Source organism: Spodoptera frugiperda, chromosome 25 (genome assembly GCF_023101765.2).
Source record: "Spodoptera frugiperda isolate SF20-4 chromosome 25, AGI-APGP_CSIRO_Sfru_2.0, whole genome shotgun sequence".
NCBI lineage: Eukaryota > Metazoa > Arthropoda > Insecta > Lepidoptera > Noctuidae > Spodoptera > Spodoptera frugiperda.
Window position 1 is genome coordinate 14,420,502 of NC_064236.1, and position 68,970 is coordinate 14,489,471.

At 33.6% G+C, this 68,970-nt stretch overlaps 6 protein-coding genes and 3 long non-coding RNA genes across 13 annotated transcripts in view; all 9 read right to left on the reverse strand.

Annotated features, from left to right (window-relative positions):
* Positions 1-11,571: 11,571 nt before the first annotated feature.
* Positions 11,572-12,940, reverse strand: LOC118268130 (uncharacterized). Its single transcript, XM_035582431.2, has 2 exons — positions 12,783-12,940; positions 11,572-12,376 (listed from the first exon to the last, which is right to left on the reverse strand). Exon 2 carries the CDS (start codon positions 12,369-12,371, stop codon positions 12,093-12,095), a length of 279 nt encoding a protein of 92 aa, XP_035438324.2. The 5' UTR covers positions 12,372-12,376; positions 12,783-12,940; the 3' UTR covers positions 11,572-12,092.
* A 5,284-nt stretch (positions 12,941-18,224) lies between these two features.
* LOC126912403 (uncharacterized) lies at positions 18,225-23,906 on the reverse strand. Its single transcript, XR_007707107.1, has 2 exons — positions 23,307-23,906; positions 18,225-22,158 (listed from the first exon to the last, which is right to left on the reverse strand). It is a non-coding gene; the product is annotated as an uncharacterized LOC126912403 (long non-coding RNA).
* Positions 23,907-26,759: 2,853 nt separating this feature from the next.
* On the reverse strand, positions 26,760-29,992 carry LOC118263128 (uncharacterized). 2 transcript variants are annotated; one of them, XM_050704286.1, is made up of 3 exons: positions 29,846-29,992; positions 28,020-28,241; positions 26,760-27,943 (listed from the first exon to the last, which is right to left on the reverse strand). In XM_050704286.1, the coding sequence occupies exons 2-3, from the start codon at positions 28,237-28,239 to the stop codon at positions 27,642-27,644; spliced, it is 522 nt and encodes a 173-aa protein (XP_050560243.1). In that variant the 5' UTR covers positions 28,240-28,241; positions 29,846-29,992; the 3' UTR covers positions 26,760-27,641. The 2 variants fall into 2 exon arrangements, with proteins under 2 accessions (XP_050560243.1, XP_035430857.1); XM_035574964.2 differs by lacking the exon at positions 29,846-29,992 and adding an exon at positions 28,839-28,993.
* Positions 29,993-32,436: 2,444 nt separating this feature from the next.
* LOC118263495 (uncharacterized) lies at positions 32,437-42,972 on the reverse strand. 2 transcript variants are annotated; one of them, XR_004782596.2, is made up of 4 exons: positions 42,820-42,972; positions 40,789-42,326; positions 37,606-38,035; positions 32,437-35,807 (listed from the first exon to the last, which is right to left on the reverse strand). It is a non-coding gene; the product is annotated as an uncharacterized LOC118263495 (long non-coding RNA). The 2 variants fall into 2 exon arrangements; XR_004782603.2 differs by having other exon boundaries at positions 32,438-35,807; positions 40,887-42,326.
* Positions 42,973-45,545: 2,573 nt separating this feature from the next.
* On the reverse strand, positions 45,546-49,010 carry LOC118263575 (uncharacterized). 2 transcript variants are annotated; one of them, XR_004782609.2, is made up of 4 exons: positions 48,602-48,853; positions 48,101-48,266; positions 47,169-47,303; positions 45,546-46,549 (listed from the first exon to the last, which is right to left on the reverse strand). It is a non-coding gene; the product is annotated as an uncharacterized LOC118263575 (long non-coding RNA). The 2 variants fall into 2 exon arrangements; XR_004782606.2 differs by having other exon boundaries at positions 47,169-48,266; positions 48,602-49,010.
* A 237-nt stretch (positions 49,011-49,247) lies between these two features.
* On the reverse strand, positions 49,248-53,481 carry LOC126912402 (uncharacterized). Its single transcript, XM_050704287.1, has 2 exons — positions 53,337-53,481; positions 49,248-52,401 (listed from the first exon to the last, which is right to left on the reverse strand). The coding sequence occupies exons 1-2, from the start codon at positions 53,338-53,340 to the stop codon at positions 52,049-52,051; spliced, it is 357 nt and encodes a 118-aa protein (XP_050560244.1). The 5' UTR covers positions 53,341-53,481; the 3' UTR covers positions 49,248-52,048.
* Positions 53,482-54,429: 948 nt separating this feature from the next.
* LOC118263201 (uncharacterized) lies at positions 54,430-56,050 on the reverse strand. Its single transcript, XM_035575061.2, has 2 exons — positions 55,833-56,050; positions 54,430-55,328 (listed from the first exon to the last, which is right to left on the reverse strand). The coding sequence occupies exons 1-2, from the start codon at positions 55,849-55,851 to the stop codon at positions 54,973-54,975; spliced, it is 375 nt and encodes a 124-aa protein (XP_035430954.1). The 5' UTR covers positions 55,852-56,050; the 3' UTR covers positions 54,430-54,972.
* A 5,991-nt stretch (positions 56,051-62,041) lies between these two features.
* LOC118267461 (uncharacterized) lies at positions 62,042-63,288 on the reverse strand. Of its 2 annotated transcripts, none has more exons than XM_035581489.2 (2): positions 62,898-63,288; positions 62,042-62,490 (listed from the first exon to the last, which is right to left on the reverse strand). In XM_035581489.2, exon 2 carries the CDS (start codon positions 62,487-62,489, stop codon positions 62,067-62,069), a length of 423 nt encoding a protein of 140 aa, XP_035437382.1. In that variant the 5' UTR covers position 62,490; positions 62,898-63,288; the 3' UTR covers positions 62,042-62,066. The 2 variants fall into 2 exon arrangements, with proteins under 2 accessions (XP_035437382.1, XP_035437373.1); XM_035581480.2 differs by lacking the exon at positions 62,898-63,288 and adding an exon at positions 62,602-62,792.
* Positions 63,289-67,185: 3,897 nt separating this feature from the next.
* The window catches only part of LOC118268913 (uncharacterized), a 3,249-nt gene continuing 1,464 nt past the window's right edge, over positions 67,186-68,970 (reverse strand). The window contains exon 3 of the mRNA XM_035583727.2: positions 67,186-68,970. This exon is cut by the window's right edge and continues 424 nt beyond it. The gene's annotated coding sequence lies outside the window, so the exon portion shown is untranslated.

Sequence of the window (68,970 nt, forward strand, 5' to 3'; positions counted from 1 at the left end):
TCCAGTTGTATTTAACTATTTTCAAGTCAATATAATTCCAGTCTCCTTCATTACGAGAAATTTCGAAATACAGGATAGTCCTGCTGTTGTACTTCACTCAACCCAGAAAATATATAATTGTGTAGTAACATTGAAATTAACTCCTTTATTGAATGCACAGCGTTGCCTACCGACGTCGCCGATCTTTAGCGTGCGTTTTAACATTGTTTTCATTAAGACACAAATAAATGACATACCCTAATACTTTACGTTTCTATACGTGAAAGAATTATGACATACCCTAATACTTTACGTTTCTATACGTGAAAGAATTAAGCAATTCGGTGGTGTTTTAGTAATTCTAGTAACTCAAACAAATTTTGCGTCAATTTCATTACACATTGTGAGGCTAGTTGAAAAAAAAATTGTACGTGCAAATAACAAGGTATTGAATTAATTGAATGTGTGTATGCAATAAATAAACCTTAATATTACCTTAACCAACCTTATATCTCTTATCCTTAAAGATTGTCATCACCTAGAAATAAAAACAAAAGAAATAAATGCCAGTGACAGGTTGTGCTGGGAATTAACATGTGTATAGCAGCTCCTTCTAGTTATTAATAATTAACGCAATTCCTACTTTACAACGACGATATCGCGACGGCGTCGTCATGTCGCGTCATTCACAATGTTTTATTAAATATACTTTCATTAAGTCTTTTTGAGATACATAAGTAACAATCGTATTTTTCTTTACTACTATCACTATCACAATATTCTATCTCGAAAATCGAAAATATTGTATATTGTATGTGTATCACACACATTCGGCATGCATGCTGTATGTATATGTCCGTACATTACATCATGTGATGTTAACATCGACCCAATTATTACTTTATACTTGTGACGTGAATATTGAATGCCTTATATTTTTATGGCCTCAGCTATGACCCCTTGTTTGTCAAACCCTCTTACCACCACCCTCCCAATCCAGTTAGTTATACAATAGTACCTACATCTATGTCAATTATTGTTAGCTTCCGCACCGTGTGTATTATTAAGTCTCGTACCGAGGTCAAATTTTTCGCCTGCATTTGCACTATTGTAAAGTAGGAAAACAGAATAAAAAATATAACCATGTTTTTCTCTGATACTAAAGCTGTCTATACGTGAAAGAATTTTGAAAATCGGTGTAGTTTTAGTATATGAAGGTTGAAAAAATATTCTGTGAACATTTTATTTATCTTGACGGTGTAAATCGAAATGAAAATAATTCTACATCATATTAGCGTAACTTGACACGAGTTCTGCTTACTCTGGTGTGGGCAGGCAGACTTATACAATTGAAAATATTAGTTTTGCCTGGTTGATGATAATTTCTTATCAATTTCATGAAAATTACAATATCCCATTCGATTCTTTAAAAGAAAGCTCGCCCTCGCACCCACTCGAACAATAAACCAGGTATATTGTGTAAAACATCGACTATCGCACACTGTATGTAAGTACAGCATCGGCCAGCGGCAGCGATGCCTCATCTTTCGCGAGCGTTTCCAGTCTGTTATCATAAAAAAACTGAATAAATAATGTATCTATGTTATACCCTCACATTGTAGCTTTCAATACGTGAAAGAATTTTGAAAATTGGAGGACTTTTAGTAATTCTACATAGTACCTAAGGACAATTTTGTAACAAAATTTCTCTCGACGATGCTACAATCATAATATGATAGATTGAAACGATTTTTCATGAAAGCAGCAAATTGTAACGTGCTTTAAAACTTAGAAATTTTAAGAATTACCCAGTTTTAGGTAATTATAATCGTTTTTTAAGCTATCAATCAACACACTGAACGCCGTGGTGGTCACCGGTGACCGACGTTAGCGGAGGATTTTGCCTTCAACAGTTTTCTATTGGCAGTCATATACTTAATATCTTTATTTTTTCTTAAATACCACTGATGTTTAACTGTAGTAAAACTTTAGCGTAATGTGTTTCCGTAAACTGCCTCGTTGATCGAGTGTGATTGCCGGATAAGGTGTCGCGGGTTGGATTCCCGAGTCGGGCAAAGTATTACTGGGCATTTTGCAGTTTTTCAAAAATTCTCAGTAGTAGCACTGAGTCTGGAATAATGCTAAGGATATGGCAATTGGCTCACCCCCTATTACATGGGACTTATAACATAAATAGTGAAAAGTAGGTGTATAGTGGCATTACGTGCCGTAATATGCACCTTTGCCTACACCTTCGGAGATAAAAGGCGTGATGTTGCTTTGCGTTGTTTCCATAATAGAAACAAAGCAGTTCGTAAACAAAGCACTTAGCCGTCGTCGATCGATGGCAGACGTGCCATTAATAATGAACAGGTTACAGTCTGTTATGTCCTTTAGTCCTTTAGCGTCGGCCCAATAAGTATTTTTGAAATCTTTGTTTTACTTATAACTGCGTAGACACATTTTTATTCTTACGTATATTTATTTTATTTATGTATGGGAACGTAATGACTATTTACTTTCATTTTTGTAATTGTTAATAATTGGGGAAAGTAATATTAAGTAATAGCAGTTAGTATATGCATATAAGTCAATCTTACTGTGATTCATATGACATCGTCAACTAAACACCATTGAGTATATCTGTAAGAAAAGATATATTGTTTTATTTTCAGATGTACACAAAGCAATTTACAAAAATACAATTGTAATTTACTGCCAAACTCTTACCTGTAAGAAAAGAATCATTTAATGTTATTAAACACGATGCCAGTTCTATAAATACAATTAAAAAATAATCTTTTACGTAACTATTGTTTTTAATTTACCACGAGACAAAATAACAAGACGCTTTTTTCGTTGTCTAATATTTTACCATAGATTAGTACCACAAATGGTTTTTATTTGTGACACTTTTGCGGTAGAAATTAAATAAAGAAAATCATAGACGTAAATAAATATGGTAAACATCCCGTCTTAAGTTCTAATGTTAGTAAAAAGAATCATATTTTTCTTTACATGTATAGTAGCATATTAAAATTTACGTAGCAGTAAAAGTATACTTCGTAGCAGTGACTATATATTTCGCACCGCGTAGCAATTATTCGTAGCAATCACCGCGTTGTACGTAGTAGTATCACGCGTTGCGTAGCAATTTTTATACCCAACTTTTTTACTTCTGCCTGTTTAAACAACATTGACATACATACTAAATGTATTCAAAATTCATCGAATTTCAAAATTAATTCAGATATAGAGCATCAAGAAATTGCAGCCTACATTATTACTACGGGAACACAAAAACAACCGCGCGGTCAGTAGGTATTGCAAACATAAAATATTGTTATTTAAAGCTACAGTACCAGTAAATAACATGGACATATAGTTTATTCTGTATTTTTACGTTTCCACTTACGGTGTTTAGTTTTACCCACTATTTTTATGTTTAAAGTCGATTCCGGAATTGCACGCGGTGTTTAGCAATAGGTTAATCCCTTATTGTATAGGTACCATAAGTCAACATTTAATACCTCCACCTCTGCTTAATCTTTCGGGAAATAAAGGCTGTGATATCTTGTTAGTTGCTGTACCTAGTAAATATTCCATATACATGTACTAATCTAATACATAATGGCAATGCTAGTTCTAAACCTGGTTAAGGCAAATTGTTGTACACACTTTGTGATAATAATATCAACATGATATAAGTAAAAGATTCCTGTTGAGTTTATCTATACATATAATAAAATCGTAGAAAAGTGCTGTCTGTACATTGAAAATAAAAATAAAAAAAATAGCACGGGTTATTGTAATGTCGATGTCGAACCCAAAAATGTAATTAACTTTTTTTTGTCTGTTTGTCTGTTTGTCTGTTTGTCTGTTTGTCTGTTTGTCTGTTTGTCTGTTTGTCTGTTTGTCTGTTTGTCTGTTTGTCTGTTTGTCTGTTTGTCTGTTTGTCTGTTTGTCTGTTCGTCTGTGCGCGCTAATCTCAGAAACGGCTGATCCGAGTTGGATGCGGTTTTCACGAATATATTGTGGGATGCTTAAATTTACATTTAGTGTTTGTTTCATGTCAATCGGTTCATAAATAAAAAAGTTATGTCAAATTAAAGAATCACGTCGAACAATCTATGCTTATACCATTAATCTCCGCAACTATTTGACGGATTTGGTTGAAATTTGGTACAGATATAGTTTAGAACCTTAGAAAGGACATAGGATAGATTACATTCATTTGGTTGGGTATCGGCCGAGCGCTTCGGTACTATCGTAAAAGAAGTGTATTATCAGTCGTATGATTATTTGTCTGTAGTGGTCCTGCTGTTTCGTATATTCTAAATTGGTTTCGTTGTATTTGTCAATTAATAAGTTTATTTGTTGGGTTTTCCTGGTTTTTTGGTTAAACTATTTAACGTAGGTTTAGTTTGATATCGATTATTAGTAGTTACTGTAGTTAGTTTTTTTAATAAAATTGTAAGTCTAATTTATAAATTAATTAGATTAGATTTAAGTCGTTTCTTTTAAATTATTTAGTTTAAGCTTGGTTATTATAGCATAGAGGATAGGTTGTAATATAGTTTCTTTTTTAATTGTTATAAATTCGTAATTCGTAGCTTTCTTTAGTTTTAAGTTAGTTTAAGTCCGTTTTTAAACTATTTTTTCAATGCCCTAAGTGAGTATACATCTATTAAATTCAAACGCAGAGCTCATTATGTTGATTTTTGAAGAGTTCCCTGGAATATCTTCCACATCTCATTTTTGAAGAGATCCCGCGAGATCGGGAACTATGTGGTTAAAACCAAAAATTTGCCGGAAGTCACTATTCCACGCGAACGAAGTCGCGGGCAAAAGCTAGTTATACATAAAATTATATTTTAAAGTTTTTTATGTATTCTTCTCAAAATCCAATAATTTTAGAAATTATTTTATACACGTAGTAAATTGCGTTACCTGCTAATAATATGGATGACATTACATGTTTATTTTGCTTTTGCACGGAAATCTCGCGGGTACCTAACAATTACGACGCGAAACGATGTCGCAAAGTATTGATTGGTTTTATTTGTTGTGGTTAGTTCTTTGGTATCCGAACCCAAGCTTGCTACTAGGTACTTAGTTAGCAATACCAATGAAAAATAGTATATAGACTGTATAATTGATTGAAAAGGAAAATTATTGTATTGCGGAAAAATTAAAATTCTTAAATAATAGCTAGCATACAAGGCTCCACCTATGAGTTGCGGTGAGAACCACTACATGACGGTCCATGTAGTCTTTATAACACTGTACCCAATTTGTATCCTGTACAAACACATGCTTGGTAGTGACATCTACTTTTATATCCATTAAACCTGTAGGAAAGCACCATCTACGGGCACCCAGTAAAAATCATTAGTGTCATCATTATAAAATAATTTATCGCTGTACACTATAGACTGTGCTGATAACTAAATTAGTTTCAATCAATTTGGATAGATGTCGGCCCAATGCACTTTTTTGACGATTCTCCTATTTTATAATCTCCGTAAATATCAGTTAAAACAACACAAATCCATGTTTAAGTATGAAATACACACTTACTTGAAACGAAGAAGGTGTTATTTTAACATTTGTATTTTTTTAATTATGTTTAATTTCCTTGATTTTCTACATTTTTATGAAAGATATTTAATACAGAAACTCGAAATAAATATATTTTTTCCTAAATATTCGCTAAATCTCACGTTTTGTGATAAAATTCTCTTTCCGGAGTTTTGCTCTCTCTACTCTGCTCCTGAGTGTCGTAGCGTGATGATGAACACGCAGTCATTTTCCTTAAGAGTGTGGCTATTGTATAAAAAAAGATTTCTTCAAATCCGACTATTCGTTTCCAAGATATAAGCATTTAAAAATTTACCGTCGTAATTACTCGTAACATCACGCTTCTTATTTCAAAAAAGGGTCAGCAGGTGAATCAACCGCCCATTTCCGTACCCTGTGCAAAATTTCAGACTCCAATCTCACAATTTATTTTTTGGCCCTAAAAAATTCGTGGGTATAAGCCTTGATTCGTTTTCATGGTTTTGTACTAATTATTTTTTATAATTTTTTTAACTTTATTTTCACATTAAAATACACCCAAATATTACATTTTCGCAAACAGTTTATTTTTAGTTGCATTAACAAAGAAAATATTCAATAAAACGTCGGCGCGCTCGTTCAATGTACAAATTAAATGTAATATCATACTTTTTATGCAAAAAGGGTAAACAGATGTACATCTGTTGAAATTATAGAAATTATGTGTAGAAATCTTCTGTGGCGTAGCACATAAAATAGCGTTAAGGTGCTCCCACACAGCGGTTATATAACGTTATACAACAATGTGTAACAATAACATTTGTGTTTAAACAAATTATAACAGTGGTTGTAGAGTATGTTACATGCTGTTATAAATGTTACACAATGTTGTATAACGTTATATAACTGCTGTGTGGGAGCACCTTTATAATATAAAATAAATACCTTAAAACTTGTCATCAAATGTATATCATAAAAACCACTTTACATAAACACCTATAAGTGGCCACTGCTGACCAAAGGTCTCTTCTCGCACGGAGAAGGTTTGAGCACTAATCATCACGCTTGCTCTATGCGGGCGATGCGGGTTGGCGATTTCAAACTTATAATTAGATTTATAAGGCCTGGTTTTCTCACAATGTTTTCCTTCACCGTTTGTCAGTGATGTAAATAATCTTAGAAAGTACATATGTATATCTCGGAAATAAACAAATTGGTACTTGCCGTTGTGTTTAGGTTTCGTATCCGCGCCCTCATGCACGGAAAGCCCGCGTCTATAACGTCGATGGCCACCACGACAAAAACGATGGCTTTTGTCGTTTAAAATTTAAAATTGAATCGTTTTAGGTGTAAAACGATTCAATTTTGAGAATTTATCGTTACTCAATCCAATATTCCAATACTCAATTGATATGAGCTAATGTTGCGCATTGATGATTTTTTGCTTCAATAATATACGGGGTAAACTACCCTATACTATATGTATAGCTTCGCCTAGGTGATGTCGTGTCTTTCACTAGCGTTTTCACTATAATTTCGTAAATATAGAATATTGTATCCTTGTTAATCCTTAATACTGTAGCTTTCTATAGGCGAATTTTCGAAATTGGATTTGAGTTAATCTACGACTTAAAGAAAATTTTTCATTTTCCAATTCACGCCTCAGAAGCCGTGAATTGAGATTAAATAAATTCGGAATGAAAGAAGCAAAGTGTACCGTAAACATAATCATATGTCATTCACTTCTGATAGATTTCAACTTGTAGACAGAGGTACCCAAGTGAGTTCTTACCGATTTCTGATAGTCGTGTATCTGGCCGATTTGTTCAAAAGAAAAAATAATGAAAAATGTGCAAAGTGTACGGCTCATAAATACATCTGTTTACCCTTTTTGCATAAAAAGTGTGATATTGCATTTAATTTGTACGTTGAACGAGCGCGCCGACGTTTTATTGAATATTTTCTTTGTAAATGCAACTAAAAATAAACTGTTTGCGAAAATGTAATATTTGGGTGTATTTTAATGTGAAAATAAAGTAAAAAAAATTATAAAAAATAATTAGTACAAAACCATGAAAACGAATCAAGGCTTATACCCACGAATTTTTTAGGGCCAAAAAATAAATTGTGAGATTGGAGTCTGAAATTTTGCACAGGGTATGGAAATGGGCGGTTGATTCACCTGCTGACCCTTTTTTGAAATAAGAAGCGTGATGTTACGAGTAATTACGACGGTAAATTTTTAAATGCTTATATCTTGGAAACGAATAGTCGGATTTGAAGAAATCTTTTTTTATACAATAGCCACACTCTTAAGAAAAATGACTGAGTGTTCATCATCACGCTACGACACTCAGGAGCAGAGTAGAGAGAGCAAAACTCCGGAAAGAGAATTTTATCACAAAACGTGAGATTTAGCGAATATTTAGGAAAAAATATATTTATTTCGAGTTTCTGTATTAAATATCTTTCATAAAAATGTAGAAAATCAAGGAAATTAAACATAATTAAAAAAATACAAATGTTAAAATAACACCTTCTTCGTTTCAAGTAAGTGTGTATTTCATACTTAAACATGGATTTGTGTTGTTTTAACTGATATTTACGGAGATTATAAAATAGGAGAATCGTCAAAAAAGTGCATTGGGCCGACATCTATCCAAATTGATTGAAACTAATTTAGTTATCAGCACAGTCTATAGTGTACAGCGATAAATTATTTTATAATGATGACACTAATGATTTTTACTGGGTGCCCGTAGATGGTGCTTTCCTACAGGTTTAATGGATATAAAAGTAGATGTCACTACCAAGCATGTGTTTGTACAGGATATAAATTGGGTACTGTGTTATAAAGACTACATGGACCGTCATGTAGTGGTTCTCACCGCAACTCATAGGTGGAGCCTTGCATGCTAGCTATTATTTAAGAATTTTAATTTTTCCTCCATTTTCATTCCAGTAATATTAGCAGAAGAATTTTGTAGATGGTATGCAAGCTACAACTTCTATAACAAATAAACAATGTTATAACTTATAATATTACTGGAGATTGTCTTAGTAGTGCGCAATTTGTATATCTTGATAGCCAACAATATTTACTAACACCAGTCAAATTACAAGACATTTTGATTACTGAAAAAACATTTAACGAAAAGGTGTTAAAAAAAGAGATTGACTTGGCCATCGTACGTAATCGTGCAATAGACCATCGTAATTCGTTGCCATGAAATAGACTATACAATTTAATACGAGAAATGTCAACAAAAGTAGGTATATAGGTAGTATTGTGTATTTTATTTAAAACGTAAAATTAATGTAATATTGATATGATAACAATTTACATTATAACTTTAGACAGAAGGTCTCTTAAGTAGGGACTAAATAAAATAACCGACTTGGTATTACATGGATCTCACATTTTTTTACGGTACATAAACTGATGAGGTGCGAGACTTGGATTTTTTTACAGAATGTTTTTGATGGTATCTCACTTCTTTTTGTAGATTCAATTATTCCATTAAACAATAAAATGTAACTGCATCAATAACTTTGTAATCTCATACATTTATATGGGTTAACAAAGTTATTGGTGTGATGAAATTGTAACTATATAAATAACTTTGTAATCCCATACATTTAGGATTACAAAGTTATTGATGCAGTTGATGTGTAAAAAACTGGACTGAATTTACAAAATATTTGATTTTTCCCTTGATGTAGGTACTAACTACTAATTTTATGCAAAAAATTTAAGCTTCTATGTCTGTTAGAAGTGCCTTATACTTTTGATGATCTGTTGTCAGTCAGTGACAAAATTTTGAAACTTTGACGTGTTATAATTCTTAAAGTAATGGTTAAAATTTAACGAAAATTCAAATATACCATGATTGTACAATGCTTACTTAGTATCTGAAAACTCAGGCTTCTTGATATATCCACAAAGAAGTTATAGGCGGTCGAAATTGGCCTGAATGGCTTCGAGAAAAGGATGGTACGGCCGTGCCGCTTTTTTTGCTTGACTTATACAGATAAAAGTATTATTAGATTATAAGTAATTATTATGTTACCTACTTACTAACTATATAAAAAATAATTAAAAACAGATTTTATTAATGTAACTAATTTTTTTTAATGCAATTCCTAACAGTGATAGTTAGGTGCTGATAATTGGGTTGCTCTATGCTAGTAATTGGTGGAGATGGTGCCAGTAAATGGTGACAGACCCATTTTTTATTCTTACTTGTCTAAATAATCTTGGATAGAGGTCAATCATGTTTTTCTTTTATTATCGTCTTCCTTATTAAATATTATAACTATTAAAATTTGCCTTAACGGGTAAAAGCCTTTTTTCACAATAATAAATTGGCTTAAATTAGGACTAACCCTTAAAGTGCTGATAATTGGGTACTTTACCCTATATGGAATATTCACTAGGTACAGCAACTAATAAATCATCACGGACTTTATTTCCAGAAAGGTTAAGCATAGGTAGATTTATTAAATGTATTCTAAAGTATCCTATGCAATAAAGGATTAACCTATTACTAGTAGAACTTTAAACATAAAAAATACGGTCGAATTGAGAACCTCCTCCTTTTTTTTGAAGTAAGTTAAAAATAGTGGGAATGAATGAAAATTATCCAATGAAAATTCCGTAGTTTTAAAGTTTTAAAAATTCATTGTTTTTATTCATAACCTTTTAGTCATAACTTTTGTCTATTAGTTAATGAGCAATAGTAAATTTCAGTTTTTACTGAGTAACTAATAACTACGAATTTACCTTAGCCGATACATCCTTCAGTTTATTGGTATTTATTTATTGTCTGGTTTATTGACTCCTACCTACCCACTTAGTCTAGACGACTAGACAGGTAGACAACTCATTAGAAAGAGCGACTGCTGACCTTTAACTCCCTAAACAAATAAAGCTTTCATAGAATTTGTGATGTACTTAGAAATCGTCAATAGTAAGTACATCTTCTTCCTATGTCCTATCCAACTAATATACTTTGTAAGTTTTTTTTAGTCTTAGTATTTTTTTTTATCATATTGTGTGTGTGTAAGTTCATGTTATGTCTATTATAGTAAATTAATTTATAATTAAGTATATTAATAAAAACTAAATAATATTATTAGTGAAAGTTCTTGAAGTATCGTGGAGACACTTGGGCTTATATTTTCTAATTATAATTATGAAATCACTAACTGGCATTGAGCAAGCGCGGTGATTAATGCCTTCACTTTGAACTTATCTGATAAAAAGGTAAAAACCTTTATGTACCTACAAATATAAAAAAATAGGTAGGATCACTAAATATACATTATTCGCACCAAGCAAATGGTCTGTAATAATTGCTACATCTATGAATTCATAACTCACTACGCATCACATCAGGGGAAAACTATTTTTGAAATTTCCTAGTTACAAACAAGTACTAGCTTGACTAAAGTTTATTATATTAACAAGGTGAAAGAAATATCTGAACTATGATTAAAAGTATGTAGACCTAACAAATTTGAGGCGATATGTGTTTCATCAATGGTTTAACTAACTGGTAATTCTTAATGGTGTCAATGGCTAAAGAATTTCAATATTATGCCTTATATGTCTTCGTTATTACATTATTATAAATCATACAGTATGACTAAATTCCGTTAGGCCCAGAAGTGTGTGAGTGTGTATTTGTAAGTTTGAGACCGAGTGAGTGTGTTATGTATGTGTGTGAGTGAGTGTATGTGTGTGTGTGTGTGCCGGTGTGTGTTGTGATATGGTGTGGTGTGATGTGGTTTAGTGTCGTGTGTATATAGTGTGGCGTGTGTAGTGTTTGTAGTATGTTTGTGTGTGGGTGGATGTGTGTATGCATTATTATTAGTATCATTTATATACGTATGTATGTATGTATGTACATATGGTAGGTTTGTGTATGGAGTGTATATGAGAGAGTATGTCAGTGTCTGCGTGCAGCAAAGATTGGTTAAAAGGAGAGGAAATAAAAACCACACTTTTTTTTCGTTTTTATTGTTTTCACTTAATCCTATGGTTAAATATGTCTTAATTCTATGGTTAAATATGGTTAAACATGTCTTAATCCTAAACATATACCTTAATTCTACGGTTAAACATGGTTAATAATAATGGTATGGCATAGCTTAACATTAATTGGGCTAAGGGGAACCTTAAACTATTCAAGCAAGAAGAGCAACAATTATCGCCTAAGTATATTTTTTTATGTTTTATCGTTTTTTAGTTTTTTTGAATGCTTTCGTGTTTTTTATTTTTTTTATATAATTTTTATTTTTTTATTTTTTTTTGGTTTTTAATTATTTTAGTTTTTTTGTATTTTCGATATTTTGAACTTTTTTTTTGTTTTTTATTTTATATATTTTTTTTAAGTTTTCCATTGTTTTAATTTTTTTTTTGTTTTTTGTTTTATATTTTTTTTTAGTTTTCGATATTTTTAACTTTTTTTGTTTTTTGTTTATTTTTTATTTTTTTTATTTGTTTTTTGTTTTTTAAACATACAGCATACATTAAGATGCTGTGTCCATGTTTAAATGGACATCACGGCCTTGTCGGGGTCGTAGATGGGAGGCTCGCAGAACAAGTCACGGCGGCTCTGGCATACACGCATGCGCGTCACGGTGGGGCTGACCAGAGCAGCCACGGAGCACGCACGATATTTAGAGCCCAGGTCAGCCATCATGAACTCAGCCGTCAGACGCTTTAGATTAGCGATGGTGTAAATCGGCTCATAGGGCGCCGACGGCGGTGGGGGCAGCAGCAACAGCGGCGGTGGCGGCTGCTGCTGCTGCTCTGGTTTTGCATCCATGATGCCTGAAACGAGAAAAGTTCAATTTTAGATTTCAATAAGTACAAGTTATTAGTAGCGCCTTGGACAGAAAATAGCCACTGGCCCCCAACCTTGGCTTTGGCGAGACGACAATGGCGGAAGGGTTCTCACTGGGGTACTCGATGTGGGGGACATGTACTTGGACGCACCCTAAGCACCCTTTGAAGGCCATTAGGGTGCAAATTTACCAAGTCAGTATCAGAAATGGAATATTCAATTTAGAGTAAATCACCTATAATTATATAAAACAAAGTCTAATAGTTGCGAAATATATGAGGGTGTGGTCCCGGACAACCCGCGTGACCTAGCTCCGCCGATTCACAAAGTTAAAAACACGAACTTTGAAACAATTTTGCAAATGTACAACTCAATGTGATCCCATAAACTTACCTGTTACTGTACGGTGGGAGCTCGTCGCGATATTCCTGGAGTCTTCGATCAGGTCCACAGGTATTGATGACGCACCGTCCGTCCGAATTCGCGACCCGGCGCGGAATATTCCAGGGCCTCGATTGATTTTTAGTCCTTTTGAACTGCGCAAGTGCACTAATGTTAGAGTCACTTCACACGGTTTATCCAGTTACTAAGTTGGACATACTAATTTATGGCTAATTTTTTTTTAAATAAATTAAAACAGGCAATATAACAAAATATTATGAAATTTCCTACTGCATGATATCAGCGAAAAATCGAAGCGTATTTTCTGTCAAGTCTGATACAACCCTTATACAGTTCCTTTACACACATAGACGTGGTAGGCACACCTAAGTTCATCTTGGCCATCTTACTTATCCAATCAGCCTAGCTGTCAAAAATAAACTGACCAATGACATAACATTAACTAATATTTCATTGGTCAATAGATTAAAGTTACACTGGCACCTCTAGTGGCGCGAAAACACATTGAATTTTATAACCAAAGAGAATAGTAAGCTATAAATTACAGACCATTTGACGATTTTTTTATTTATTAGAGAAAGACGTTCATAGAGCAAGATATTTTTATTCTATGCCATATTGAAAGGCGGAAAGATTTGAACACTATGAGCTTTTATTAGAAAGCTTTGTGGGCTGTGTATTCTTAAACGGTCTTTAATTTATCAGAAAATGGTAGTGAGCCCATTTTACTCCACTCCCTGAAAAATCAGCCTTCTGATGATAATGATATGATGTAAGATTTTTAACCAGTCCAATAATTTCAGAGCCAATTCAGAACATATAGCTTTATTAACAGAACATATAGGCTTGAACATATAGGTTTATTAAATCTTTTAAATTATACATTATTAAATGGATTACATGTTAAATGTGAAATACCTAGATATTAGACATATTTTATGTATCATTATTTAATTGTTAATATGAGAACACAATACTAAGTATTGCTAGTTATCTGTGAAATGAAAATATGTAGAAAATATCACAGACAAAAGCGGTTTACGGATAGAAAACAAATTAAAAAAAAAAAATGTTCAGTACATATTACAGAATCTGGAATTGTATTTGGTGTATGACATAATGCTCACTCCCTATTATAAAAAAAACATTACTACATTAATCATAATTATATAGTCTGTACTGTCTCAAGTCACTAGAATGTTCCTCAAGGAAGATTAACTTAAACTAATTGTTATTTTGGTTACCGAATTGAGACAAATCAGTAAACTTAAATTCTTTTAAGTAAATTTCTTCCAAAATCAAAAAACATCATTTCACTTCTAATGTAAAATACATAACATTGCTTATATCTTAGTAAACATAAAATCTATAGTGCAACTAACAAAATATTACATTTTTGTTACTTAGAAATCTAAAGCCTAACCTGTGCTTGCTAGTACTTGGTAAGTTTTCTTTCTGAAGACTTTAAGTACTCTGGACTCTGCAATGCTGGCTGTGCTGCTTACAAATCTATCATCTTTAATTATTATTAATTCTACAAATCATTAGACAATAACACATCCAAATGTAACAATATTATGAGTTAACCAAAACTAATGTCATCAGCATAGTAGCCAAAAGATTACTAGTAGTTAGTAGTAGGTTTATGGTAAGTAGTGGACACTACTTAACATAAACCTACTCTTTGATCCTTCTCTATTAATTACCGTTATAGTGAATCAGATGAAAGAGTTAAAGACTAAACTTGCAATTTATTAGTTAAGAGATACTAGAAGTTTGCAAAAATAAATAAATTCATATCCGTCAATATGACAAAAAAAAAATCACTCATGTGGATTTTGAAAAGTCAATCGTATTTTACAATACACAACAATAACCTTTATTTTATTAAGAATAAATATTATTTTTAAACTTAATAAATGCCATGACTATAAGGATAAATACTTAATTGAAAAACAATTTAGATACAGACTGTTTAAATTCAAATTGAAGCCTGACTTAAGTGTATAGCAATAGATTTACCTCATTATCATACGCATTATTAAATTATGAGTCTCAAACTCTTTACATAACCTGACATGATCTTAGTAAATAAATATTTTATCCCAAATAATATGTGCAGAATGCCCTGATCAGTATTTTGTAGATAGCTTACATTAGTCTACAGCAGTGCATGAGAGACATTATCATTCATTACAAAGCAGTTACATTTTTTTGTCAGCACAAACGTAACTTGCTACAGAAAAAAACGTAACACATCCTAATATGAATTTTACGTTAAAAATTTCCAAAGTATTTACTGTTGTTGAAACAAAATTATAAAAGAAAAAGAAAAGAATAACAAATCCTTGTCTCTTTAAAATAATGTTTTTGCTGGTTTGGATTTTGGCGCCATTTGTTTGTCACGACTCGCAACTTTCAAATTTCGAATGATAAATATTGGGGTTGGTAGTCACACGGGCATCTGCAGACAACATCAGGAGCATTGAAACTTTCATTGCATGTAGAACGAAACGTAAAATCGAGCAGTGGCGCCATCTAGTTATGTTTTACTTAGTTGTGCCAACTAAGCTCGGAGCTTAATTCATGCAGTTTCCGATTTTCCGGTTTCTATGTGAAAACCGGCATTAAAAACCGAATCTCAACACGTGGCGACTTCCCACTTAAACTGAAAGCACCCCATTGGCTCACCCCAAAAGAGTAGCCCATATCACGTCATCGTGACTGATTGTGATTGGTCGATGCCTAAATTTATCGGAAAGCTTTACGATTGATATTTTATCAAAAAATATTGATTCCTCGTATGTTTAAAGTATATTAGAAAACTAAAAACTCGTTTCAACAACTAAAAACAACCAAACAATAAGTTTGGGTCAATATTTTTAGGTTTGGTTTACCACGAGGTTTGGGTTTAGAGATGGTGTACCAACATTACCATTCATTGCGACTGATGGGAAAGCGGTGTAATTCCAAAAATGAAATTTTATATGAGTCGCAAAGAATTCTTTCAGTGCATAATTTTCGTGTTTTTGCTCGTGTTATTTTAAAACTACTATCCAAAAGTAATATCTATTATTATCCAATACGTAATATGAATGATTTTTAATTGGTAACAAACTTGCATGCTCTTATATTATGTATTAAGTTACTTTTGGCAAATAACAGAACCCTTTTAGATTCGTCATATCTATCTATCTGTCCATCCGTCCGTCTGTCCGTCAGCTAACATATACGTGATGGGTGTCTATGGATAGGGCTTTAAAAAAGACACTAAGGTTTCTAAAACTATTTTCCGCCAAAATCAATTGTTTGAAAAATAGACGCTTCCAAAGTGGAATAATATGTTCACTCTCTTATTTTAAAAGTTAGTAGGGGTCTAATTGGTTAGAACGAGATACTAATATTACATTTTAAGAAATAATATAATATATTTCCAAAAAGCGCAAATATACGAATGACTTTGTCGTTCATACAAACACTATGTAAAACCAAGTTATTTTATAACTTTATATTATGTCATCTGCTAGCTGCTACGGAGCCTTTCATGGGCGAGTCCGACTCGCACTTGGCCAGTTTTTTTTACATACACTGACGATAAAGTAAGACTTGAGGATATAAAACATGTAAGTGAGGTTGGCGGAGGCTCTATTGGAGGATTGGACCTTCTCCAATAGTCAAATCCCCAAGCCCCAAAAGGCCAGCACTTGTTGTTGGTCGCACTTGTTGCACCCCTGGTGTTACGGGTATCCATGAGTGGCACTGATAGCTTACCTACAGGTGATACGGCTCCTTGTTTGCCCCCCAATCTCATAAAAAGCATACATTATGTGTGATTTCATATTTTTGTCGCTTATTGTTTAGCTTCTAATACTATGCGATGTTTGGCGCCCAACGTGGGTCTCGATATAAATTAAAGGTAAAATTGCACAAGGAACTAAAGTTTAACTATTGAAAAGTGTCAAAATGAATTAAATATGCACTCTACAACAAAGTTTCTTTTTTGCAATTTTGATACATTGGCTGTATCAAAATTGCAAAAGTGGAGTGTTCAGGAGTGGACGTCTTGTGACTGATATTATAATATGATATGTGTGATCTAAATAGATTAGATTTTTTATTTTTTCTTACATTTTGGTGATTAGATACGGGTTTATTATTTGTAAGAGTCTAATGCTTTTCAATTTTATTGACCTTCACCAACCAAATGAAAACTTGGGATATTATATTAACTTAAACTATAAATTTGCAATTAAGTCAATTAACAGCAGATTATTTTCGTTTATAATAGCTGAATCATACTATTATTTTTTTTTACTTATACTTTTCTGGTTTTATTATTTTCTTATTTTTACAGATACGTTAAATCTGATATCACTTAACATGGCAGCATGTTTTTCTGATAATTTTATTCCATAATTCATTTTCTATAAAATCAGACTTACACCACTTTAGACTAGGGCTGACGTGGGGAGCGTAGATTAATAACGCAATCTGATTGGTCCGTGCTTTTATTAACGGTAAACTTTACGATTGATGTTTTTAACCATTTATACTCATTTCTCACATATTTATTATATATGATAGGATTAAAAATATGTTTTAACAACATTTTGAATAAACAATAAGACCTAACAATTAATATAAGACAAAACTTTTGCCACGAGGTTTCCGTGGTTACCATACAAAACGTTGATTGGTCCATGGGTATCGATCCGACAGCGTGGCGACACTACGCTTTATCTGATTGGTGGACGCTGGATTTGGGGAAATTGAAAATGATGATTTACCCCGTTAATATTGTTTAATTTATGAAAATAAATATGCAAAACAACTCTTGAAACGTTTAAACATCATCTAGTTTAAAAAGATTTTCGATTAATTCTATTTATTTTCCGTCTTTATGAATAAACAAAGCATACCATTGGCTAACGCAGAGACGTGTACCAACATTATCATATAATATGTAATTACTACCCTAATGAATAGGGGTCTAACTGCAAAATGCAACTGTCTTGTTTTCCTAAAGTATTATAGATATTGCTATAAAATTAAACATTGTATATGATGTTTATGTTTATATTGAATAAATTTTATGTGATATCCAAGTTTTAAGATTGTGTTTATATTAACCACACAATTCATTTATCACATACCTATGTTTAATGTTTAATGTTGATTACATTGAATTGACGTCGATTAATAGTATATTTAATTTATTATTTAACATTTTTAGTTTATTGTTTCGGTTTCAAATTTACAGGTATGTATAATTTCGATTTCAAAATCCTCGTCTAGATGACTTTCCTAATTTTTTTGCAAACTTACTTACCTTTCCATACAATTCCGTTCATCTACGACGTCGGCGCCCCTCGTCGGCACGTAAAAAATTACTGCAAATGTACCTAATAAAGTTTTAAATAATACCACTATATCTTAAGTAAAGAATTTCAGGTTTTTATTAGATCAAGACTTCCATCGAGGCTCAACAACCTTCTTTGGCTCTTTCAAATACCTCTTAAAACCAAAAAGAAATAATGAAGAGTACAAACATTTCTATAACAATGTTCTTTTTATTGGGTACCTATGTCGGGGATGATAAACATCAATTTATTGCTTTTTCAATCAACTCATAATATATTTTCCTTAAAAAAGCTATGCGTAGTGTACAGGTATTGTTGAATCAAATAACATGGTAATTCATTATTGCATATTATGTTTATGTGAACAATGTTTTTGATCTAATACGAGCTTTGTATAAATAAGTTTGTGTCTAGTATTCTTATTACAGTACTCACTTGTTTTTTTTTATGTCTACATTAAGTATTTGTGTTAAATTATACCACTTAAATGCACATATAGGTAATTTATATTAACTTAAAATAAGAATCTACATCTTTTTCCTTAATCTTATTTTTTTTAAACAACATAATTTATTGCACACTTTGTAATCGTTATTGACAAATCGGACTTTCACCCCTTTTTTGCAAGGGCGATATATTGATTTGCCGATTCGAACATGGCTGAGAATTATGAATGAAGTTTAACGCTGTTTAAATGCATTTAGTATTAAAATTAGGGTACAGGATCTCATTTAACGTGTTTTAATAACTTTTGATTTACAGAAATAGGTCTAAAAACATTGCATTTTGATTTCGAGTTTAGCTTTGTTCTCAGGAATTTACGGTTTTGTCATTAGTTTCAGAGCACACCATTGGCTTGCTTTAGTATGGTATGCCAACATAACAATAAATCAACTTGTTCTGATTGGCCAATACACGCATAAACCGTAAAACTTAACTTTTGATGTTTTTATCCATTAATACTCCTTCCTCGTGTGTTTATAGTGTATTAGTAAACAAAAAGCGTAATTTAAGAACATTTAGGCAAAAAATGCCAGCTAGCAAATAAATTAAGACAATGTTTTAAGTTGCGCTTTACCACGAGGTTCAGTTTACCAACATTCAAAACAGATTTACGACGCATTTGATTGGTCCGTGCAAACGGGTTCAACAACCTTCTGATTGGCTAGGGGTGGCTCTAGAAAAATTACAAAACATACGGTAGAAAACTAAACATACGGTAGAAAAGAAATCTTAATGTGACTTGATTTTTAAAAAAACCTCTATAAATAATGCATTTTGTTTATGATTTTGGCTTTGTTCCAGGAAAGTTATGGTTCAGTAATTAGATTCAGAGCAAGCTAAGAGAGCTGGCTAAGATTCAGATGGTGTACCAACATTGTCATGTTGACTCATTCTGATTGGTCGGTGCACGCAAGACATTTTATGATTTTTTCTTATTTACTATAATTATTTACCTCAGATGTTTATAGAATACTAGAATACAAAGAACCTATGTTATGAACGTTTAACAAACATATTTAAGCTAACAATAAATTTAGGATGATACTTACAGTTTTATCGTACCATGAGGTTCAAGTTACCAATATTCAAAACTAATTAACGACGCATTTCATTGGTCCATACAAAACGCTTAAACCACCTTGCGATACTAACAATTTATCTGATTGGTCGACGCAGGGCCTATGGATGTAAATGCTGTTTAAAACACGATGCAGGATAAAACTAAAAATGTTTTAATAGCAATTGTTTTTTTTTTTAGTTTGGGGCAACGTTTTAAAATAAAAGAAAATGAAAGGAAGAAATTTAGAAAATACTTCCGAAAACCGTACAGTTATTATACGGTATTTATTTAAAATATATGACTATCAAACTTGTGTAACATTCAAAACCATCATACTTTTTTTTTAAACGTTGCCTCACACAATGATTGTTTTCTGTGTCGTAGGTGCGTTTACGAACATACAATTTCACATTCACATGAAACCTAGACCCGAAACAACTATTTATAGATCGCACAAAGAGTTGCTCCGTGCGGGAATCGAACCCGCTATACATTGCACGGCAGCCGGGCGCCCAGCCACCACGTCAACTGTTCAGTGTGTTGCACAGTTGACGCGGTGTACAATTTTTATTTCCCTGTGCACCTGGTACTTGAGTCAAAGCTAGCGGTTGTGTATATTATGTTAACTGTACACACTTTTATATATATTGGCCTAAAAATAGGTAAGGTTTGGTGGCTTTGGGATCTTAACCCATATCTAGTGAGACTGTGTACCAATTCCAAAAATAAGTCTTTCGCAGTGGATTCGATAGAAACTAGAAAATATAGCGGCTATTGTTAGCGCAACAATATTCCTCTCTTATATGTCATTTTATTATATTAAAAGAGAAGAAATACATGTTTTATGAATTAAATTGCAGATAAACTACAAATCTTCTCTTGGGTTAAGTTTCAACCCTCTCCCTTGGGATTGGTGGTCTAAGGGAAGAGTTGCAGCGGTTTGAAACATGTTGTGTCTTTGATCATAAAAAGCCTGAACTCTTTAAGTGCGATCTCCAACTGGCTGCTAAATGTGGAGACTATGACAAATTTCTTTCATGTAGTGGAAGCCCCACTACATGAAAGAAACTAGTTTATAGTTCAGTACTTAATTGTCATGATGACAAACAAAAGGATGGGCGAGCTTAGATTGCATATGTTTTGAGGGTGTATATGTATATAGTTCATATATTGAGGGAGGCATACATATGTTCAGCAGTGTGACTGATATCTTAATGCTGTGTATATTTGTATACCTATAAGGCCAGTACAGTTTGCAAAGGGTTTACTAAAAATATTTCCTTTTTCTTAGGTTAGTAAGTAAGTATTAATTTCCACATCTAGCTTCTCTTAGGAGTTGAACCCAAGGTTTGAGTTAAACAATCGCTTTTTACACTTTCATAGCAATTAAGTAAGGCAGTTTTAAATAAAACATAGTTTTTTTTTTGTTTTTTTTTATTTCTACTTCTACTTTCTACGTTACAAAGAGATTAAAATGCTTTCGATTAAATATTGAATAAATATGGCGATTACAGTGGCAATGTTATTAAACATTCGCCAAATGATTACATGTTCAGTTGTTGGCAGAATATACATCACGAAACATATTTTAAAATAAGTTGGTACACCTTAAAACTAGTGCGAATACCTACATGCCGTTTTTTAAGTGCACTATTCCTATTCAAACCTAACGTCTCTTGTTTCATGTGTAATTTTCGTGAATCCGAAGGTCGACGTGCGGTTACTTTCCCATACGTTCTATACACATATGATACTCATTTTTATATGTTAGTCCAATAAATGCGATTAAATATCCTTATACCTATACACATATGATACTCAATGTCATAAGTTCCATTAAATGCGATTAAATATCCTTAAAAATACACATATGATACTCAATGTCATAAGTTCCATTAAATGCGATTAAATATCCTTAACAATACACATATGATACTCGTAAAATAAAAATAAAAAACCTTTACTTAGTACAAGTAAAAACTTCATGTGCAACATTATGCTCTTAATTGTAATTAATAGTATGGAATATAAAGCCTAATTCTTTAATCTATAGGAGGTTTCTACTTACTTATATTTAGTTTCGATAAGCCATAGTAATGTGACAAAACTTTTTACGATTAAACCTACTACGATTACATGAATGCTAAGATCTACACGAACTTGTTAAAAATGGAGAGATAATAAAATGACTTTGATTTAAGATATAATGATCTTTCTCGATCGGGGAGTCGTACGTGTACCTACTGTTTGACGTGCAAAGCGACGTTGGACGGACCCAACTTCGGCTTCAGCACGACAACGTGATGCACGTCGGTGCTACGGTTCATGCTTGGTTGACCCAAGAGATCCGTAGCAACCTTCGTAAGCTCCTCGAAGGTGTAATGATACACCCTCGGTGCTTCAGACGGCCGGTGCGTGTCCAGGTCGTTCGCCATTTTCTTATCTGTAAACACATAATAAACGCATTAGGTTCATAAAGATAACAATGGCGGGCGTCGGAGTTGTGGCGCTTTCTTAAACGAAATATTAAATGAAAACTGAATTTTAACGATTTACAGATTTTATTTCAAGGAGACTTAGTATCTTTTTATAAGTCTTTTACTAAGTTGTTAAGTTTTAACAAGTATTGAATAAAATCAACACTTTGTAGGGGACCTAGTAATCATAACGAGGACCGCCTGGAGGGCACAGTGGAGCCGTGTCCTCGGGGATGTGGTCGGCGACGGCGACCCCTCGCTTCCGGCATTGGTTCATGCCATGGTGCGGAGCGAAGCGGACTGGGATGCCGTCTCCTCCTTTTGCGAAGCAATCATGCTAGCTAAGGAGGAGGTGGGGCGCGTGAGGGAATTAACCTCCTCACGCCCCAGCCGCCAAAAAAGACACTCCGGGCGTCGGGGATCGCGTTACGATCTCCAGCCACCGTAAGTACGGGTTTGCGGACGGCGAGCAAGGGTAGCTCGCCGCCCGACCATGTGTACAACGCATGGCGTTCCGCGCACGCCTCAAAGAACCAGACCACCACAGGTGGGGCCTAGTAGGGCTGATGCCTGAACCGGAGTTGCGGACAATGTAACCACCCACTAACACGCACCCACTTGTGAACATTAAAAAAAAACAGGAAATACCTGAAGTTATTACAAAAATATTTAATTTTAAATCATTACACTTTCAAGGCGATACATTTTTATATATTTTTATTAATCGCCTCATTAGTGAAAAATTTAAGAGAACAGGAATTTTTTGAATTTCATTGCAAAATTGTTTAGTTTTATCTTCATCAATAGTTTCACTTTCAAATAGCTTTCAAGTGGTACTTAGTATATTTATAAGTCGCCCACTTGAGAAAAATTTAGGAAAACTGAAATTCAGAAAATCTTGAATTTCAATTTCAGAAAATTGCTAAGAATAGCAAAGTCTTTTTTACTTTTGAGAGTATTGAATAAATTCAACACGATTTCAAAATGGCGCACAAGACACCACCTTTGGGAACAAAGAGAGAAGACACGCCCATAACGCCGGAACAGCAAGATGAATGTGCCTGAAATAAAAAATAGTTAAAATCACGCAAAAATTCATAAAATAACTACTTACTAATGGCTTCGTCGCTCTCGTCGTCATCCTCTCCCACCTCCGCGCCGTCCGCCATTGCGTTGAACTGGAACTCAGTCGCTGGAACGGTGCTCTGGCCTCGGAGTGAAGGTGAAGTCGTCTGCTCTGCTCGGCTGCCACCGACGGAAAGGCCGAGTCCGGCGATTGATTTACGACCCTCCCTTCGCTACCCTGCATATATAAATCTATAGGGCATACTTGCATGCACTAAGCTCTTTCGAGAACTTTCCACCCCCTAGACCGAAGTGAAGTTGGCGCAGCTTTCGATGTACACTGAAGCTTTTGAGAGCTTTGCATTTTCCATTTTCTACACCCACGCGGCAATGGACTTTCTTGCTCTCTGATTGGCTGAGCTTAAAGCTTAGTTGTAAAACAGGGTGAATAACTGAATGCGTTCCTATCTACGTTTTGATCAAGAAAATGTTTTAGTAAGATTTTATTAAATTGAGAAGTTAAATGTTACAACATATTTTATTCGCGTAAACATAATTAGCAAAATATGAAATCGCTTAGAATTTTATGTTAGATACAATAATATTTTGATTAATTGAGGAACTTTATTTTAACATACACTATTTTTAATCTGTATCTATCCTGTATCTCACTTCAAATCTAATAGATATTGTGTTTTATTACTGCGTAAATTTTCGCGCGCTGTTATTTTGTTATCATAATACTTTTATTTCGTAAGATTATTACCAATTTACAAGCGTAAGCGATTGTATGTAATATATATTTGATTTGAAATTTCAATAATAATTTGTCCACTAAATAATTAACTTGTATCGCAAATTGGTTGTTACTTATTATAAAAAAAATTGATGAGTTAAAATAAAGTTTAAAAATACTAAAACACAGTTGATAATTAAGACTATAGTATTTCATTAAGACTATAGTCTTAATGGTACTGATTGCTTTGATTGCAAAGTTTACCTCTTCTTACCGTAGATACAACACGATCAGGGTCAAGCCAACCCTGCAGTTTATAAATCTACATATATTCAACCCTAGATTTAATAAGAAATAAGCACAATTCTTTGTTAAGACGACCCTTGAAATATTAAGATCACATCTGGATCGTTTACATTTACTGACCCCTTCAAAAAGTCCAGTAACAAACAGTATAAAACATATCCAACCGGATTTATAACGACATGCGATGAGAAAGATACGTACAAATTCAATTTAAAATTGTATAAAGACAAGATTTATTTAAATACTTAAGAAATGCCGCGCGTCTGCGTTTTGTTCACGTTCACTATCTACAAATCTATCTACTGAAAATTAACAAAACGCGAACTGTGATAATCGAGTAGTAAGATTTATAAATGAGAAACTATAACCATACTCATGTCTGCTTAGAGCAAAATTTAATGGCAATTGCATGTTTCCTAATAAAGTAGAATTCCAAAATTGTAAGATTATTTTAGTGAAGTTTCTGAACTTTAATTTCTCAATAACACTGAACATATTTTCTCCAATTGCAACTCACTACCAACTACATTCCAGGTTTCAACCCTTAAAATGCTGCGTGAAACACCCCCCTTGATCAAACGTTGGCCAGTGTTCATCATACATTGACGGTTAAACGAATATTATGACCGACAATTAATGATATAACACAGCAGTGTACATCAAATATCATAGACAAAGAATGCATTTGTCTCTTTCGAACTGGTGGAAATTTCATATGTGTGACAAGTAAGGAATATTTTGCGATGCTTTTTATTGGTTGCAATACCTGTGGAAATTAATGTTGGATGTTTGTGATTGAACACAAAGTTTGACCTTGGTTTGAACGAGGGAGGTTTTATTGATTTTCCAAGATGTCGGTCGACCTATTTATGGCGGGTGACAATCGATATTTGCTAAGATGAATGTATAAATAGAAGAATATGACTAATTAAAAATCCATCGGTTATATTAAAATTATTTATTTTACTTTAGTAACTCCGACAGCTTAGACAAATACTTTTAAACTATCTTTTTATGAATTATAAAAGTTAACAAAAAGAACTTTTTATAGGTATATTTATTTTGTTTATTTACGAACTTAAAGGCTTTTCAATAACTTTTAAAAAGTTTGTTTTACATCTTTCCCTGCATCTTTACCTATTCCTTTTTGGTAAAAGTTATATTATATTTTTACAATGTTTAATTTTGTAATCCAAAGTATACATTAAGTTTTAAAACTTATATACAAAGTATTCAGTATTTATATTAAGTATTTTTAAACTTTTATACAAAGTTTTATTGTTTACCTAAAAATACATAAAATCATCACGCCTTTAGCCGTGTGGTGACAGCAGAGAGAGCAGAGATTAAACAGTAGCGATTTTAGATGAACCAACATTTTTGGAACTGCGATCTCCAACTGATGTGCCAACCGTGGAGATTATGGCAAACTCACTGCTGGGCTGTTGATGTTAATATTTATATTTTTTTTTATTGAAGATTATGATTTAATTATGAAGTATTTACAAACAAACTAATATTTATATTAGTTTAATATAAGAGTAATACCAATACAAATATGTATGCTTATATTTAACTTCTGGTTTAGTAACTAACCAAACCATTTTTTATATGATTTTGTAGAACATCATTAATAAAACACGTACTAGTAAAACTCAATTTTATTATTATTTAATGTGTTTGATATTAGACCCGGTATTTTAAAACTAGATTTATGAATGTTTTTACAACATGTACAACTGTTCTGTAATTGGCGTATTGTAGCTGATATTATAAATAATGATGCCAGACAAATTTTACCATTGACATGATCATTATCGTCTTATGAGCCTCAAGACACTCCATGCTGAACACAAGCCTTCTTCAATCATCTCGGTTACCTGCAACTTTTATCAAGTATTCCGGTCAGCTATTCACACCCGCTAGTGACACATACATTGAATATAAATTTCATTACAAAAATATTATTTTTACTCAAGATAACTACTCTTATATCGAATAGAATACTATTAAATAATTTAGTAATCATTATTTTTCCGTTTTTAAGAGTATCAAGCTATTTTCTCGGTTAAACCTTCACTGGCATATCTATTATGTTTGTGTTTCTATTTGCAATTAACAATAATAAAAGAAAATAACTACTATGCCATGTGAAGTAACTAAGCAAAACTCTATTAGTTTCAAGTCACAACGAGGCTCTTATTCATTAGCAACATGCGCAGACGCGGCATTTCGCGCAGTCATCACTAGTTTACAATAATAAAAGTATTTTATATGCAAATAGAAGTAATTAATACTTATTGGTAACCTAACCATGTGTGTATTGTCTCTATTCTCTTCATTAATGATATTCGTAGGATGTTATCTCAAGAATAAATAATATTTGTTGCACACTTGAGTGTCCAACAAAACAAGTCTTTAAAACTATACAGACCGACTATATTAGAAATAAAACACTAATATTTTTTGAGTTTTTATTACCACATTGATCACTACATTAGGTATACATGTGTAGATAGTGTGGATTATACTAGTTATACCAACATTGAGTAAAACTTCTAAGAAAAATACTTTTATAGAAGAGTAAAAATAAATTTGTCCATTTTCAAGTATAAGTAACAATGATATGATAAATAATTAAATCAAACCTAAAATAAAACACTTGAAAATACAATCAAAAATAGCTTACAAGAGAATCGTCAAATGTAAATGGTCGAAATAGATTTAATAAATGAAAATGCCTTCAAAATCTCCTCTTCGGGTTACTAGACTGATTGGTTTCTCTCTATAGATGTTAAACCCTCTATTAGCAAATTTTATAAGAATCAGTCTATTACGCTTCAGATAGCAATCCAAATCAATACAATCACCTTATCCTAATCTGACACTGGAATATACGGTCAGCGAACATCGATACCACACGACAACATCAAGTTACACTAAAGGAATTCATGACACGATACGATGAGATAGATATATTATTAGAAAGTATGAAATATGTATGTAGTAAATGAAATCCTGCTTGAAAGCATTTTCAATTGTGTAAAACAAGTGAACCCTGAATTTTTTGATACATTTTATTATAAAAGTTAAGCCTCGACTTCTAAAGAATAAGAAATCCTCAATAAAAGGACTTCTGTAAATTCCAACATGCCATTATGAGTTTTAGGTAAACTCGTGTCTAAATTGTAACAATTTAGTTAAAAGTGTTCAAAAACAGTGTGCATAGTTGGCTATCTATCAACAAGAAATTGATTTTTGTGAAATTAAGATCAGTTTTTGTGAATTTATGAATAGGATTGGGGTTTACATTGTTCACAACACCGAGAGATCGAAAGTGAGTTAATATTTGTAGTTGTGGTGGTTGTTGTAACCATTGTTGGAGTGGTTGTTGTGGTGCTTGTTGTTGTGGTGGTTGTTGTTGTACGACTTGGGGCTGCGAGTACGCTCGCGGCCTACCCCCGGAATCTTGGTAGAGTCATCGCAATCACGGCGGACGCAGCAGATGGTCACCAGCTGGCCCTGGTTGATCAGGCAGGGGCAGTAGGCCTGGATGTACGGGTCCAGCGGAGGAGCAGCGGCCTCGCCGTTATCGTAGCACTCAGGAGCCACGCCATACGGGGTAGCTGCGAAATAGATGTAATCTATATTAAAATGTGTAGCCTCATTCGTCAAACGTGATTATATAATTTGTTACAAATAACAGGCTGCGATAATTACCAGGATCACAGAAGAAGTGCTCCGGCATGGACTCCAGCTTCGCCTTGTCGCAGTTCTCCTTTTCGCAACAAACGGTGGTAGTGTAGACGTGAGTCGGATAGGTCGGCTGCGGCGGTATGTCCTTGAACATATCGTACACCGGAGTCGGATCCGGGTTAGCCATGGCTAGCTCGTTTCTCCATTGACGACACTTAGCCACGCTCGAGGCTTTGCGCGTCATATCTGGAATTTAAACAATAATATTGTTACCAAAAATCGCACATTATCTACTACATATCGGTGATTACGCCCTGAGCTTCGCACAGAAACTATTGTGAATATTAAGAATATAGCTAGGTTTCTATAATATTTCTATATTTCTGGTTTATCACAAAGACCTCAGTCAATAACTCGCTATCAGCTCGCCGCAAGGTATTCAGTTTCTTTAAAGAAAATTGCAATAATATATCACGAGCAGCTTCTATTCACGATTTTTATGGCGGAAGCAATCACTTGTTGCAGATTATATCACAGCACAGTTCACTGTTTGTTACCTAATTACGCACTTCAGATAAGATCGATAATTGGCCACGCCCATATGCCTATTTCTCAGCACTTTTAGACAAAGGAATTATACATACAACCGCGTATATTAACACAAAGTATAGCATAGCACATATATAAAATCGATGGCAATTGCGCTAGTAAACGTATCCTAATGCATAATTAATTCGACTATGGCAGACGTGGGTAAGGGGAGGGGGGGGGGTCGATACAAGCAGAGCTGAAAAGTTGGACAAAATGTTGGAAAATCTATAGGATCTACGTGGAGACACTTACCGATTGAATTTTTTCGACACAGCTTGACGGATTTGTCAGACCTTTTCGAGCGAGAAATTTTTGATAGCCAAGAAAATGGCTTGACACGAACTTACACCGGGCGGGCCTGGCAGCGTAATGGGATGGCTCTATTGATTGATGCAGTACTACTATTGCGCAAGTGCAATTTTTTCCAAGCGTTCACAATGGACCGCCTGTTGCTATGTGATTAAAATACGTCACTGTCGTATGGTACACGGAAGAAACTTTTGTTTTAATATTATTAAACCACTGTTACGAAATATTTTTTCCAAGTAATGTTTACTACACGTCTTATTCAAAGAAACTATATGAAAATTTATATGCATTTTTATAACACTTACAAACGATTTGTACGATATATTCTTGAAGTAACGGTAATTATTTACCTTCGTCGTCGTTTTCAATACCTAACATATCAAAAACCTTTAATTTTCTTAGACTGTCCGATCGCAAGTGTCAGTCGCACGATCCAGTCGCAACTTTATAATGAGCCAGGTGGATGTGCCTTTACCATAACTTTTTAATAGTGCCATAGGTAATAAATCATCCGATCTGTTTCCGGTTACGATACCGATTGGCAGAGTGAGTGATTGAAAACTTCAAATTTAGTTCACCCTAAATTCAAAATTGGTCTAGATTTAAATATCTTGATTTCGAAGTTCTTTTAAGAAAATTAACTGGTTATGAACTAAAAACTGAAAAATTAGGTCAATAGGTTGAGAAAAAAAGTAGGTATGGTTAGATAATGTGTATGGAAACAATATACGAATGAAATAAAGGCATTCTGAACTCAACTTCTTGAACTGATTTAAAAGTTTTTAGAAACTTACAACCACTTACATTTAAATGAGGTTAAACTAACCTTGAAAACTACAATAGTAAGTCGTAATTTGTTTACTAACATTGGAACGCGTCACAACAAACATTGCATAATGCATAATGTGTAACAGTACACAAAACTAAATTTTATTAATACTCTTACGTACCTTAAATTAAGTCAATACTTAATAACTCTTAAAAGCTATTGCTTTCTTTTTCTTTAAGTTAATACTTTTATTCCAGACACTTGAATTTCACCACTAAACCACACTGTTTTGGTTTCTAAAGTAAACAAACACCACAAATTACAACACAAACGATTGGCTTCAGAAGTTGGCTGTATTTGCAAAAATGTTGGCCTTATTTGTCAGAAAAAAATGTTCTTTTAAAACCGCAAAACTTGGCCAAAACATTCGTGGCCAATGAACGTCTTTAAGGCGAAGGACACATCTTCAGACTTAAGAAGTAAATTTTAGTGTTATCTGAATCAAAAGTTTACAAATAAAAACTTAAATTAATTTATATTTCATCATATTTTTCAACATTAAGTTGTAATTAAAATATTCTGGGCGCACTGTGAATATGGTGTTCCAATATTAAAAAACACTCTGAAAGCCCTTACACATGGTATCCCTTAGCAAAATCACCCCATTCTACACATTGAAAAGTTTGTATGTATCTGTACTAAACGGATGTTACGCAGATCAGGGTATGGGGAGCCATCTTTGGGTATAACGAGGGGTGACCTTCAGCTGTGGCGCTGGTGTAGCGGATATGCATGAAAGCATTCAAAATGAAGCCCGCCAAAGAACATCCGCAAAATAAGAAGTGAAAAAATGCATTTTCGTTTCTGAAATTCTTTTTATTTGTTTAAACAGTTAAAGTTTTGCACATTGTTGAATTTGTGACGAAGTTGGTTGTTAAAAAAATTAAATTACTCAGCTTTCGCATTACCCGGGTTGCAACCCTTGCTAAGTTCATTGCATTGCTTCAGCAGCTAAGTTCCGAGGGGATATGGATGTGATGGAACGGTAGAAACTTTGATTTCATTCATTTCCGTATCCATAATATCGATCGATCCGTGGTCCGTGACCTACTTTGTATATTAACCGTAAAACCGATACTATTTACATTAAACAAACCGATTATTTACGATCTTTTACAAAATTCAAGATTTTCAGCTATATAAGCTTATTTTTTCAAAAAATATATATATTTAGCGCTTTCTTTAAAGTTCACTCACAAAATCTTTAGATGATTTTGTAGTATATAAACATAAATGGCTATAAGCGTAGGTTATAAAATTTGACATGTGAATATTGGCACCTGTACCTTTAATCCCAGAAGTTTCTTGCAAATATTAAAAATAATTATAGAAACTTTCTTTGGACTAAAATATTAGAATAATAAAATACGTGTTCCTGGCTGAACATGAATAACCTATAAATGATTAAATTTTATAATTTTCATTTCTGACTATCTCTTAGTGACTGTAAATCGATAGTGACGATAAAACTTATGTTCTACTCTATACAGACCTGAAATATTAAGTTTTAGGTTTAGTTTTTGTTTTCATTTCCTAAGTCTGGTTACCTTCATGAATAGGTTCAAAATTAATTTGCTACAAATTTTATTTAATGATATTGATGTAATCTTTCTCTGAAAATAGAGTACAAAATAGCAGTTGTACATGTCAATATTTTAAATATAAGGTTGATGAGGCCAGAACTGCTTCTAGGCTTTCTTCTAGTTAAAAAGGAGAATTCTTAAGCTCCCATTACAGAATGATATTTTTATTTGAATCCATAACTGACTAATGTGAAAAAAAAAACACCGAAGCAGAATCGTATCGTACACAGAAGCGTATTACCACTGCTGGTGAAAGGCAGGTGTGATATTGGTGTACCTCTGCTTACCCCTTTGGCAAATAAAAGATATGATGTTAATGTTATAAAATTATCATCAGGAACCAAAGTATAGTGTCAATCATCATCGTATAAGTAAATTATATGTAACATATAATATTCTATGTATTGATGAAAGAAGTTGTATGTTGAGATGTTAAGCAATTAATTGATATCATTTGTTCAGACTCAAACCCATTTTAACAGACTTAAAAAAAAAAATGAAGTTCTCTATTTACATGTATGTATGTTGGGGAGCGATTGTCTCGCGTTTGGCTGAACTGATTTGACAAGGGTCTCAGCGTAGTATTTTTCAACTTTGGTATAGGGTTCACCTTACATCATTAGGGCAGCATTATCATCTTTTAAATTTTGGATTGCTGAACTGTAACTGCAACTTCGTTTTCTTTTTTTAAAGAGCCCCACACTAGAATTTTCTCCTGTGTTGTGGATGCGTTCACAAATATAAATTCTCGTACATCCCGGGACGACAAAATATTGACTATACAAAGAGTTGCTCTGTTCGGGATTCGAACCCGCTACATGTTGCGCAGCAACTAGTTGTCCAGCTGGCCCACTAACCGTGCAGTCTAACATAAGAACATAAACTAACACATCAGTGTGTTCCCAATACAAACTATTATTTGATGTTCTGCCATCAAAAGTCAAACTTATTACTCAGAGTTATTACTGGTTACTTAACCCAGTCCTTAGAAATTCTTTTTGATCACTGATAAAATCGTTACTGACGCATAGTTTAAGTAATTAATACATGTCTCTGGGTGTAGGCAGTAACTTACTGTCGCTACCTTAAGCTATGTTAATTACTAAAAATGAAACACCATTTTATTTATTTAAGATAATATATTGTTCCCTTAGAACATACATAAATACTATATTGATGCTTATTATGGTATACTAACGGGGTATGCATAAATATCATAGTGTCACTTACTATCACTTCGTTCTTATTCATGTCTCTCAGATGTCAAGTCTTTTCACAATTTCTTTAAAAAGATTCGTATCATTCTCTTAAGACTTACCATAACAACTAAGTCAATTCCTTGCACTTATAATAAACGTGAACTAACAATCTTAGCAGACTGCTAACAGGTATGACGACCAATATTCAAATTCTGCATCCACTATATTTTGTCTAAATGTATTTCCGAAATGTCAAACACAATATAACTTTTACCAAAATGTCAGAAACAATACATTTTTTGTATTTTGTATGGGCTTATTAAATTTTACGTCATATTTGTACATTTCGTAGCATACTTATTTCAACAAAAAATACGACCACTAATTTTAAAGTGAAATAAATAAGTAGCACTATCACTATTTTTGATTGAATCATCATCCCCATTTTCAGTAGGCTACCTTTCGTTTCATTACAAACAAACAAGTTTGGTGTCACTTTATTTACAACAACAGTCCAATATCCATTCTTTTACCCGACTAACCCTAAAATATGTGACCAGCACCGAAGAACAGTGAGTGGTATACTCGAGGACGACCTAATTAACTAATTACTAAAAATGTTGAATATACAAAACACATTGAATCAGGCACTGCATACCGGTATAAATTTCTGTACAATTTTTTTCTGTATGACGTCATACCATAAAAATTCTGTTATTCAAAAATAACAGTACAGATATTCAAACAGACATGATTCGTGTATCTTAATTATTCTTGTATCGTATAATATTGGTACATATATAACAGATGATTAGGGTAGCGGTAATTTATCTATATTATATTGATATTCTTATGAATTATCGGTTATTCTCGATTCTTTAGCTCATCCGTCCAAGGAATAAGGGAGGGGACTCCCCGCCTTTATTCCTTCGTGCTACAGTCCTTCTGACGCGCGCCGCCTCGTATTTCGGTACAGAAATAAAATATCGGTTATAATAATTGTTGTACTGAAAACATCTTAACAGAAATTAGTTCAGTACATACATTTGAGTACTCATATATTTCTAATCAAATTTTAATATCTGATACCGAAATTACGCTTTAAAAGCCGGTATACAAATAAGAGTAGTGAAATTTTACTAGTACTATTTAAATATTTTATACCGATATGCAGTCCCTGCATTGAATACCAGCATTTTGTTTAAATATAAACCTACTTTATTTAATAAACGTCAACGTTTTTAACATTACGATAACTTTTCAAAAGTCACACAAAAATATTCCATTAAGAACTAGTACATTTACTAATGTACAATCAGCTTCATTCCGTACAGAGATAGTGTTTCGTTATACAAAATTGTATACTTTTTGGTCAGCTCAATAGTCAATCAGCTATTATTGTCTCAGTACTTAATAAATCTTGACTTCCTATCTGCATACTACATAACCTGGCTGACTTAACATCAAATTATATTTTCTTACATAATAAAAACTACTTACAACAAAAGTAATCTATTCACTTTTCCATTACTAGACAATAGACATCAATCAGATTATTCTCATATATAAAATATTATAATTTTCAACAACTGTAAGTACTGTAAGTAGGAATCCTTTATCACTCTGAATACATCTTATTGCATGCGAAAGATTTGGTCTTGAAATGGTATCTTTATGGTTAAATGTGATATATATTAAATAATCTAGTATTTTTATAATGAAGACAAAGAGTAAATCGTATCTAATCTAAGAAAGATAAGTGGTAATAATAGTGCATTAGTATAATATACTAATTTTCTGTTAAAGATACATACAATGTTATTTACTACTAATCAAACTAAATACCTAGTGAACACCCTACATTTTTAGGGGTGACAAAAAATACATAAGTAGTAGCTACATATATCCCTAATTTATATGAAAAACTGGAGCCAATATGCTCTAAACCTAATGCTAACACTGCACGATTTTTATACTACTAAAATTTCGCCCAAATACTGAAGATTTATACAATTGTGATGATCTTAGAAATATTTCTCTCTTCGTTACTTTTTCATGTCGGTTGCAGCATGAGAACTATGAGACAATATGACTTGAAAGTGGGTATATTTTCAGTTTATCAATGAACTTAAAACACTAACACGCCAACAACTTTAAAAACATCGTTTGATCCTCAACACATTTTCCAAACATTCACCCATCTTTATATCAAAATACTTATAAAATATAACAACTTAAATTAACAATTGTCATTAAAATGGAAGATCTGTGTACCTGCATATTGCATTTATATATTAGTATGGATTAAAGCTCGCAAATAATTGAACACATAAAATTAGTTTCATAGTTTAACTATAGGTCCACTCTCAGTGGCGAAATTAAATCCTTACACAGACAGGAGATATGTAGTAACTTTAAAATTAACCGGGTTAACATTTTCCTTCTAAAGTTAAAATTAAAATTAAATAAAGATTTTATCATTATAAGTAGGTTATAATACTTGAAATTCAACTTATCAGTCTTGGATTGTTCGATACATGATATTGATTAGATGATGACAAAATTTTTGTGGGTGAAATGGGTGAAAAAATCTTAGTAAGATAGTTGGCACATAATGATTTAGGGACTCGTGCAAAAAGGTTACCTGCGTATCTAATAATAAAGTTTACTATTATAAGTAATTGTAACATCCGCTTGCGCTTAGATAAGATCTTCAAAGCTTTTACAAAATATAATAAACAAGATTTAGCGGCATTACGTGCCGTAAAGTACATCTCTCTCTGCCTACCCCTTCGGGGTAAAAAAAAGAAGTGACGTTGCATATATTATATCCATATATACAAATAACTATTTTGCACACATAAAATTGATTGTATACGGTATTTGTAAAACTATGTAAATATGTGCAATATTATTTTTCATTCCTCTGCTATTTCATTTTATTAAAATCTCTTTTCATACCTCTGTATTTAGGAATACCCGTATATCTATATAGTACTATTCTTAGTGTAATTAATTAGGAATGTATTGCCCATTAATGTATTCTTTGGAAGCCTTAGTACCCTTTACGTATTAGCATTAATTTATGTAAAGACTGTGATATAACATATCCTATTCTATTTTACCTAAATAGTTTTTAAAAAGGTGCCCAGTTTGAAACTTTTTGTTTCTCTTAACTAAAATATGTTTAAATTGTATTTAAAAAATATTTAACAACTTCCCTTAAAAGTTTTAAGAACAGCACTTAATGCAGGAATAAGTAACAGGTTCTAATTCTGTGTGAAGCAGTCCTGGTGGTATCCTGAAATGGAAAAAGAGTAAATGATTAATATTTAAAAATAACATAAATCAATAGTGGGAAAGCCATGCTTCGGCACTTATGAGCCTACTCGACCGGAGTGATTTCACGGCCTCACAGAAAACCATCGTGAAACAACGCTTGCGTTGTGTTTCGTTGTGTGAGTGAGGGTACTGGAGGTTTAATTACGCTCCTCCCCAATCTTCCCAATCCCCGATTCCCCAACAATCCGGCGGCGATTACTTACCATTAGGTGAACCGTAGGCTCGTTTCGTCGTAAAAAAGTTTGAAAACTAGTAACTTGTAGCTTGTAACATTTCTTTGTGAATTGCACGGGTGCACCAGACCTATTAACCGTAATATTAAAATGGTAGTCATAACATAACTGGTAAAAGGGAGTAAGTACTACATTGTTTTTATGAATTTATTATAGCGTTATGTAACTGATAAGCAGTAGCTTCACACAATTCATTTATTGATTGCAATGGCACCATATCCTCCCTTTTAATTATTATTGAACCTTTTGTAACCTAGTTATATTTCCGTCGCTTGGCAACAAGAATATGACTTAATATTTGAGACTTTTGCCCTAAAATGTTGGCGTTGGCGTACCCTTCAAGCCAAAACAATCTGTTGTCTTACATCTAAGAATATAAATAAAGAAGTACATGTATATTCACGTTTTTTGTGCCCTAAGGAGATGTGCCAACTTTGGTGGAATTTGTTCAGGACGGTACCTTAAAGTAAGGTGAAAAATTTATTCAAATTACTCAGTTCATCGAAAGATGATATCCTTTTCCAAATTAAAGCAGTTTCCATATTAGTGAAACACTATTTCATATTACTGAAGCACTGTATTTTTAAACACACGAAAAAATAAAGATTTGTAGCAACACACATAAATCACTGTAATTTAAAAATATTTAGATTTTTAATATTTTACTGATAACTGTTGAAACTTGGCAATCATCTGGTGCCATTTGGACGTTGACTTTAGGAACAACATGTATGTAGTTTATTAGGTAAACTGACGATAATTATTCCAAACTTTGGTAATTTGCATGCTGCTATGATAGCGATAAATATTTATGTAACAACTTTGTATTTACCGTGTTTCTGGAAAATCAATATAGGCATAATAGTAAATTATGTTAAGCTAACGTAGGTAACTCAACCAGAAAAATTAAGCAGCACTTTGACCTTACCTAATCAATCAATTATTATCTTTATATATATAATTCTTCTGTAAGTGTGTATGCCACTGAACTTCTCTTAAACAACTGGACCGATTTTGATGATTTTTTTTTGTGTGTGTTCAAGGGGATCTGAGAATGGTTTAGATTCACAATTTTGTCCGCTGGACAATGTTTTTTTAATTTATTAATAATTGTTGATTTTGGAATGTCTTACGTTGGATCCGACAAATTTTCAAATTAAAGACGTGTAGACAAGTAACTCAACCAGAAAAATTAAGCAGCACTTTGACCTTACCTAATCAATCAATTATTATCTTTATATTATATAATTCTTCTGTAAGTGTGTATGCCACTGAACTTCTCTTAAACGACTGGACCGATTTTGATGATTTTTTTTTGTGTGTGTTCAAGGGGATCTTAGAATGGTTTAGATTCACAATTTTGTCCGCTGGACAATGTTTTTTTAATTTATTAATAATTGTTGATTTTGGAATGTCTTACGTTGGATCCGACAAATTTTCAAATTAAAGACGTGTAGACAAGACAACGTCTGTCGGGTCCGCTAGTATTAATATAAAAATCTGATTTTAAATTAGTACACATACCTTTTTGCACGCGTCTTCTTTCTAAGTCAGCTTCTTTTTACTTCTTTTTCGTATTATTATTTTTCGTTGGCTTTTTGTTGTTTTTGGTTTTGTTTGTTTTATTTTCCTTTATTGTCCCTTTATTGTCCTTCTTCACGTCTTGGTTCTGGTAGCTGCTGGCTGCATTCATGTAGGCTCGTTGGGTCGTGCTAGCAGTCACCAGACCACGATAGATCCAGTAGGTATGCCTCATATTAATTAAGTAAGGATCAATGCATGTAATGGGTTTCTTATTAGCACGGTACTTCTTACAGTCCCTGCAATTACAGTATATTGTTGACGTCACTAGGCTCTTCTCCAATTCTTCGTCAGAATCATTGGGAACATTTTGTGTTTTCCTGTATCTCACTGCCATTTCACTGGTGCGCATTATGAAGCTAGCCGCTTCTTTCTGAAATTCGAGAATAAATTAATGTTATCGATATATTATCTTCAACTAATAATTCTGGTTATTTGGGATTAAGATTTTTTTTCATGTTAGTATAAGACTACATGACTATGTTAAACTTCCCAACAATACATATTATTTAAGCCTAAACACTAGGTAGTTACTGTATACCGTACCGCGTTCCTTCATCAGGTCAACTCCAGACCTTCTTTTTAATTTTAGTGTTTATAAATATTTTTTGAAAAACATAACAGACGCATTACTAGCTCCTACAATTTTCTATACTTCCTCTCGGTTTCCCCAGGACTCCATCATCAGATCAGGACTAAGTAAACATGGGACACTCTAGGGAATAAAACCAAAAAAATAATTTTGAAAAACGGTCCACAAATGGCGGAATAATCGGTGAACAAATAAAAAAAAAACAAACATCCGAATGTATTACCACCTCCTTTTTTTGAAGTTGGTAAAAATACGGGTTTTTCAGGATTGCCTTGACTACTACTGAGTGATATTCCTAGTTTTAGGATTAACCTTATCGCTAACCGGTCAGCATTCATCCTATATCTTGCTTAACTATAACAAGTACCTTACTCTCTAAGGGTGTTTGATAAAACTACATCTGACTAATTTGCAACTTTTCACCCTGTCCTGGTCCACCCGGTCCTGAGGAAATATTTAAATTATTATATATACTGTTCGCCCATTGGTAATTGATTTTACATAATGTTATCTAAACAAGTTTTTGGGTTTTTATAGTTTATTTTAGTTCTTGATAATATTATTATATTCTTTAAGTTAAATATAGTGATATAAGTAATATTGAAATATAATTGACGCGCGATAATACTATAAATATAAATAAATAAATCTACCATAAATGAATAATAAGAAAATGGTTTTGTCTTTATTAATCAACTTTATGTATGACATTAACACGTATTAAAGTAATTATAATTAGAATGATCATATTTTATTGGAATAAAAACATTAACAATACATTTAGTAAGTGTGGGAGAGCCATGCTTCGGCACGAATGGGCCGGCTCGACCAGAGTGATACCACGGCCTCACAGAAAACCGACGTGAAATAACGCTTGCGTTGTCTTTCGTTGTGTGAGTGAGGTTACCGGAGGCCCAATTCTCCGCTTTTCCAATCTTCCCCATCCCCGATTCCCGAACAACAACCCTTAAATTCCTAACTCCCAAAAAGCCGGTAACGCACTTGTAACGCCTCTGGTGTTTCAAGTTTCCATGGGCGGCGGCGATTGCTTACCATCAGGTAATACGTGTGCTCGATTACCGCGTGTTTCATAAAAAAAAATAGAATTATTCAAACATTGAAAATCTTTTAAAGTCAAACAGTTTTAAGATATCTTTATATCTGATCAACAAGTTAAGATCTTGGTTTCTTTGAAAGTATTTTTGATTTATTTTCAGGTAAGAAGAGTCATGACATCTAGAATAGCATAGCGCTAAATTTAATGCTTCTTACAGGCACTTCTTTTAGTAGAATATATACAGCCGGATTTTTTTATCACCAGTCAATTTTTTTCCGAGAATTAGCTATTATTCAAACATTCCATTTTTAAATAAAAAAAATTGTATTATTTTATGATTTCCTTTTACTGAATACATAAACATACAAAAAAAAAACACTCATTACAAACCATGATATCAATGCCACATCTAGTAAAGATAATTTATGTACCTATGTTTCTGCATTCTGTCAAATGATCGATTAATTTATTGATTTACCTGCATTTACTTTATGTTTTGGTTTTTGGTTGAATTGGCCTACCCGATTTTGTGAATCGATTATGTTAATTTGTGATAATATTAGTATAATAGTATTAACCTTATATTTGCACTTTTTTATTATTGTGATTTACATCCATACTACTGTGCGCTCTCAATTACTTTTATGTAAAACACTGTTTTCATAAGTGAATTATGTATGCGATTCTTATGAGAAATAAAGATATTCTAAACCTAAACCTATACTACTGATTTATCTATCTTACTGCGACATATATGTACAATTAATAATTCTCAATAATAATGCCAGTGAACCAAATTTAGAACACTGTAATTAAACATTACCGGTAAAAAAAGATAAACATCGTATAACATTATGTTGTAAACATAACTATGATAAATTTACGTAAATTAAAATTCACATGAATTATACTATATCCTAAACTCACTTATCGTGTCTACCTGTTGTTGGCACTATTTGGTATGATAACTAAAAGTTTAGAACTTAACTTAAGCTTAAAGTCTTGTTAATATTAAGAAAATGTCACATTCACACATAGCTTTGACAAAATTATGATATTTATGTATTTGTCAGTAAACAATCTAAACTATATATGAAAAAAGTAGGTAGAAATATTATTTATTTCGTAAAGAGTACATTAATATTCTATGAACTCATATCTTATTATAACAGAATATAATCTTTAAATTAATACAATATTTTAATAATTTTCTTAAGCACTTACTTATCTGGTGCACACCAACTTCTAAGCAATAAAAAGTTTAATCAAAAGGAAACCATGCATAAATCGCACAGGTAATTTCGCAATATACGTTCAGCACACAGCGACAATAATCACTTGCAATTAAATAAACGCATTCATAGTTATAAATACATTTTGGAAACAGTATGAGAATCTTAGAATTTACTACGGCACAAATTTACACGCCGATGTTGCCGCCTTTCGGTGCGAGGCGACAATAAAAACATGTACTTACGTAGCGACAGCGGCTTCGCTTAATGTTCACTCAACAGGTAGCTAACCGACACCCACCACTTCTAGAAATGTCACAATTTAGGTAATACAAAAGCGCACCTCCACCCGTGTATGAAGACGTTTGAAAATTATTTATTGATTTACGACGATGCACAAACTATTTGTGCGCAAGTGCAAATTATTTCCTTGTTCCACAGCTTCCATAGACTTTGTTATAGAAATATTATAATATGCCTCGACGACGTCATGTGCCGAAGGCTGATTATGTACAAATGTAATGATACTAGACAGTCTTAGCTTGAACAAAAGATCTCCCCGACACTGCCGACCTCCTACACAAATGTCTATGAATAATCCTTATTTCATATAACGGTATTCATATTAATTATATTAGATGACTTCAGATTAATAAGCTTTCGTCCCAATTAGTGGCAGTTATTTTGTAAACAAACACTTTCTCATATCGCTAACCAGAGAGCAAATTATTTGATATCATTCTATGTTTTTTATGTATGCAACTGATATTAGTTTTGACCAGCAGTGGAACGACAATTGGTGAAAATAAATAGTTAAATAATGGATATTAGCTAAGTCATTAACTATGAATTTATCCATGTCTATTTGAGATTTTTGTTTTTGTTTCGCAAGTTATCAAGGCGCTTTTGTTATTCAAAAATATAGATCAATAGGTATTGGTTGTCTAGGTGATAGTAAGTTTAATTAGTAAATTAAAATTAATAAAAAAAATGTATTTACCTCATCGTGTCTATAATAATTTATACAATTATTAAAGATTGTTTGTGAGAAAACTTCTTTATTTTATTTTATTAGGTAGTCTTCTCAGAATATGGCTGTCCCATTAAATTTTTTGTAATTATTTTTAATGAAATAAAACACAGAATCAAGAGGTAGAAGAGAAAGTTTATTTTAGAATAGGAAAGGGAGGCATACCTAATCACCTAAAATAATCATTTAAACAAAGTTATAATATTAAATAACACAACAATAAAATATATTCAATTAAAATAGTAATACAAACAAAGAACGGTAATCATAGCATTAAGCATAAAATCTGATAAATAAAAATACGCTAACTTAAAAATAAATTTCAAAAACGGCCAACGTGGCATGATTTGATATGTCGGAGAGATATACAGAGTGTTCATAAAGTCTTGTGCAGAAGACTTGGCCACGAGTTTTATTTGGCTAAATACACAGGCTGTATACAGACAGACAGACTACAGGATTGTGAGAGAAGAAAGTACAAGGTGATGAGTGGAGTACTCGAAGATGACTTAGTTGGCGTCTTCTTCAGAGTCAGCCTCATGGTTGACTCGTTTGGCGAAATGGGCTCGCCGTATCTCCATGAGTGCTTCAGTAACACACTTGCAAAGCACAAAGTCGTCTTTTCCACAATCAGGATGATCGCAGGGCCTGTCGGGGTCAACCACCTCGATCAACTGCCAAAGAGTTTTTTTCATTCGATTACGATACTGTCTAATTTTTTTCGCCTTCCGGATGGCCTGGGCGAGGTTCATCCTGGAATTAGATACCAAAATTTCATTAGTTATGTGTTTAACGTAGTATTTTATGAGTACAACGGAAAGTCTCGGGAAAATATAATTGTTAAGTTACATTCTATTCTATTTAATTTGAAGTTCACTGTTCAAGGAGGCAACCAGTGATTAGTGAGCACAAATTTTAACTATGTTATACATTAGATACCGTATCTGATTAATACTTAAACCACTTCTAAAAGAAAATTTAAAGGGAAATTAATGGAATCTATAAATAGAAATCAAGATGGTGATAAAATCATTGCCCCAAGTATATTACGCCTATCTTTCTACGGCGTGATTTTCAGTAAAAGTAAAGCTAGAAACAAAATACATTAAGTTTAAGAAATATTTATTTGGTAACATACAAGTATTTCTTAAACGTATTCAAGAATAAGATTACAGCACAGAAGTATTCTCTGAAGTTGTACTTTACTTACAACAGGGCGAATGTTAAAAAGGTATTTAATACTCACTTTAAGACCGTCGTCTTGAATAATTTTTCAAAACTTTTATGAAAGACAAACTAGCTTTTACAGCCAAAGCTCCACAAACACCTTCCACAAGTGAAATGAGGAATTATTGATTGATGGGCGGAGCTTAAGCTTCCGTTTTCAAAATATCCGACCAATCAGATTAAATAATTGCAGTGTTACTCGCATTCGGATTCTGCTAAAGTAGTAAAAAAATTGTTAATTTTTTCGACGTCGTGGTAATAAATTTTAAGGGACGAATCAACAGGTTCATTTTTATTTGACATATTCAGACTTACGGAAAGTTTGAGAAGAGATACTTTTAATTACAAAAAGAAGTAATAAAATTTTGGGCATATTTTACTTGAATAAGAAAGATGAAAGGAATTTATTATGTAGTTTAAACTTTTGTGACTTTGAGCAGTTGGTAGTATTTGTAAAGCAAAACTTATTAAAAGTATGATTTTCTGACATAAATATTGTAGTAAATTTAAATAAAATTAACAATAATGTATTATATACTTAATAATAAATCTGAGACCGGTGTGAAAATAAATATAAAATAAGAAATACAAATTATAAATATACCACTTTATGTATATGTTGGCATTTGGTTGTTGATGAGCTATACGCCCATTAATTTTATTTAGATGGTAATTTGACGCATAAGCAATATAGGGAAAATATTCCGAAAAATAATATCGTACCTCCCCTAATTAATTTGTAATCTGATCGAGAAGGAAAAACACACAAGGAATCAATTATTTTTGAAGGATTAGGAGCATTTCAGGCCAGTGTCTTCAAGGAATTTTTGGAAAAATATCCATATCCCATTATTCACTTGGAATAAACTTTACAATAATGTTTACATATAATTTGTTCCTAAAATGGTAGAAATTATGTACAGTTTTCGTTAAGATAAAAGCTATTCACTGATGACAACATTGCAACCGGAAGTGAATCAATCTCGCAACCTTATGATATTTTCTGTAGGCTCTATGGTGACGAGATCAAATCTCGCAGCCTCCGTCTGCGTTAGGCGAGTTTTGAATGAAATGTCTATGGTCTCCCTATCTACTAACAGTGTCAAAGCTTAGTTATACTAATTAGTGGACCCCAAATAAACCTAAACTACCGCTAATATTTCCTCCAATCACAGAATCCGTCTAAATGATACTCACCAATGATGTGACTTATCCAAAAAGACTATTTGTTTAAAAATAAGAATGCGAGAATGTTGCGTTATGAAACACACTACTTTTAGATATTTATATTTTGATTACTTTCAAGTATAAATAAACTGATAATTAAAAAAAATATTAAAACAAATAGATTGTTAAGTATTCAAAAGATGTTCATCAATCCGTCACAAATTTTGGCTTAAATGGTCCATTTTTCCGGGGCGGCGCCACAGTCTATTTAAAGGCATAACAATTTATAGTATCATACATAACCAATGTTCCTTGTACCGGGTCACGTGATTCAAAACCACCAATCACGATTGCGTAGCGTCATAAAGAACGATCGTGATTTGTCGCCTACCAAACTAAATATTTACGGGAGGACGCAGATCGTTAATCTGCGCATCTTACAGCTTCGTCTTGTGGCACCTTATCGTTACGTGTCCCTGATGTCAGTCTGTCATTTTGTGTCATCTTGTGTTATATCAACTGGAGCTTAGATTAGTGTGTGAAGAATAAAAGACACTGAGCGATTATCAGCTCAGCTCACCGGTCAGCCAGAGTCCTAAGACTCATATCCTCCTAGTCGATAGCAAAAGTATCACCATTCAACCCATACTACTGTACTCCTGTGTTCCGGGCGGAGGTCGGAGCCGCCGTGGAATTGCAGGAGCAGCAGCCTTCCTACAGGAAGACCGGGTCATTGGCGCGCGTCTACCAGAAGAACTTGGCGTGGTCCCAAATTCAGCCGACAGCAACGGACGTGTCATCGACGCACTATTCCAGTCTTTATTCATCGGACTAGGGATTGGCATCGTCCTGTTGTTCCTTATTTTTCTCGTAACAAAAATTTTGGAAAGAGCTTTTAATGATTTCGACTTTTTGTGTTGTTAAAATAGCGATGTCATTATTGTTTAAAACTTTGGTAGTAACCATTATTTTGGCTATGCAGGTGTTTATTACTTATCTGCTGGACTTATTTAATTCCAGCCCCGAACAAGTCGTAATTTATTATTGATAATGCTTCTTTGTGGCATTTATTTGGGTACATTTGCTTTGTATACTTTTCAAACTCAAAATTATGCCCCTATGACATGAAACGCAAATAATATTTGCAATGCAACGAAACTCAAAAATGTAATTTATATTGTTTAAAATGTGAGTTGTTTTATTTGATCAGTTTTTTTTTTGTTCACGTTTTCGTTCGAGTCTCTTAAAAATTATATTAATTTATTTACGTTTATCTGGTGTTTTATTCATTAATCCCTTAGTAAATCTGACAAGGTAACCCATGGCGATTTTATGGCCAAAATCAGTGGTAAAAAAACTAATCACACAAATACGGGTTTTCTATAAATATTCACAAATCACTATTTAACCAATATGGGTAACAGTTATAATTTATAGTAGTTCAGTAGACATAGAAAACAGCTTTTCAATCAAAGGGCACATTATACATATAAATTTGGATTCTTCACATAATAAGGACATTTTACCAAGAGCAAGTATGGAAATTACTAATATTAATCTTCAAAATATACACAGTAATTTGAGAAATCTCATTTAATGAAATAAAATGATATTGCCATGCCAGTTTCCATTCTATAACATAAACAGTTCTGATTCAAACTTAATTAGATATCAGTATTCAAAGTGAAGACACCAATACTGCAGTTTATTTAAAAAAAAATGTGTAAAAATAAAACATATTATTATGTTAAAGTTCAAGGTATATATAAGTTAGCTGATAACCATATACCACCACAAATCATCATTTTCTTGAAGCATCAACAAAGTATATATTAAAGAAGCATCGCCAAATCACAAGGAAGGGGTTCAATGAATTACTCTACAAACTATTCTACATTCAACATTCTTAGAATTGGGAATTTTATGAAATGAAAAAGTTTCATTTTGTAAGCAAGGTATTATTATGCCTTTGCCAGCAAGAATACATTCAAGGAGAAATGAGCAAAAAGTATTATTTTCATAAAGCCATCATTGAACATACTAAGAGTCATGTCATGTGAGTCTAAATTTTTCAAACACCCTAGTCAGTGATAGAAATTAGGTGAAATTCAAGCTTTTAATATGCACAATGATATTTAATTAACAAATTTAGTCCAAATGCAGGTTGTTAAGAACCTGAAATTTTAACAGGAGTTTTTCATTAGTTAGTATCCTACTACTAAAAGTTTTTGTAAAAATTAACTGTATTACAATACTTTTAATTCAGAGTAATGTATAAAAATAAAATGTTCGAGTTAGTCTGCACTCCGTCATGCCGAGGAAAGCGTAATGTCTAATGATCCTACGTCATCTACTGACGTATTCCTAGGTCCTGAGTATAGACTACAAGTCTAAAAAGCCTTCCACTTAAACTTGTAGTCTATACTCTCAAGCCAGGGCGGATGCCGTTGTAGGCACAATATGTGGTGCTCCTCAGCGTCTTCAACTCAACGCCAGGATAGATATTCATAACCTAGCCTGTCTTGTTCTTGATCAGAATCAGGATTCCCGGCTTCACTTCCCCCTGGAACTTTAAGGTTGGCCTGCAACAGAGAGGAGTATACTTTATAGAACCATTTTCAAAAATGATGCCTTATGTGCCTTCCAACGTCCTGAGGATATGGTACCGATAAGAATGGTCGTCCAATTAGAAAATCAAAAGTTTGTGTCGATATTTTTTTAGGAATCGGAGGAAAGAGGAGTGAGGCATTCATTCAAAGGCATTGTGACAACATATCTTCCATTAGTGATGTTTTTTCAAAAAGATTTTCCAAAAGAAATCAAATGATTTGGGGAAATGCTGCTAAGCTCCCAGAATTTTGTTAAGTCGGGAGTGACATAGGAACGGACTAGCAATAACTGAAACTAATCAATCAATTTTCCTAGACCTATTGTACTGCTGCCTATGTCATTCCTAAAAATCTCCCCGCCTATCAGGATATTTACGACAGACGGAACGTTAAAAGCCGGGTCGGCTAGCTTTAGACCTGATGGAAAATATACGAGGTTGTTATTTACGAAAGTTTAGGGACCTTAGTAACACCGGGTAATAAATATGTTGCTCGACATTTTCAGTAAAGGCACAGCATAAAAACTATTAAAGGTGCCAAGACTGTTTTCTGGTCTACTGGTGGACACGTGATTATTAATACATTATGTTACCTTGATGCCGGAACCGCGTCGTAAAAAAATCAGATGTTTTGTTAAGCTTTCTGTAATGAAGTTCCCCGTGCTGCCATTTCCTAGCAATAGGTGCGCAGTGTACTTCATACCCGCCTCGCCAGACACTTCCATCAGCTGTGAACATTTAGAAATGCGCAGAAGTAGCAAGCTGCGTAAAATTGGCTGATAGCACAACATGGAATTGGATAGCAAAAGCAGCATATCAGAAAAAAAGTGAATTGAAATGGAATCAGAATTGCCCTCTAAATGCAAAAACTTGTTATACTTTCTTCTGCATTGTGTAATTTTCAATATGAAAATTTATCATTTTTAGAATATCCATAAGATAAGCAATTCATGAAAACTTTATAAACAAGATTTCCTATAGATAGGTTTCGAAAAGATTGCCTGCATTAACATTGCCTTTTCTTGAGGACTAAAATAGTTTTTTTAGTACATAATTATTATTGTAAAGGTTTTTATTGTTTTGAATTGACTTATAATCTGTTTTATTGAAATAATTGTTATATAAGCAGAAATAATGTTGGTTTCTAAACTAATGTTAGCTAATAACTCCACTGATTGAAACCAGTGTACTTTCCTGCTTATAAATGAAAATAAATTAAATTTATTCTTCCTATGTTCCTTAATTTTGTTATTAGTAGACCAATATTGAGTAGGATTCTTTTTAAATTTTTGGTTATTAACATTGGTTCTACTTCAAATAAGGTTTAAAAATGGTTATGTACTAAAATACGGTTGTTATTGTAACGATCACATAACAAATCCCATACAATAATGACATTATTTACATTCAATATTTTGAACTATAAAAGTTGAGTTTCTCTTGACTATTGGTCATAAATCAATCAAATATGTCCTAAACTCAAGCCAATGTAGTTATTTCCTTCAACTGTTTGAATTATGTTCACCTGATCAAGTATCCTTGCAGCCCATCTCCGACCCGGCCATGTTGGCAGAAGAACCGAGTAGACTGCGCGTGAGTACCACTCGAGACTAGACCGAAGAACTGGCGGCGAAGTCCTCACGCTCAGCAAATGGGGAGTCGCAATCACCAGCAAGCACTTCAGTTTCTGTCTGAAAATCAAATTCACAGTATAAGGTCTCAAAACTAAAACGCTCTGCTAAGCCTACGCGCTGCAATTCGGATACAATGAAACTACTTTTAATCAGGTTTAAATGTTTGCTAATGATTTATGATCTTAATAAATAAGAAAAGGTTGATTGGAGAACAAAGAGAACCGGTATTGGTGCAACATTCAACAATGCACGTGTTAGTAGTAACCTACTGATTCTACATAGTTTACGTTTGTTACGAATTATTGGTATAAATACGAATATTACTTAGCAAGCTGAAATTACTAAATGAACCTAATGAAAAAAAAGCAGAACATTAATTGTCACGGACTCACTCAAATACAATAATACTCCCTCAGAATAAACACCAGCGAAATGAAACGCCTTCTTTTATTTCACGGTGATGTTTTCAGTAATATAATTGTTTCTTCTTTATGATCCAAGGACCAATATTTTGTAAAGTAAATGTGAACTGTATTACAATAGTCTTTTTTTAATCTGAATTATTTATTTAAATAAAATGCCCGAGCTAGTGTGCGCTCCGTCAAGGTTCCGAGGCAACAAGAGTATCTTTAAGGCGGGACGATACGCGCGCGCTTTTATAGCAGTATTCCCGCGACCTCACGCCCACACCGGCACCGCCTATGATCCTACAGTCAGCATTAAGTGTATTTTCGAAAAGTGTAACATTTCATGGTGGTGGCCTGGCAGTTTGAGACGCCCGCTTCTCATGCATGAGACCGAGAGTGCGGGTTGGAAACCTGGCCATCAGTCACATCAGATTATTTAGACATTACTGACATACATACATAGATGAAAGAAAACATCGTGAGAAAACCTAGACGTATTTCTTTATGTTTATTATAATATGTTGTTGTCATATCAAGATTAACATTGTTATAGTTAAGTGGAATGTTTTTTTTTTTACTAAGGATTATTAATAAAACACAAATTATTACTAAGGGACATATATTGCCGTAATACATGAATGGAGTAAAAATATCACAACTAGAGAGTATCATAAGTTATCGCATATTGTATTATGTTATTAGATAAAAACAGGAACAATAATCAGTTCCTAAATGTATAAGGGTCTAAAAGTGATTATATGTTTATAAAAACGAATTACCTACAATACTGAATAATATAGGTATGATAAAATATTAAAAAACTAAGTTATTTATTTTCTACTTTATAATATAGGAATTAAAGTAATAAGTATATTGTGTATAATATACCTATTGCCATTGGCTTTCGATGGGTTAATGCTGGAGTAAAGAAAATATTGGTATATATTGGTGCCTATGTAATTCAGCTACAAAAATATAAGCGCTGAGTAAAATACTCAACGCGCCAGAAGTACCACGTCTAAATCGAATATTGAAACAGCTACAGCTTACCTACATTATTACCTATGATAGATAAAAATATAACAGTAAATCACAGTTAAATTAAAGAATGTCTCATTAATAGATTACTCAACAAAATTATTAAAAATTAAGAATTCATAACACTCAATATGCGGCCTAAACCCAGTTAAAATGACTATTAAATTATTTCAACTAAGAGATTATTGGTGTAACATGTTTTATGTCATTTGTGTGCGTTTTTCAAACAAATTGCACTTAATACAATACTTAACAATAAATAAATCAAGGCAATTGCCAGATTGAGTTACATAACAAGGAACATAATATATCACAAAAACAAATTATGTAACCACACTAACATACAAACATTCATGGATTGAAAACCATTACAAACAAGTTAGCACCCATCGCAGGTTCATAATATTTAGGGCTATAATTTGACCAAAACACCATGGCGGTGCAACCAGCCGCGCCACCGTGGTGTCCATAAGCCACGAAACTGGACATCATACAGGCACACCACACCACACTACGACAGTATCAAAATAGACCATGACGAGGTAGCACTGGCTGCCAGGCTACCGGCTGAGTGAACTAGAGTAACTAACTAGTGGTGGCGCGACCAGTGTGGGTGCGCGACCAATAACATTGTGCTGCAGTCCGCGCTGGTCGCGCCGCCAGATTGGTTGCGCGCCAGGCAGACAGATACCAGGTGTGTAACTCTCTATAGAGCTACATATATACATTTAGTTGGTAGCAGCGACTGGTTGCGCCGCTATGGTGTTCATGGTGCCCTTATAGTCACACTTATTTATTTTATCTTACCCTATCTTTTGACAGTGGTGAGAATAAGTTTACTGAGGTACATTATTGTGATTTTTTTATAACAAATCTTATTAGAGATGTACCTACCAAAGATCAAAATTCCTGCTAAAAAGCCATTGTCCACAGAACTTGAATTGACGAATAAGTCATGTTCACAGTATAATATGATGTTTGAAATACGGGAGTACATTGCAGTTGAGTTATTATAAGTAGGTGCCAAATCTTTAACAAATTATAGTCTTTTGCGGCACTCGGAATACATATTATTATCAAAACAATCCCGTTTAGACTGTGTTATGAATTGATTAACAGTAATATTGGTTATTTTCTTATAATAGCATAAAAACATAATTTTATGTTAAAAATCCGCTTCATCCTTTACCAAAACGTAAAACTTATCTGCCGACATTTTGTTTTTTTTTTGCATAATATTCGTTATTCGCGTCGGTAATTACAACTACGCAATACGCACCCTTCGTTAGGGTACGGTAGGACCCCAATCCAAGGTCACTCCTTTGTGACCTTGATAGCAACTAGGGTCACAATCAATAAACAGGTAGGGAGATTTTTTATACCAAAAATAAACTGTAGACAGATCTGTTAAGCAAATAGTGTTCAAGAAAGTCAAGTCTGCTTACACCTTGGACAAGAATAACGCTTGATTGTATTTGAAAATGAAAGTGTGTTTAGCATTAAAATGTATCAAACATGTACTTAAGCTTAACATTGCCACTCAATAATATACCTCATACTGTTATCGTAACTTAAAGTTATAATTCAAATCTTAAAACTAAAACAATGGCCATTAAATGACAAGAAAAACTTAACAATTATACAAAAACAAATTGTAAAATTACTTGGACATTTCATTATTAATATAAAAACAAACTTAGTAACTCTGTGTGGAGGTATATAGCAATCAAAAAACGTGATTGTATCTAGGTAATATTAACTAGATGAGTATAAATGACTTATTTCTAAATTGGTGTTATTTTAAGGAACACACTAAGAGTAAAAACTTGCTATAAGATTAAAATGTTAACACGGAACAGTGCGGCTTAAGTCACGACTTAAGGCAGTGATGACAGATCTATCATCAAATTGTAATCTACATTAGTTATTGTAGTGCTTATGTATTTCATGTAAATGGCCTAGCGGTATACTATGTCTTACATGAAGCAATCTGAGAATCGTATTCCAGATTATCTTGTAAAAATATCAAAAACCTACATCATTTTTTATTGTGGTATACTTATATGTAGTATATCGCATATTTTCATAATGGCACAATCTCGTAAGGTTTGATGCCTTAGTAGCTTATTTGCATCATAAAGTTGTTATTCGCTAAGAATTTCTCACTAATCGCAGTACAGCAGCATTACTTTAGGGATATATAAGATATCTGTAAATACACAATGTCATAAGTATCTAAATGTAGATTTGGCACAAAAATCGGTTAGCACATGTAATAATTGTTACCCCAGTACTTATTGAGCTAAATCAACGAATGTCAAACCCCTTCCCCAGACCTCATTGCTGCCGCGACTAGTATAACCACATTGAACCGTGAACTTCAATAAACCCAGCTTAACACTTACGGCGCTTTGGTTTAGGCTCATCACTGCTAGTAGTAGCAGCAGCCGTGCCAGCAGAAGTACTGGTAGCCGTGGCAGCAGCAGTAGTAGTCTTACTGGCTTTAACCAGGCCCTGGTAGATCCAGAAGGTGTACCTCATGTCCATGAGGTAGGGGTCAATGCACTTGATAGGTTTCCTGTAGCAACAGAATTTGATGCAGTCCTTACATGCGCAGTACAGTGACGTGGTGATGATGTCACTTCGGTAGCTGAAGGCATCGTCCTGCAAAGCGTCCTTGTTGTACTTCATCGCGTACTCCTGGGTTCTGATCCTTCGGCTGATGTTGATCTGATGCTGGGTCGTCTCTGAAACATTTAGTGGTGGAAGTTAGTGGATGTAATGTACCTATTTGTCTCGTGTCGTTTTGCCTAAGTGATTACTAGATTAGTAGGTGATTAATCCAATCAGGTGGTTATTGGAGGAAATGTATTTTTTGTCTTTTATCTGTGTATTAGTTAATTTTGATTTAAGTTTAATAATGATTTATTGACTTAACTATTAATTTCAAAGTTCGTACAATTAATACAATTGCTTGTATACAATTAAATTAAAAATTTACAGAAAATTAAATCAGTAAGTCACACATAAAGTGTCGAATAGGATGTTTTTAAAAGATTAAACTTCTAATTCATATTTTTTTTAATATGTTGTTTACATACCATTTCTACTACTATCTATTTTTTAGTTTAAATTAATCCATCACCTCTGCTTTCCCCTTTGAAAACAATACTGTTACATTTTATAAACTAAATCATTTATATCTCAACCTTCCTATCATATGCCATTCTCAATATGCAGCACAAAATATTTTAACAACATTACCTCTGGATATACTTATATAAAACACTAAATAACATTATATGTACATGTTACAGTATGTATGTGTTAGTGCCATAAACAACAACAAATAAACCGCAATCACTACACAAGATTCATGCACAACACACAAATACACGCACACATTAATAAATAATTATTAACCGCCGCTAATTACAAATAACCAGCTTTTTTATTCAAAACTTTAAAAGAAACCCACTAGAAATTACTTTATTATGAAAGTTGTTTTGTAAAATATATATTAAATTACACACACCACTTAAGAATCGCTAATGTGTTCCATTGTCTGGACAAATATTAGGAACAATAAAGCTAAGATACTTATCGCACCGGTTTATTCAACTCACACATTCATACCACTGCAATATCACACAAAAGTATAAACAACGATGTGACTACTTACCCATTTTTTCCGCGAATTCAATAACTTTTCACTAAAGTGAAGATACTTCCCGGAATCAGCAGCAAAATGGCTAAAATGACGCTCGAACAACGCAGTTTGAAATCCTCTTATTGATTGATGCACATAGTTTGTGCGCAAGTGCAATTTTCCCATCTGATGCTAGACCAAAAAGACTCATCTAACCGCGAACGGCTTGTAGCTTCAAGACGAACGTAAACAGACAGACTCCCGCAGGTGTACTTCGGGACGAAGATAAATGTTGCTCGCTAAAATGATGAGATGTCGCCTCTTTCCATATTTTAAAAAGTTCTAGCAAACATTTTCTAAGTATATATTCTATATATATTCTATCGAAATTATAATTTATTATCATTAAAAAATACCTAAACGTCTGCTGTTCCCATTAACATATCTTTTACTTGAATTACCACTACTTATTATGTATTGTTGCATAATGTTAACATACCTACAGAAGTGAATTACATATTAAGTACATGACCCTTAGGGTGTAGTAATTAAAATTACAACTCAATAATAAGCACTAGGAGTACTTATATTATGAGACTAATTATTCATTTATGTGAGAATAATAATTTATTCTCTCCCTATATTATTACTGAATGGGCTTAATGATGGCACCTAATTTACAGTAAAAGGTCTGACTCAGGTGATTATAGGGACTAGTATTTTTGTCTAAATAACGTCTTCAGTCAAGTTTATTTATTTATTTGTTAAACAAAATATTTTTAAAATGTATGCTAACTTTGTATTAACAACACTACTGTCACCCTTTTATGCGGTGTCATGTTGTGTAATGTATATATGTACATATGATATTTGTTTAAAATTTGACTGACTAACTTGGCTTAAAAGAGACAAGGGATTTTAGAGACAATTCTATTCATTAACTGTGTATATTTTCTCAAAAGATAATTATATTATTGTATAATAATAATATTATACTAATAATTCATTAGTCTCATAAACTTTTACGGTACCAAACGAAAATAATTAATAATAATCACCATTAATTAACTACACTTATCGTGTAGTAATATAAATGTGATTTAGGTAGTACTCAATAAAAAACCAATGACATTTAGAAAGATTTATTTGATAAAAGTGTCAAAAGTGAAGAGTACATCTTGATACATGGTTAAACTAAAACAAAAATTCATTTTTGATCTAAAAATATTACAAAAAATGGTCTTAAATTATAATAAAATATTTTTCGACCCTGTAGAGTTAATAACTCAATGTAAAATAATGAATATAAAAATAGTACTCATTTAAAATAAATACAAGTCTTGTACATTGGCCTGATATGCCAGAAATAAATACCACATACTTAATTACTAAAACACACATACATCAAGATCCGACGTTCCATCAAGAATGTAGAAAGATTGGGGACAGAGTTAATTTCAAGTAGATAATTGAACAACTTGTTTACATAAGTAATTATGTAAAGATGTTTTTTGATCAAATCAGCACAAATACCTCATTGTCGTGGGAAATAATTTAACTCTGTCATTGGGATAGGAAATACACGATATAAGGGGTAGATAGAGAAGAAGTACACGCACACATAACACATATAGATACTTCATGCGTTGCATGAAGGCAAGGTAAATGATTACTCATTTTTCTTTTCCTTGTTGAGAGCAGCGGACAGCTCAGAAGGATTCCAATCCTTCAAATCTTTAAAAATTTTTTTCTCACTTGAGTCTTTAGCTTGGTTAGCTTCTTTAGACTCCATGAGATCTTTAATGTCTTTCAGCTCCTCTTCGGTGAAGGGATCCCCGGGATAGTCGTCCAGCTTCTCACGGACCCCGTTGTTGGGGTCCTTGCAGATCGCCGCGATCACGATAGTGTTCTTCTCCTTGATGTACGTTCCAGCCACGGCCACGACCGAGCTCATTTTTTCTGCGAATTTTTTCTCTGCTTCCTCCCGCTCCATGAAGACATCACAGTCATCTAGGTCGAGGACATCTGAAAATTAACAAATTCCAAATATTAACAAATAAATATTAAAAAGGTGTGTAGGAGGAGGGGGGGGGCGATATAAAGTGAGTCAGTGCTACTGTAACTAGTCCATTATAATTGGACCATGTTATCATTGACCTTGTTCAGTGGCAATTGCATATAATAATTCTATGCATACGCATATAATAAATTATTATTTTAAAGATTTGCTAGGGCTTAAATCGTCATCTGCTCCAGAACTTCAAAATGCAGAGCTTTCATAAATTTTCAATCATAGAGGCAAAGGCTAATGTTGCTGAGCACAAGAACACAACAGTTTTCTCGATCGCATTCAAGATATCTTCGCACGTAAGCATCGAGTACGGCATAACTTATCAAAGATACAAAGAAATCAGCTACGGCACACAGCCGTCGGGACCCAGAGACAAAACCCTATGCCTAAATCTCAATAATCATTTACATAACACAGTGAATATTCCCTACGATAACATTAATAGAAGTTGTACTTACTTGATAAATCAAAGTCCATTTCCAAAATGGTGCGATTCAGCAACTCGGAGACACGGAACAACAGCAAATCAACCGGACCCGTCGGCGACGCCTCTTCAATTGATTTATGCCCGGTCCGCGCAGTTGCACTGTAGCTCCATATTCTTATAATATTAATGTATAGTTTCACTTCACCAAGTTATCGGTTCAGGTGGGCGAAATTGGAACTAATGAAAAGTCATACAATTTCACAGTACACGACTCATCCTAGAACGACACTGGCGCCACATGCTATCTGATCATAAAATTTGGTAGTAATATGTAAGCGTAAACCAACTACCGTATTTATAACCCGGTTTGATAATTTATTAAAAGGAAAATGTCGTAATAAAAAGTATTCCCTTATGAAAACCTCCCCAAACACACTTTTCTTGGCTATTTATATCTTTAAAGCAATAAAGAAGTGTACTGAGAAGAAATCGTGCCGTCATAGACTAGACTAAACTTTATTTTCGCATGTTTTATGCCTACACACTGGACATAAATAAATAGTTCTTACTCTAAATTAAATATGCATGAATCTTTATTATCAAATACGGAAACCTAAAATCAAATCTAGTACAACTACTAAATATTTAATATAATAAATTCCACTAGTGTAAGGTAGCGAGCTAGATCGCAGTTACGTTAAAAATGCTTGACAATATCTTAATGATATACCACGTAACCAAAACAATGATTTTGTCTATGCGACTATTTAATTATTTTTTACTAATTGCAAGGCGAAGTGTCTCACTTATGATAAAATTTGAGATTATGAATGATCCGCCTCGCATTTCATAAAGGCTAATAACGGCTCCCAACTGTAGAAAAACGTTTTTTAGGCTTAAAGGCTTTAATGGCTTCAATATTGCTTTGAATTATCTTACAAATATTGGTTTAAGACATCCACCCTACAACTTTGTATTTATTTTCAGATGGTGACTCAACTTATCAAGGATCCATAATTAGCAGTTTAGCAGGGGCCTCGGGTGAACCTAACAGATGGTCAATACCTGCTTGAGTAAAATAATACAAGGGACTAATATTAGGGTTCCTAGTTGAAGAGTCCTTAGTTCCCCTTTCCACGATCGATACTCAGTACTTAAAAGGGATTTTTTATAAGGGAGGAATTATTTTAATGATTTGGCAAATCATTTCATGCTACCGAGGAGTGTAGAATAAAGATGTTAAACTAGTAGGGTCGGTCTTTGAATTGGAAATAACCATGAGGTGGCAACGGTTTGTTTATACATTCTGGAAAGATATGTGGTTGGAGACAATTATTAGACCTCCTTGAAAAATCTGAGAAATGATTTTGAACCTATTCGTAGTGAAGGATAAGGTACGTGGCAAATGAAATAAATATGAAAATGTAAGATATACAGATGAAACGAACACCTAACAAATAAATTCTCATATATAATCGTATATAATTACTTGTTCTACTGATTAACTATTACATGAATAAATGACGAATAAACGACAATAGAATGTCAAAACTTGGCTTACAGGTCTTAAGGAACCAGTTTGAGAAAAATCCCAAGATACTATTTTTTGATATTCCTGTAATAACAAAAGACGGAATGAATAACTAACCCTTTTTGAACAAGAATGTAATATAAAAATATACCATTTGTTCTACCCTGTTACCAATAATCAACCTAAACCAAAGCAGTATAAAATGTGCTTAGATACATTGAAATATTATGTGGTTCAATACACGAACAGGAAATTGTAATTTTATACTGCTAAATCTTCAACCATAGAAACTGACAAAATGAAGACACGAGTCCTTCGGTTGGCTGGTGTCGGCTGATAAATCCTCAACAAAAACGACTAGACCGTATGAACCTTACAATCATGTTTGAAAGGCCGACCTCAGATGAATGGAATTTATACTGGAAAAGGTATTCGTACTACATCTATTCAATTTGTAGGTAAATCTGCTTAAGGTCTGGAATGTGTTCCACAGGCAGTGGAGTTTGAATAACTTAACTAAAAGTTTAACAAAGTTTTCTTGACAAAGTTACCAAAATCTTACAGCTTTTTTTTTTTTTTTTTTTTTTTGAGGGTGGAAAATCATCCAATGACGCCTTGGGCGAGGCGAGAGGGAGTGTCAGACTCTTACTGACTAAAAACCACCCCGTTCCTACTCCTGCCCGTCGAGCCGGAGCCCCGGTAAACCCGCTAGGTAGTCCGCAGCTCCGGATTAGGCATCAGCCCTACTGGGCCCCATCTGTGGCGGTCTGATGGCTCTTTGAGGCGCGCGCAGAAGGCGACGCGCCGCACGCACGGGTCTGGTTCTGGTCGGGCGGCGAGCTACCCTTGCTCACCGTCCGCAGACCCGCACTTACGGTGGCCGGAGATCGTCGCGCGATCCCCGACGCCCGGAGTGTCTCTCGCGACGGCTGGGGCGTGAGGAGGTTCGTTCTCTCACGCGCCCCGCCTCCTCCTTAGCTAGCATGACTGCTTCGCAGAAGGCATCCCAGTCCCCCTCGCTCCGCCCCATGGCTTGTATCAAGGGCGCCGTCGCCGACCACATCCCTGAGGACACGGCGGTGCTCAGCCCACGCAGGGCAGACCGCAAGCGTATGTTCCACCGTGTCCTCCGGGCGGTCTTCGCAGTGATGACACCCGGGCGTTTCCTCCCGCCCAATCAGAAACAGGAACCTACCGAAGCTTCCATGTCCGGTAAGCACCTGCGTCAGGCGGTAGGTGAGGACGCCGTGGCGCCTCTCTAGCCACTCCTCAAAGAGGGGACTTACCGCTGCAATGACAGCGAGCCCAGCCCTTGGTTGCGACAGTCGCTGCTGCCATTCCGCCATGAGATCGCGCCGGAGCTCATCCCGCCACGCATCTGGCGCGGCAGTGGAGTTTCGCCCCGGCGACGCGCGTCGGCGCGCAAACTAAAGACGCGCGCGAGCACCTTCGCCTCCAAATCCCACGGCGGGAGTCCGGCAAGGAGGTTGGCCGCCTCTCCGGAGATCGTGCGATATCCGCGGATCACTCGAATGGCCATGACCCTCTGGGACGTGAGCAGCGCCCGAGCTGGCCGCCGCATCAGGTTCGGCGCCCACACAGGGGCTCCGTAGAGGGCCATGGACCGCACGATCCCCGCGTACAACCTTTAAGCGCAGCCCCCGTCCGTTCCAACTTAGGAGCCAAACGTCGGAAATGCAAAAAATCTTACAGCTGGATTTGGATAACTGCTATTTACCAAATAAACTTAAATATGATAGATTACAATTTGTGTGAACTATGAACTATCTTCTAGTCTTTATCTACAACTTATATTATATGAAAGCCGAAACTAGCTGTTATTGTCGTTCTACTTAGGTACAATTTTCTTCGAATGCTATATAAGGGTATTAAAGTTTCATTTGTAAGATACTTTTTTTTATATTTTTATTGGTGTATAAAGACTATTCTCGTACATATGATACAAATATAATACCACGCCCTGAAAGAGTAGTAGGCAACAGTGGACATTTCAAATGCTACCTAAGATCACTTGTCCCTAGTTATGTTATAGTCCAATGTCATTGGATGATTTTCCACCCTAAAAAAAAAAAAAAAAAAAAATAAAAGTTTCATTTGTAAGATACTTTTTTTTATATTTTTATTGGTGTATAAAGACTATTCTCGTACATATGATACAAATATAATACCACGCCCTGAAAGAGTAGTAGGCAACTGTGGACATTTCAAATGCTACCTAAGATCACTTGTCCCTAGTTATGTTATAGTCCAATGTTAATAAGGGTCAAAGATTTTCAATTTCAGACTCAATGCTTCTATAGAGAATTTAAAAAATCGAAATCTTTAATTATACTTTGTCCTACCCTCGAGTCGGGTGTTACTGAACCTGAGATCCATAATTGGGTATTTGCGGCAGAGTCCTCCCGAGACCCTCAAAGATGCTTTGTCTACATATAGGTATAATTGGAAACCAAGGAGTCTACTTTCTAGTTTCATGATCTGTGGTCGGCGTGGGGTTGCGACCCATACTCAGTTGCCATGCGCGTCGGATGTAGATGTCGCCACCGGCGTTTGATTGATTTTAAACCGACGCGACCAAATTATTCATGCAGTTAAACCGAGGTGCGAACAAAGAAGTCGTTACCGTTTGCATGTTCTGTACCTGAATGCATAAGTTTGTTTTGTACTACGCTGACACATTTGGCGCTTCATTTAAATGAGATGACAAAGAGATTTCATCTCAATTTTATCGACGAAACAGTAATTAAATGTAGTTTTTTGCTTAAATCTGGGTAATAAAAATAATTACAGTTTTTTTCTATTGTATGTTAAGACCTATTTTAGGGTCTATTATGTTACAGGAAATGAAAAATATGCAAATACCTGTTTTGATTTATGGCGTCGTAACTTTTGATGACGCCATGATAGCGTGGGGGTGTCGATTTGGATGCGCGCGTCGCGATGCGCGTCGTGCGTCGTGCATCATAAGATACGCTATACATAGATATAGGCATAACCCAAGTACATAAGTATAATTTTAAGTATGGTATATTTTATTTTAGGAAGTTTTTCTATTCTTTCTATACTAAACTGATAATTGTCAATGACAGATAAACTTTTTCAACTTTGAGAATACGGCAGAGTAGTTTATATTTTTCGCCACCTCTACTCTTCCCGCGGGTACTGTAGACCCGACTTACATTTTAGTGACCAGGCAGCGGTGCAGCAGGAAATGGCCAATAAACCTGAAAATATTAACTTAGATCTCCAACTCGCCTGCCAAGCGTGGAGATTAGGGAATTTAAAGGCGTAAAGTTAGGTTTTGTTATTAGTTCAACTTCAATGGAGGCTATCGTTTTCTGGTCACAAGATGGCACAAATATAGCAAGAGGTATTTTGTCCAATCACTGCAGCTGTCAAATATTGAACGTCCAATGGTGTGACAATACCTTATTCTCAATTGGACGAAAAACGAGAGGTGTACACCAGCGCCATCTGGGGGTTGGTGACTTTTTTGTGACGTCATGAAATTTAGAATTGTTTCCAATGTATGGCAATAGGCTCACCGCCTAGAGTCATAACATAACTGGTGGAAACTGCCTACCACCTCGGGTATTAAACATGAATTTATGTTATGTCTATCTCCTTTAATTTCTTTACATATAGGCTAATTCTCATTTGGACGAAAAACGAGAGGTTCACACTGGCGCCATCTCGTGTACAAAAATACAGTAGCCCATTAGACAACACTGTCTTTATATAAAAACAAATTAATAATTCCAATACCAATAATCTTCTAGTAATGTTTGTGATATCCAGAATAATTACTAACACTGAAATATGATAAACTGTTACTATCTATAGCCTTTATCACTTATGCAAGCAGTCACGTTATGTTGTCTAATTAGCCTCCATAAGCTGCAGAACTGCTTACTAAAACTAAATAGACCACATAACTGATTGTTCAAAGAGTAATACTTAAGTCTATGAATACTCAGTTCTATAAAGAAGTAAACATTCATAAACTTTTTTATCTGGTAGAATTTTCAGAGGATAATAAAAGAAAACGATTTTTTTTAGATTTTTTAATTATAAATATTGCACAACACCGAATAGGTATTTTAACAAAATAAGGTAGTGTAAGATCATCGAAAATATACAGATTGTAATAATGTAGGATACAAACAATCTTAATACTTAAGAATAGAAAAATTTGGCATCTAAAGTATTCGTTGATTACGAACAACTTAAACGTTAACAATACTAAAGTAAGCTCAGACGCTTCACCAGGTGGCGCTGTGGTGTGAGACATTAACACTTTTAAGATACAATTAATTCTTAACAACGCACACTTGAGAGCTATTAAAACTAATTAATCATTAATTTTGGACCTAAACGCCGTTTAACGGCCAACTATTTTTGTTTTCTCTAAATGATTTACAAAAAGGATCAGTCCTCCTCTCCTATCAAAATAAAATATAAAAATTAAGACAAAATAATAACTAACTAAATAAAAAAAGATATTACAAAAAAGATATATAAAAGAGGGATAAGTGTGTACACGACATCAAATTACACAAGTTAAATTTCACAGCTTCTACTTCTAGTTAAAGTATGTGACATATCGAACAAGCGAAAATAAATTTTGAAATCTAATACAGTTATATAGGGAGTAATCCCTATGTAAATAATAAGTATTTTTAAGAGAAATGTCACATGGAAGCTGCAGTGCCTTTACAGCTTACGACGCTTGGCCTGGGGGTCCTCAGCATCCTGCATAATGGCATCACGATCACGGCTCGCCAGCAGGCGAGATTTTTCAGCCTCGCGACGCACTGCCTCCTGTGCCATCTCTTCCTTGGCATTATTTTCTTGTTCGCGCCGTGCAGCGGCTTCACGCATACTGCTCACTAAATGTATATAGCCGAACCGAGGCCGAAATTCTGGTGCCTGCTCGGGCAAATTGGTTATCGGCCTAGTTTCATAGTACTTCTTACAGTTACTGCATGCGCAGTAAATAGACGGGATGTCATTACGGATCCAGGTTGAGTAAGATGTCCCGATTTGATTTTGATACTGGTCCTGCTCCATAGGAGCGGAACTCCTCCACTTCCGCGGAACAGGGGTTAACTTATACACCTCGGGAGGCTTAGACATTCTGGAAAGTAAAGAAAACAATATTTAAGCAAACAACAACACACTGTCTCGTTCAGTTACGAGTGAGCCTGTAAATATAACGCCCTATCTTCTATTAGAAATTTACCCTTACATTTTTGTTCGTTTCATAACTAAATTAACCTAATAATTTTATAAAACACGATCGAATATTTAATCTAAATTATTTAAGAAATGTTCAGTCTAAAAATTTCACTCAATCTAAACTTGTGCTTAACACTCCTAAAAGCCTCTAAAATATTATCCATGTCAATAACATAACATTTCAAAATGGAGGCGGACCTCTGTCATCACAAGGACAGCACGTATTTTGAGGTTAGAGTAACATTGCGTAAAATATGACACGTAATGTGAAAGTTTTATAACATACATTGATGCTGGAGTAGTTACCTGGATTATAAAAGCTCAGCACTGGTGGAGAAAGCGAGAAAAAGCGCGATTTGGGAGATTGGCCGCAGCGATACGGACCGGGTTGACACCGTCGCGAGTCTGCAGTGCGGCGCCGTCCGCCACCCGCGTATTGATTCATGGTGGCTGTCCATTGCGCAAGTGCACACTATATCTTCTCTCTTTCTCGTGTAACCTATATTACTTAACGAGCTAAATACTTCCCAAGACATATAAACAAAAAACTTGTAAAAAATGAAACTTTATACTCATTTATTTCATGTGCTCGAAAGATCAATTAAGACGACCCTACTTTAAGGAAACAATTAGAAATAAACCTACCTGTATAAAACAATTCAAACTTTCCAAGGCCTTGTTCCAATATCTAATTTTCCCGCCATGTTTTGTTTTGTTTTGACAGAGTCCTATGGCCTCGATGTGTGTTGTCAAGCTGTCTGTTTACAATCTTATTATTTTTCCTTATTAATGATTATGTAAACAATTAGGATTACCTACTTCGTGAATCTTCAAATTTAAATTTCCCGAAAAAGTAGTGTTTTACCATTTTTAAATAAACTTCATTAAATGAACAAAAACTTATTGATGTAATAAAAATGTATTATAGGAATAAAAATGTTTTAAATTTCCAAACACTTCAAGTTATATTTGAGTACTTCGAAACAAACAATTAATGTTTTGAGAAACCCACTAACAAATTCAATGAGTAGTAATAATAAATTAAATTTCCAAACAAAACATATAGGTCACTGCTTATCCCCTTGAAGATTACAAGCATGCCGGTGAATTCTTATAATTGACAAGTGAGCCATTGAATGGCAGGCAATAATATCGACTAAGTGGTATATAAAAAATAATACCTCGTCAAAAAAGATTAATTTGATTGAATTTAAAAATTCTAAGAAGTACTTATAATAAGCCTCTTACTGACAGTCAGGGTGAAGTTGTGTAGGGATCGCAATATTTAAAAAGTTCCCTTTCAAGCTGAATATTCACTTTCGTTTGCGTATTATTATAAGGGATGCTAATATTGATATTCACCCGGTGTCGCTTATAACTGTGGAATTTGATGTCATGGTAACGATCCCCTATTCGATGGGAGGGTAACATAGCCTTGTTGTTCAGCACATAACATAAAATTTAAAGATTTGTATTAAATACTTGATAGATTTGCGACAATAACATGTTAATTAGCGAGAAATGATGAACCCGCTCCACGTTGCGCGGGCTGGTTGCCCAGACACCGCACCAACCATACAGTCTATTTTTTACATATGTAATTTTAAGAGTATTAATTGAGGGTCTTTTGATCACACATAGACCATGCCAAACCCATCGTACCCTAAACATAATTACATTTGTTTAAATACTAGGTAATCTTATTTACTATTTTTATACATAAAAATTACTGCTTTGGATAACGGCTGTAAAATTAAACTATGCAATCTATTTGTATGGCGACATTTTATTTGAATTTTAGAAAACAAATCTTAAGACACATGGGTTATTTAAACCGGTTGTGAGACTCACAACTACTTATCTTGCTTTGCAATATCGAATAGGAAGGTCAGCGACGTAACATAGCTAAAAATAATTCATTACTTACACAATTAGAAGGAAAATTTCTCGGTTCGAGTTATTGTAATTATTTATAGAAAGTTTATAAACTACCAAAATAACTTTTATTGATGGGTCGCAAGCGTAACTGCTAAGCTTGGAGTTATTTATGATTTTGTTTTTACGACCATTTGACCAAAAATATATTTATACAACTTTTTAAATTTTGATGTTGTGTTTTAAAGTGTCAGTCATTTTCGTAGTTATCCGCTCATAACTAACAAAACTCTGTTAAAGATATCTTTGAATAGCAAATCACAGATTACCCGAACAGTAAAAATAACAAAAGAATTCCGACTATTGATAGATTATATTGCCAGCGGCTATGCTTTACCGAAACTTACATACAAAGGTATCTTTGTATACCAATATATGTATTTGAAAGCTGTCGCCTTGTCAAAACAAATATACTTCTTTTTCCTGAAGCAAGTAACAGTTTTAGGTTAAAAGATATTAAAATAAACTGGTCTTTTCGACATCAAAATTATATGTCAATAAAAATTTTCCATATCTCTGAACATATAATTTATATACAGAATATGATACACAGTCAATTATAGGCAGTCAGTTCAAGACATGCATATTTATGAACAACAATAATTATTATTAACAATAAATATGCATATTTTAAACTGAGTGTGGCGTTAATTGAGTGATCGCAAGCGAGGCTGCCAAGCAATGAGTTTTAAATTGTTATGGTTCTAACAATGACACAGGAAAATTCCTAGTGTGTGGCAACGCATGATAAAAAATATTATAATAAAGTAGGATTACTTTTACCTCTGCCTATACCTTTGCGAAACATATGGTACTCCGTATGTTGCATATATATAAAGTCAGTTTAAATAACTTAATAACCTATTTGGTTAGATTTTCTTAGTAGTAAATATTTTGTGTCAAAATTATATTTTCATCAGACAATTTATACCGCCGACAGGTAGGTTGTTGACACGGTCTTTAAAATAAATAAAACATACAAACAAAAAGGGGTGAAAAAAATTAACTAATAATATAACTAGATAGAATAGAATGTAGAAGCAACTGTGAGCTCCAAATTAGACTCAGCTTGTAATTTGGTAAACTACAATACTTAATGAATCACTAAATATGTTGCTAAGCGCAAATCTCAAGAACGCCTGCACCCATTTCGCTAATTATTTTTTGTTGGTTTTGTTATTGTTAGAAGATGCTTATGTAACAAAAAAAATAACAAAGCTGAGCAGAAAAATTTCCAAATGAAAACAAGATCGCGGTGTCCGCTAATTTTTATTAAAAGTTGATATTAATTGTTTTTATTAAGTACCTATTGTATGTTTATTCCACACACAAAAGACTGTGTTTTTGAAGGCGAAACTTAATACACAGATGCCTATGAATCAACTATATTCGGAAAATTAATAATTAACGACTTTCCAGAAAAATATATTCATAATGTTAGAAGAACAGATTGAAAACGTTCATATGATTTCTACTTAATGAAATCTATATATTAATACGTGATGCAAAAACATTGGACCGCTATTTACGAAAATTGCGCGGACGTAGGAGCATAAAATTTGGTACACTTATAGTTTATGTGTAGGAGAAGTGCATAACGCTAATATTTTTCAAAAATAATGCTTATAAAGTACATTAAATCAATAAATAAAACATTACACACACATGCATAGTATCTGATCGTATTTGACAAAACGTCAAAATCGATAGACATTGCGATGATATTGACGTCTCATATGAATAGAGTTTTATAAAAGAGTTTGTTTGAGTTTGAATTAAATAAAAATTATCCTTGAACGTATGTTAAGTGGTATTGTAAATTAAATCGTATATGGTTGAATTTCAACCACTAGGCGACCACTAGTATACATAAATACAACATGTATACTGAAAATTATACTCATATCTATATATTGATGACACAGCACTGTACTTTTTTGGTATGACACAAAACCAAAAAAGTACTGACTGAAAAGACTGTGTTTTTGAAGGCGAAACTTAATACACAGATGCCTATGAATCAACTATATTCGGAAAATTAATAATTAACGACTTTCCAGAAAAATATATTCATAATGTTAGAAGAACAGATTGAAAACGTTCTTATGATTTCTACTTAATAAAATATAAATATAACATATAAACTGAAAATTATACTCATATCTATATATTAATGACACTTGCTTAACAGCAGCACTGTACTTTTTTGGTATGACACAAAACCAAAAAAGTACAGTGCTGCTGTTAAGCAAGCAACACTAAAAATACACTAGAACTAAAAAGCATTACAACATAACACGATTTGACTGCACGGATGCGGTAGCCGGGCAACAGGCTGTCGCGCAGCGTGTAGCGGGTTCGATTCCCGCACGTAACAACAATTTTTTGTGATCCACAAATTGTTATATTGGTTCTGGGTGTTATGTGTACGTGAATTTGTACGTTTGTTAACGACACAGGAGAAAATATTAGTGTGGGGCAATGACTTCAAAAAAAACATAAATCATACATTTATAATGAAGTATTTTTTAGTAACTAAATATCTATTTTGAAATTTTTGGTAAATTCTTTAGTTTATCATGACATGATTCGTTGATTAGTAGATATATCTTATTAATTACCCTTGAATGTTAAAATATATTAAATTAAACTCGTGTAATATTTATTCATTTAATTTTATTCAGAAACTACAATTTTGTGTGAACGGCTTAAGATAGTCGTTACAATAAATCCAACAAACATCAATATCGGAAAATCTTAAAATACAAATACAATACTTTGAGAAAAATAGAATTATCAAAAATGCCGACTGATTCCACAGGATAATGTAAAATGTGTAATTCAGTATGTAAAATGCAGAGATCCAAAGTTGAGAAGGAAACGTTTATATAAGTATGTATCGGTAAATTGTATTATTAGCAAATATTTAATATGTACAGGCAGTATTAATGGAATATGTTTATTGTGATTAATGTATCAAATCTCGTTAATGTAACTTGTAATGTCACTCAACCAAACATCAGATTTGTCCAAAATTTTTATGAAAATATTCTCAGAATTTCCTTTTTTACTATTATCACATTTCTGAATATTATTTTGGCTATTATGAACTTTTGAATTTATGTTCGTGATATGAAGTAAAAACTATAAAAAGATGATTATATAACACTGGAAGAACATTCAGACGTTTACTATTGGAAAATATTATTAAACACTTACTATTATTATTGGAAAGAATCATTGAACATTGACCTACATTTACATCAATACATATTATTAAACCAAGTGGGCTCCAAGCAACTCCGGGATGGCGTATAATACTTACGATAACACATTCATGGAATGTCCCTATTAATACCTAGTAACATTCGTTTCTATTACTGTAATAACTTTTAATTTAAAGCTAAACTAAACAATTCTTCATTTAATACCAAAGAAGCACTTACAATGAATATACTTTTAAATAAATAACACTTACGGCGCAAATAATTATAATTAATTTTAAGCTCAATCAGGACGTCACTTACTCCTACAAATAAATTCTTAACATTTAGTTCACTTAGGTACAGGCTGTTCAGTCGCCAGTGCTCTTTATTTGCAAGGTAGTGACGATATTATAATTTGTTTTGAACACCTACTGTAATACTAAACGTAGTGTATCATACACTTAATCCAAAAGAGAGTTATTACCTCATCATTATCCTAATACGTAGGTATCATAAAAATACGTAGGTGTAATAATACTTGAGCCTACTTACACATTCTCAGAAAATAGGAAAGATCGATCAAGTGGTCTTTACTGCTCAATCTTTCGTCAAGGTTACATTTGTATCTAACTGAAGAAAATTCACTAAAAAATACTCTTACACATTTAAGATAACAGATTAAAATCAACGTTTGTAAAGATGAGCAAAATTATTTCGATTAGCTTCGAAATCACCCTGTAGATTAAAAATATAAACCTAACTAACGTACATAATAGCCGGGAAATACTTACTTAATATTAAATTATTAAATAGTACAATATAAGAGCATTCCATTCCAGGCGAAAGCAATAAATGTTTAAACGGAGATGTTTGAAAATTATTATAATTACATCACTCAAATCAATCAATCGTTATACGAATAGGAATGGCGAATTTAAACTTTACTTTTTTTAAAGGATGTCTAATGTCTAGAAAATAAAAGGGTGATTCTTTAAGTGTTATAATAATATTTGAGAAACCTTTTGATTGAGTTATAAGAATGTGCGAGCTTGGGTTGAAATTTAGAAATTTTGATAAGACAGTCAGATTAGTTAGTTTTTTATTATTGCTTATATACAACAAGAAACCAATCACTCATCTAATTCGAGAGTCTCATATCGCTGAGCTTTAGAACCTAAATATGACAACCACAGTTCATATTGACTGCTGTATCGCCATCCTTATTCTTATTCTCAGAA

What these genes read in the sequence shown, in the direction of transcription:
- LOC118268130 (XM_035582431.2), bottom strand. Translation starts at nt 12,371, where the DNA reads ATGGATGCAAAACCAGAGCAGCAGCAGCAGCCGCCACCGCCGCTGTTG.
- LOC118263128 (XM_050704286.1), bottom strand. Translation starts at nt 28,239, where the DNA reads ATGACGCGCAAAGCCTCGAGCGTGGCTAAGTGTCGTCAATGGAGAAAC. An exon ending in GCACTTCTTCTGTGATCCTG is followed by an intron (nt 27,944 to 28,019) that starts GTAATTATCGCA and finishes ATTTTAATATAG; the next exon opens with ATTACATCTATTTCGCAGCT.